This window comes from Rhopalosiphum padi, chromosome 4, assembly GCF_020882245.1.
Source record: "Rhopalosiphum padi isolate XX-2018 chromosome 4, ASM2088224v1, whole genome shotgun sequence".
Lineage (NCBI taxonomy): Eukaryota > Metazoa > Arthropoda > Insecta > Hemiptera > Aphididae > Rhopalosiphum > Rhopalosiphum padi.
In genome coordinates, this window is record NC_083600.1 from 22,487,555 (window position 1) to 22,559,643 (window position 72,089).

Genomic DNA, 72,089 nt, shown 5'->3' on the forward strand with positions numbered 1-72,089 from the left:
AAAAGTCCTCTTTATTTTTATTCAAAATTATACTGTGGGTAATGAATATAAAAAAAAAAAATGATTGTCAACTAGAGTTTATGAATAAGGACGCTTTTACATTTAAAGAATCAAGTGGTTTTAAATCATTAAATTGTTCTATATGTTGGTATCATTATATATCTTCATATGATTCTAGGTTTAATACATTTTGCAGTTACATAATTATTTTTAGTGCTCGAAATTTTCAATTCCCAAACGCATATAATTTAATATACCGTATATTAAAATGTAATTTGTGTAATGTGTTTTGAGTACAATTATTCGTTATCGAAACTCAGACGTATTTAAGAATACTTCTAAGTATGATAACTTTACCGATAAATTTAAAATAATGATGTAGGTACCTATAATGCATATCTACAGTATGTACTATTCAACATTCATAATTATTTCCTGAATTTTTTTTTTAATGAGACCGATCGAAAATAAAATTATTAGAGATATCTAATGCATTTTTTTTTATACAAAATTGAAGCATTAAACCAATTAATTTTTCTGAACTGAAAATAAAATATATTTTTAGTGTTTCTTTCAGTTGCAATTATTTTTTAACATTACATTTTGTTCTTAATCGCTAACGAAAACTAAATAAATAATTATTTTGGTTCTTGACAATATTAATTCAGGTAATACGTGTAATTATTATAAGTCAAACATTCGTTGAGTTGTTTAAAACCCTTTGAAAAATGTACTTTCTATTTTTTTTTTTTTAGGATTTTAATCTATTTTCTATTCAGTAGTATTTTAATAATAATGCGGAAGTCGTATATTATGAGATTTTTAATTTTTTGGGTCAGTCTGAAAGTGTTTCTGAGCGGGCCTGACGCCTGTGACACACGCCACATCAAATATAATAATAATGATAGTAATAATTATAGTTCTACAACCGCGATGACATTTATGACGTCCGCTTGAGTTAACAACACGAGTATAAGACGTCACTAGCCACGTAATAACTTTGTTTAAGTTTTGTGCGGCGATTGCTATAATTCTTTAACACACTATCGTAATAACCGTCTAAAAAATAATCTAAAATTCGTTCTATGAATTTACATCTATGCACATTTTCAAAAAAAAAAAAAAAAATTAATTAATAAATAAATTAATATTATATATTATAACAACATATACGATAGATGTAGTCATCCATTATAGGGTATATATTAATTATTATAATTAATATAACTGCACAAACGCGTTGAGACAGAATGGACAAAAAATAAACCAAGCAATGCCGTATTGATACAAATTACGTCCAGGAAAAAGATCAATGGTTCTATTTTCTTATTATTATTATCTTAGACTTAAAGGGTGTGACAAAAAAAAATAATCATAAACAAGTATAATATTTTGTTTTAAATTTTAGATGCATGTCAAATTCTTAATAAATTTAATTAAACTATCATCATAGTTATACATTTTTACAATACATATTCTATAATGTTATAATTTGTGTATTTTAATATTATGTTTGTTATACCTAAAATAAATTAATAAAAATATTTTTAATATTTTGGCGATCCCCTGTAATTTATAAATGTATAAATTGATCCGCAACTACAAAAGGATGGACCACTCTGATATAAATAATACACCTCTGATACACTATAGTGTTAAAAAAAAAATGTTGTACGAAGTTTTGAAAATATTTTGGTTTTAGAAAAATATTTTTGTTAATAGATTAAATGCGTATAAAAAAGAAAACATACCATTAAAAACACATGACAAAATTCCTTTAGCAACTCGAAAATTCTTCAGTAAGTCATAGGTAACCTAATATAAGAATATACATGATTACATAGTTAGTTTGATTTACTTGAATTACTATTGAATGAGGATTATAATATAGATCTATAAAAGATAATATAAACAACACAATTAGTTATAATAGTAATAAGTAATATTTCACTATAACTAAACACATAATATAGTTGTGTAGTTGTGTATTATGTGCTGATAGCTGTTTAGTAGTCATTAAAATATTTGTCATTAACATATTATCTGTTGTTTCTTCACCTGCTATATTTAAATCATTAGCTAATTTCTCTAATTTAGAAATATATGTCGAAATGTTATCAGTAAGAGGATCCTTTACATAACTAAAACACTTTTGTTGAAGTAAATACATATTTACCTAAGATTTTTGTTCGTAAACACTTAATAATTTTTCCCACATTTGATAAGCATTTTCACAATTAATTAAATACTCAATAGGACCATTTTCTACTGAAGTTATTTATTATCCTTTGACACTTACTGTTAGATTTTGCCCATGTATTTAATTAATTTTTTTATACCAGCTTCTTGCCTCTTCATCGGTTTCTTTACCAGAAATTTTAGTTATTTTATTACTTGATTTTGTCCAATCCCCTGTAATTAAACTATCTAACTCGTATGAGTTAATGATTATTTTCATCCGGTACTTTCACAATGGACATTCTTTTGCATTCGTCAACTTCGACACCCTGATCGAATCTTCCATGATCTTATCAGTATATGAACTACAAAAATGTACCTTAGGCTTTTAGTTTCCTGTTAGAACCTGACAATTTCTAATGTTGAAATTTTTCTTTTGTTGTCCTGTTGTAATAATCACTGATGATGATCTGGGCTCATAACGTATTGAATGAGGATTATAATGTGGATCATAAAAAGATAATATAAACAACACAATTAGTTACAATAATTATAAACTAAACACATATAACTAAGTATGAAAAGTAAATTGTCTTCTAACAATGTTTGCTTACGTGATATATATATACATGACGTATACATAGGCAATACTATAATTCAGTGAACACAGAGTGCATTCGGTAGCCTTTATATATTAGTAACCTTATGACCCTGTTATAAAAATAAACGATTGCGTGATTTACATTTACAATAACAAGTTGATGTGTGATCTTATATAACATATTATCTATATTTTCAACAATTATATCGTACATTTTTATTGGAACATCCGATAAATCTGCACATATATTATGTTATATAATATTATACAAAAAAAAAATGCAATAATCTTATCATTACATTATTAATATATATTATATAGTATATGATTGAAATTTTCAAGACTATAAGCGTATAACACGACAGTTGTAACAACACTATTGTGTATTATGCAACCGGTAAATGAGTACAACGCGAAACGTATTGATATTGACGCTTGCCAAGTCTATAATATTATTATTGTATATCAATGGTTGAAGAAAAACGGGGTGAAATCAAATTATTGAGATGAACACATACGCGTGCATATTATAAAAGTCACCCGCCGAGATGAAATAGAAGAAAAGAGCGACCGGCAGTTTTTCTGACGTCGACACAACCGACGCACGACTATTTAATATATTACGAGTATATAGACGATGTTATATATAATGACGTGACTACGCGTGTGCTCGGTCCGCCGATCTCGTTTTTTCTCGTCTCCGTCTGTCAGCGGCGGCGTCGACGTTTTCCCTCCGGTACTTGCCGCTCGCCGCTCGTTCGACCGGTGCGGAGCGCACAGACGAGGGGCGCTCGAATTGCCACCACTGCCGTTGCTGCTTCAGTCAGTACCACGTCGGCGACCGTACTGAAAGCGCAAACGTTAACACCGACTGTACCGTACGTAACCGAATACGATCGCGATCACACATGCACACACCCACACATACCGGATAACGTGGCACACGATCTTCGTAATTTGGTTGTGTTTATTTATTTTTTTTGTAATCGTTTTTTGATTATATTTTGCGCGACCGTATACGCATAGGTAACCAAATACCTGATTAATGGTGGTCACGTCCGTTATCGTAATAATATAGTGTTAACGCATCCGTTCAGTGTCTGTCGCGGTGACCGAACACTCGAGCGGTGTCCGCCGCGCGGAAACCGGCCGCCTCGGATGGAGCCGCCTCGGACGACCCCGACGGCTAGGAGACCTCGGGCTGTCGCCTTAATTTGTCTGATCGCAGTGTTATTGGCTCTGATTTCGGGTGAGTGTTATTATTTAATATTCTCATCTATCTCTATTACCCCTAAGTCTCGAACGAATGGAGTCTATCAATCATACAAATCGAAGAAAGACAAATATAATTTTTAAATATATGATTAAAATAAATCTAGTAAGAAAAAAATAGCTATCATCAAAAACTAATCGAATAATTAAATTACAGTTGTGTAGAATTCAAATGGTGTCCAAATGTGTAAAATATACTTACTGTCTTTACCTAATATAATATTATGTTATCAAGTTTGCATTCATACATTTGATTAATGATAATTTTGCTTTTGATTTAAGCAATTTTTAATATTATTAATATTTCATGTGCACGTAAGCTTATTGTCTATCTATAATATTAAAAAAAAAAATTAGTTATTCTATAATTTTCTATAATATGACTGGCAATTTTGGTTGTCATAATATTATACATCACATTCATAATCTGAAATATGCTTACACAAAATAATAATATAAGTACTTAGGTTTTATATACATATACAGCGATTTTTTTTTTTACAATAATATATTCCTAGTTTGATCAACTTGAAATAATATTATAGTTATAAACTCCGCTCAATACAATACAATTATCATCCTATAAACCTTCTACATTGCCAACCCATTGTACGTTTGTGTGACACAATTATAATATATAAATATTATTGTTGGACATAATATGACGTCTTGTGTGGCATGACAATAAGGAACAATACTGACAAAAAACCATATTATCATCTGGGGAAAAAAAAATAACAACTTTCAGAATCCACTCTTAATTTATAGCCAAAATTTTAATTTTTTAAATAAAAATTACCGCTGGTACAATGAAATAACGGTATATAATGTGTGTGTGCGTGTGAATGTGTGTGTGTGTATATGTGTGTGTGTGTGAGCATGTATATACAATAATAATTGTGGGTGTACGGGTTTCGGGGTATGTCCCATTCGATAATGAAATAATTTCGACTACTACAAGGATTTCAACAGATTATAGTATCCAAAAACTAATAATGTAATATTATTAAAAATGTATTATATTAACTTCATAATATTAAAAATTTGTTAAGTATTTTAACAATTTCATGAATAAACGCCTGTATAATTTTAGTAAAACAAGATTATATATGTCGAAGACTTCAGCCGATTCAGGAAAATCACACTTTTAAATGCAGTACATATATAAATAATAAATATACACATACATACTCACACACACTGAGTGCTTATACATATATAATTTTATCACACATTATTATTATATTATTATGCACATCTTTGCTCGTAATAACCACTTTTCGCGATAAATTCTCCACTTTCGCGCGTCACGATTAGTACACTCTTCTCGATTCTAGTGGATGCTTTAAGGGTATTTATTACAGACGAGCTCAAGTGGACACATCTGAGGGACGAATATTATAGGTAGCCGTAGACAATCTGAATCGTTTTGTGTGCACTTCAACACTTAATGTTAATAATGTAATATATGCAGTTGCACTATACGAGGATAAGAAATTATATTATTATGTATAACCACTACATTTTTATATTTTTACTATTATTAAATCTGTTTTAGACGAAAATTGTGCTATTTTTTTTTTTTTTGGTACGAAATACCTATATTTAATAGCTGCATAATAATAGAAATTAAAATGTATAAATAATTAATTCATTCATGATATAATTATACTATTAGAACGTTATTATATTCCTTTTTTTCTTTTTTTCAGTTATTAAATAAACGTTACACTTCACAGACTGGTTGAAATTGTATTAATTATTGAATTATATAGTTATTATTTTTTTTTTTTTTGAATAACTCTCGTTCCACTCAAAGTTAAAATTAAATAAAAAAGAAAATAGGTTCCCTGAAAATGCATAATAAATACAAAGTTAAATCTACGAAGAATAAAAATTAAGCATTTAATATATAATTATAGGAATGATACAAATTAACATGATAACATAACAATATGTATAAATATATTATAAATTTTATAATTCACTGATATCACAGTTAATTTAAAAATAAATATATTTGTCTTCTCTGTTTTTTATATTTATTATTATAAAATAATATTATGTCATCAGTTTTTATTTTCTTTGGAATGGTTTAAAAATGATTCGTTTTGTATTAATTGTCTAAAGGCAGAATACGTATAATATATAACGTGCGTTGTGCACTAGAGCGTGACATATAACTAAACTGCAGATAAGTGTGAAGTGAAGACTTCAAAGTTTAAATCACAAGTATTAAAAAAAAAAAATCACTGTATTATGACTTAACATTTGTTCACCGATATACTTAGTGATTTCATGGATAACGATTGAGAATAAGTCTATTTATCAAAAATTAAAACCATTTAAAAATAATAAAATAATGGTATACATATATATATATATATAGACCCGTTTGTCCGCTTTGCAGAATCCAATATAACCGTCGCCGGTAGTTCAAATATATAATAATATGAAAATAAAAACTCCTCACTAAAATATTTTAATTATAATATTTTTTCCCTCTGTATATATTTTTACAAAACTCGTTCAAGTATATACAAAGGGTGTGGTGTAAATTTTAACAAGGATTTTAAAATTATATTATTATTTCCCTTTAAGCGCATTAATTTATAGTTGCGTTATAACCACATGCAGTATTTTTTTAGGAATAAAATATTATATTCCCTTAATTTTAGACTCCGTTTAACGTTACAATTTAATATAATAATATAATACAAACGTTGACGTGTCATAGTTTCGTAGTCGATGTCATATTTTAAATTTCACTCGAAAATACCAAAATCTCATTCTTATGACCATTGACCGTATGTTAGTATTTGCGTGTGACACAAGATTCGTAAATATTGTTCTCCGAAATGTAGAAACTGCTTTTAAACAGCGACAGACTTATCGATATAATTATTTATTATAAATGACTAGTATACCTTCGACGCTTGTTTATCGGGTTACAGAAATATTCTTTTTATATACTGAATTAGGTATGTAGCATCGACGTAAAGTAAATAATTTTAATGTGCGATGAGGGAGTTAAATATAACATGATACAATAATAACATATTTTATTATTATCTTTCGTTATAAATCACGGCATTTTCACAAGTGAAAAAATAGATTCGTAAACTGAACGAAAATCTACGAGTAAAAGAAAAAAACACATTAAAATAACCATATACATGCAATATTATATTTTAGACTACGGCTCTTAGTTTTTTATTTTTTTGTTATCTTATTTCATGTGTCGTTGTGTAGCAGGAGCTAGTTTACACTGATGTGTTCGATTTTACGATGTATATATTTTGCACTATCTATAGTTGAGCGATTCAAAACATAACGACCATTATTATATATGCGAATCGCTGCATATTATGCGAAACCCGTTACATACATGCCCGAAACAAATAACTACCTATATAAAAATGAATATTATTATTGAACGTTTTAGTACTAAAAAAAAAAAAAAAAACAAAAAAACTGTAGTGCAGATTACGGCGATAACCAATATATATTGTAATTTATTATTATACGGACGAATAATCTGCGTGTATAATAATGTATACTTAATAGAAAAGTATGTTGTCCCATTATTATAGATTAGGTATATCGTGTATACAAATGTGTTACTCAATAGCGTATTTACATTTAATGATATACTTTTCTAGTATAGAACGGTGATAAGTATTAGTACTGCGATGGTTGATTTGTGACACACGCACAATATACTCGTACCTAAAACAAAAACCAGAACAGTCAATCAATAAGTAAATATATCTCAGCTTAGTAGTGGTATACATTTTATTGTATAGGTACTGAAATGATCTATAGTCACATAATTATACTATATCATATTGTTATTGTTATTGTAACAATATAGTGTCCGTGTCGCTGAAAAGGTTTTTAATAATATTTTTTGGAAAATAATTGGATTATGTTATACATTTATGGTACACACTTGTTATTAAAAATATTATGTATAGTATATTATTAGTTTTAACTGAAATAAAAGACATAAATATTATTATTATTCTGTTTTCGTGTTTTCGGAAAATTTGAACAAATTTGTACAGAGTTTATCTTTGTACAATTTTAAGCGGGTATGTATGTGCTTACATGAGGATATATTACAGTTAAACACCTTATATGACTGTTAAATAATTGTCAAATGAGTTTTTCGTTATAATATATTTTATATCGTAGTAATCTAATATCCCTTTTCTTTACCTTCTGTGATTGTAACTGCACACGGATAATTGTTGAAATTAATATTATTTCATCACAGCTCTCTTGCTCTCTCTCTTTCTCTTTCATAAACACACATTCATACACACCAATATCACTGTTATTTTCTTTCTGTATTTTGGGATAAGCTTGGCTGTATAGTTAATAATAATACGCATAACGTATGCGTTGGTATACAAAATATTAACATGTTGTATTTTCTGATACTCATTTTTTGTTTTTAAATATTTCTATTTTTATATATTATATAATAAAATATTTTATATATTTTATCTATAATATTTTTATTATTATAATATATATATATATAATATAGTAATGGAAACAACAAGGTAAAATAATAAACAGTGAAACGTCCTCTAAAAACGGACGATTTCATAGGGTGGGTACATTTTCATTATTTTTCAATGTAAAAAAATTCAAATAGTGGAAGCCAATTGTAGCGGGAACTTTTACGCAAAACCAATATTTGACTAAATCGATTTTCTTTTTTTAATATAATTTAAAAACGACTAGATACTTGAAATTTTCACAAAATATTTACGTTAGGATTTGCAACATGTAAAATAATTTTCTAAACATTTTCTTTTTGAGCTATTTATAAACATTTGAGATTTTCAATATTTTTTCTTTAAATGCTGATAACATTTTTTCGATTCTAAATTGAATATAAAATTCTTTATATCTATACTCTTTTAGTTGATCTACCAAAATTTCATATAAAATTATATAACAATTAATTCCATTATAATGGTCCACTCGACACATGCCCACCTTTTTATCTTTTAATTTCTTCAAAAGGAAACTGAGTGTTATTGGTACTATATTTGATTTTAAATGTTAACAGTAATATTTGTTTATATATGTATTTCACTATTTTATCAATATTATAAAATCTTTATGAATTTAAAAAATGTAACCCCTCTGAATAGTGGACAAAATTTTTGGTGACCGAGTATGACCGCTATTCAGAGGTTTTTCTGTATTAATTTTATATCCAAAACAATTTAACATAATACTTATTTCAATTATATCCTTTTTAAGTTTTAAATGTGATTCATATCTTAATAATCGTATATTCTTGAAGTAAAATATAATAGAATATTTTTTTATACATAAAATGGCTACAACGATCGTATAACTTACGTATGACGCTCATCTCCGATGTATGGATGGTGAAAGGTAACTGGCCGATTGCCCGTATATGTGAGATTTTTTATAAGTTAGTGTCGTGATTATTTCTAGTTTTAATCATATGTTTTTCTTTTCATTATTATTAGTAGTTCGATAAGCTTCAATACACAACTTATATAGTTAATAGTACCTACGGCACTGTACATAACAATCTATACTACACATATAATTGTGAATTTCATGTTTTTAAACCATATTTACAAAATAAATGTAAGTCCCACTGAAATAAATGGATTCATTCTGTTTGAGAACTAATACTCTACAAGTCTAAAACGTATTATTTTCAAAGAAAAACGTATTTAATTCTCTCAACTGTTTCTATCTCGCTTTTCTCTTGTTTCTCGAATTCGTGGTAATACGTTTTTGGTTGACATTAAAATAACTCGAAACGTCAGCTTATATCACATATATCTACATATGCTGCATGAATACAATAATAACTCATGTACCGTTTAAATGTTGAATAATGCGCGATCCGTACAATAATAAAATCTACTTGATTTGGAACGACATTTCCAAATGTTTTTTACCGTGTAATTTCTTGTACACATATTAGTCTATGTTTATTTACTGTTGCGTACAATACGTTACGGTAAACGAAACGTCATCAGCATGATATTAATCGTATTCATCAATCATACTATTTGAAATCACATCATTTATTTTGAACATCAAATTCGATCTTGTTGTTATACCTACTCTGAATCAAATGCAACGAACCAAAAAAAAAAAAAATGAATAAACGGCTACACTCATTATTTCTATTAATTTTGTTGTCATGACTCGCATTTAAACAAAATGGTATTTCCAAAATGTATTAAGTAATTAATTATATTATTAATAATAATTATAATAATGGTATTTAAGAACAAATATTTGTATAGATGTTAAGGTATTTGATTTTAAAATAAAAAAAAAAATGAGTTAATTTTACTCTACAAATTTATTTATTTCCACAACTGTCTATGCTCTATATTGGATTGATTAATATTACGATCAGCCAACTATTGGCGCATTGTTGTTATTATTATTTAAAAAAAAATATTTCTTGGTTGATAATAAATAATACGATATCTGCATTATTCACTTGTCAGTAGTTCAGTTATACTATCAATAATATTTGAGCAACAGATTATTTACTATATAGCAATTTAATATAACTATGTATAGTGTATTAATGTGTCAGTGTACACGAAATGCAATCTAAATAATGACCTAATATTAGTAATCATCAACACATTTATTATATTGAATAATTTAGTTTTTCAATTAAAGAATACATAAATTGCAAAAAAACAACGTAGTAAATAGTATTGTATTTTATATTTTTTTTAAAACACTAATTCATTTATAAAATCGAATAAAAATTTGTATAGATATAGCTTAAATGAAGATCTGTTTGACATTGTAATTGTTTTAATATAATTAATACTTATTCATATAATTTATCGTAATACTTACAATTTATATTGTATCATACAATTATAAATTAACATAATTAATATTATTTATATTTAGTTCGGTTTTAATAAAATGTATTTACAATTATTTTGGTATGATGTATTGGTGTTGATATTTTTAATGAGCTTATGAATGTAGATAGTATTGAAGAATAATCAATACAAATAGGTATTAAACTTTTTTATTTCTCATTTGATATTCTGCATATTCAACATATAACAAAAATAAATATTATTATCATTGTTATTTATTAATAAAATTATTTAAACAAATTTATCGCCTTAGCACCTCGATCTTACTATCAGGCAAATAAGAGTGAGCAAATAAGGATTTTAATATCACAATTATTCTTGAATATTTAACTTATTTTTTATGGAGATATAACACACAAACAAACTACCTGCAAACTCTTGCCACATAATGCGATATATATATATATGTAGTATACAAACATCGACTCTCGAACATTTAATTAACCTACAGAGTAACGCCAATCTGCAGCACATTGCCAAGACCGTAAAATACAGGTAATCGATTTCGGGCTTTATTATTAAACGAATTCCATTGGCCTTTATACGTATATATATATATATGAAGAAAACTACATATAGTTCATTGTATAAACCTTGTTTCGATCGTTGAGAATCAATGTTAATACTTATCACGATCAGTGTTAGACTAATATATTTACCTATTACTCGATGGCAAAGACATTATTAGACTTATATACCTATACGATACGAGTAAACGGAAAAATGTATAGACGATAAATAAGTACAACATTCAAAATAACAAACAAACAATTATCCGTTTTATAGCAAGCTGGCGAAAATATAAGCAATATTGTTATTATAATGTAAACGAAGAACGTTCATATAAAACAAAAACTTACGGTTGCTGGTTTGATTCGCGCAAACGCTTTCAATTACATCCATATACTTACATGTACATTACATACATTGAGCTTATCATCAATTATATAGGCGATGTAATTATTTGTATTTTATTAAATCGTTGTAATAATATTGAAATATTATGTTAGATCCTTGCAGTAAAATAAAATCATTAAGATTTGGATTCTTCACTCACAACTTTTCTGAACAATATTAAGTGTTTTACGTCTTCGATGCAGGTTTTTTTTACTTACGAAATAGGTAAGTATAGATAAACTTACACATTCACATGAAACGAAAAATTTTAAAAAAAAGTAGTCGAGAATACACCTTTAACGAGCTTTTTACGATTTATTATAGATTTTTAAAAATGAAGCGTTAAATATTAAGCTCCATTATAAACACAGCTATGCTAACATATTCTTTAGAAATAGAAATGAATGTCACTCATAAAAAAATAATAACTTCATACAAATCACGCTGTAGCGTTTCGATTATCGTTTTATGTAGAACATAATAAATGTTTTCATCAAATTTATTACTAATCAATTTAAGTTATAAATAATTTTTTTAAAGGAAAATTAATTTACCCAACCTTGAAAACTAACTTTTCATATCATCTAAAACCCACCGTAGATGGAAATAAATGCATTACTTAAAATAAATCGTATTATTTATTTAAGATAAAAATCTTACAGAAAGAACCAAAACTTCAAAGAGATGTACTCGTATACGAGTATGATAAAAAAATAAAAGCAAAAACGAAAATATTACTTTTTCTGCGATTTTAAATAATTTATTGTACAGTATTATACTTGGCTAATAAGTAACAACAACGCAATTAATGTCTTAAACGATAAAACATAATATATAATAATATGCGTAATATTTTTACATTGTCAATATAAATTTAATATATTATTTTATACAGACGAGTGCAGCATTATATTGTTATATTGTTTTGTGTAATTTAATATAATTTTTCCCATTTTGCCGTAGGTACTCGTATTATATTACACAATGTTGTTTACATTATTATTATTTCGTTTTTACATTATTTTATTGGGTGTTATTCGACAACTTTGGCTTGTATATTATATTTTATACATAATTTATAGGTACAGACACGATTCAGGAAATTGTTAAAAAAAATAAAATAAATGAACGTTTTCTTAGGTGAAGTGCATTTTTCAATTTACTGGATATTAGCATAAAGTAATAAAATATAATATATTATGTACGCCGTACATGCGTATACACATATTAAATCGTGTATGCGTATTTATTTAATATCAGTATCGAATGCGAACGGTAATCACTCTGCAGCTATCTGACATTTACAGAATGTATGTTCCATCTTTTGTTTATATATTAACTTTAACTGAAAACACTGTTGCTTAATGAAATTATTCACTTTGTTGCGATAACCATATGATATATTTAGTTATTATAGTATATATTCATATATTAATTTAAATTAATAATGTCTCGGGGAACACAGTACCAACGCGTAATTCGTGCGCATAATCACGTTCAATAATATTGTGTTGAAGGTTTTCAAAAGTTATTCACATATTGCGGTATAAGACTTAAATTTACGTCTTGCATAATAATAATAAAAACATCAGATTTGGACCGATCGTGAAATAAAGTTTTATATTTCGCAGAAACTGTTGTGTAATACGTTTTGTTGATTTTGAATGTAATCGTATTTTAATATTTCATAATAATTATAAATCACGAGGAAGGAGAAGACATGACGTTGAAATTAAAACAATTTACGAAGTAACTATGATCGAAAAAAATAATATCATATTTGTGTAGAATACTAACGGTAAAGATAATCCAATATTTTTTAGATCATGTTAAAAAAATCATTCTTAAAGCGCATAAATAACACGCATTAAACATTAATACGATATAAAAATATAACCTTTTATAGATGCAACATGTATATACGTAATATATTATATGTGCACACCTTTGAAAATTATTTTTCTAACAAAATATGCGATTTCAAAACAACTATGTGTTTTGAGTGGAAGTATTATTATTTATTAAATTTTTACAACATAACAAGTACACTTGTGTAAATAAAAACTTAAACTAAAAGAATTCCGTAATTTTTATATTATTATTTGATGTATATAAAAAAAAAACGCCACCATATATCTATACTGCATAATATATGTACATAAAATATAACATACACAACATGTGTAGTGAATATCTAATGTATAATAAATCGAACATTTTACTATTTGTATAGTTAATAACAATTAACTGGAAGTTTCACTGAATCCGCATATTAACACAGTTCAAAGGACAAGCTCTTATGTTATAGGAAATTCGAATACACTTCATTATTTTATTTTATTTTCCAATATTTGCATTTTTTTTCATATTACAAAGGTAAATTCCATATATTACTTTATCCCTTTGTCGATGTTACAACGAAATCGACGTGGCATATTACATTTTATATATGGTCTGGGAAAAACGGGAAGTTTTGTTGGAAATATCTGAATGTTCATAAAGTAAAATAATGTACTTATATGCAGTTGATGACATGCACAGACTTATATGAAAATATTATATAACATTTCATATTGTTGTATGCACATAATATATATACCTAATGCATGTATTGTATTGTACTTTGTGCATAACGATCTTTGGATACATAGACGAAACGATAAAAACTGAAACTATAGAGTAGAAACATGTAATTGAAATGCCTTGTAATTAGATATTAAACAACGTTTTGCTTTTGCATGATACTCTTAATGAGTATACTCGTATTATACAGTATGATGAAAACGCAATAAACTACACTACTTTAACAACGTATTGATTCATAATAATAAGATATTTTGTTTTATTAAAATTATAATCAAATTTGCAAAGTCCATAATTATGACAGTTTAATCAGTTTCGCATATTGTTTCCCATCGGTTATTTGAGGAATAAAACAAAACCCTAGTCAGTTCGTATATTATTATATTATTTTTGTTTATGCCGATTCCACCACTACTATAGACTATAACTGAACGTGATGGTAACGATGATGACAATAACGATATAACCTAGTCATCTCTCCGCGACCACGGGCATGTGGTACATAATATTTTCTCAAGGTGTGGGAACCGGCGGTATCCTGTGGCTTAGTTTGGCTAAGTCTTAAAAATGGCAGATAAGAATGACACCCAATGGAGTGCGGGTGAGGATATTATGGCGACGATGACGACGGCAGAGATGGGTACAAGGCGAGTGTAAGACGGGGTGGTTGTGGAGTGGTAGTAATGTTGGTGGTGGTAGCGGTGGTGGTGGAGAAGGATAAAAAGGACACGCGGAGTAGGGAAGCTGGATAGGTCGGATCACGGACCGGAGATTAACGGATCTCGGAAAGAGAGAACTGTACAGCGGCGGGGTGGCAGCGGGATGAATGTGAATCCATTTAACCGCAGCTAGATACGCGAAATGATAAGAACGCGGGTTGATGCGCTTAAGAGATTTTTAACCCACCGTCTTCTTCATTTTTCTCTTTCTCGCTAACTCCTTCTATCCGTAAGCACTCGTGAAATACACAATATAGCCATTTACATTTTTCAGCGTTATTATATATATATATTAATATAATATTCGTATGTGTGTATAGTGCTATTTTATTAGTATATATATATATATATATATATATATACACGTGACTACGTATTATAATATTATAAAAAAGAATTTATTCGTTGGAATGCGTTTTTCTAGCTAGTCGGGATTTTAGTTTTTGCCGCATGGACAGTCTGGTGGGGGATGAGTGAAGGGGTTGCTTAGACCTATGGTATGCGCTTTAGCTCTCCAAGAACCTCTAAATATTATGATAAAGCTTCTTTACTTTACACACACGATTTAAGTGCATGTCAAGTTATGTACACAATATTTTAAATAATCATGATAATAATATAGTGAATTGAGTGAATATCTAAGTGTTTTTTCATTTTTTTTTTCCGGAAAACATACTATTTTGGGCTAGCAAACATTTAAAATAAGTTTGATATTATAGTACATATTATATTATTATGTGCCTAATATAGATTGAAAATTGAACACAGATGGTATACGTACGTCGTACAATGTATATTATGAATAAATACATTTTTCGAATTAGTTAGTAATTGGACAAAAATACAAACAATATAGTAATGATTAAAAATGTGTAAGCAATAAACATAATTTTGTTATTACAAAATAATCTTGACAATGTTTGGATAAATCGGCGTACCGTCAATTGTGCGCGGTAATTTCAACAGCAAACATTAATTGGGCGTGGTAATTACAGCTCACGACAATTACGCGTTTACGACATTTTAGCACGCGACGATTTACCTCGACAAATATTAAATTTAAAAATCTATTCATATCTAATCGAAATAATTTCCGCAGTATCAAATAGGTGCAACAGCTGCCGCAGTAGTTATCAACTATTGGTACCTATATAATCGAGATAATCGTACAAAACTAGTATAATTGAGTACAACATCAATTGTAGTGCAACGTCATAGTGTAGAATTATATTATAGGTAGTATACAAAATACAGTTCATAATCTAACAGAGAATTTCTTTGCAATATATAACAATTCAAAAAGATAACAATATATTATTAGTATACAACAATTATAGTCATAAACAGATTATTGCAAACACTAGTGTCTAGTTTTCTGACGGTACATTTTCATCATGTCCAAATTTAATTTACCAAATATATATATATATTGTACTTACATACAATTGAGTTTTCTAATGTCATACCTTATATCGTTTGCATAATACATTTTGTAACAGGGCAAAAATAATACACTTATTATGCTACAATGTTCCGTGATTTAAAATTAGTAAAACTAGATTTAAATCCAACTTCACTTTGGTTGACTTCGAAAAAGCAATAATGAATTCTATTGAAACTGAATTTCCAAGAACAAAAATTGCACATTTTTTTTTTTTAGTTAAGTTAAGCAATATGGAGACATATTCAAAAATATAGTTTTGTCGACTCAATATTGTAGTGACCATATACTTAATCTATAAATGAGAAAATTAATTGTCCTTGCCTTCATTTCAATAGAAAAGGCAGTAGAAAACTTTGAAGGTCTTTTACAAAATAAATTGTATATAAAAAAAAAAAAAATGAAAAACTGTAATCGCTAATTTTATACTTCGATAGTACTTGGATTGGAAGCTTAGATAGGAGAACAATATGAATATCTTTCTTAGTAGCAACTGATATATAGGATTGTTTATTTATTTGAAAGATGATTTCCTAAAAACCAATAACAATATTGAAGATTGGCATAATGAGTTTTCTGATTTTATAGTGTCCACACATCCTAATAAATGAAAATGTATTAATTTATTTAAAAAAGAAGAAAATATTAATAAGATAACTATCGAAAAACGAATTGCTGGAGATGTACTACCAAAAAAAAAAAAATTAAATCAAAAAGATATAGACAATATGTTGCATATTATATACGATGATTTCCAAAACCGACCACTCAATGAACACTTACAAGGAATTGCCCACAATTTTATTTTCAATAAGTGATTAATATTATAATAAATTGTACGTATATTGAGCAATGACAATATTTTTAACATGATTTTAATTTGGTATTTTATTGTATTTATTATTATGTTAAATCAAAGTAGTATATTTTAGTAAACACGATGCACTGTCTTATCTTGCGCGTAATTAATGTGTGCGTTTATTATTATTCGCTAAAACGGAATCGCTGATATGGTGTGCGCTAAATTTGTTCAGAATCAGATTAATTAATTATTAAACTATTTTATTGGGCTGGCACTTACTTTTATGAAATTTATTAATGAAAATAACCTAAGTCAAACCACATAATATTTTTAAAATTAACTTACATTTACCTAATGACTATATTATTATAATATAACTTGAAAATAAAGAAAAGCGAATAACGAACTTTACGTAGATTTTTTAGTGAGTTAATATTATTACGAATCATCAATGATAGAATAAACAATTGTGTTTTATTCAAAAGTTTTTTTGTTTTTCAAGTACCCACTTGAACGGTGCCAATTTCATTTAAATTTTAATATTCTCATTCAAAGTTAATTTAACGAACAATTTATACAATATTATTAATCTTACAGAATAAAACGTTACGAGTCATCAATCACGTAAAAAAAAACTTTCCATGAATAAACGAATGTTATAATTTTAAAGTTATAAAAATCAATTCGTTGTATTGAAGAAATTGTAAATTGATCATAATATCACCTATATAATTCGTACCCACTACGTTGTATGAATTCGAAGAGCGTGCAGTATACAAAATAAAACAATGGCATGGCTGGTTTTATCTATAATTATTATTAATGTTTTGGGTTCGTTTCAAAATCGTGAAAATAGCATACTTTTAACATAATAATATACATTTAACTAGGTATCCTAAATCTACCTCGGCGGTAATTTCCTTTTACTTTATTATTTACGCCCTAAACTACCTAGAACAAAATATAATATTATAATCTATAGTAATTATACTCATGTTATTACATATATGAATTAACAATATTACGTACATATTATAATAATTGTTTAACATTATAAAATGAATTTAACATCCGCAGACGATTAAAACAATTAAATTAAATTAAAACTGCATAATAGTAGTGTTTACTGTTCGGTAAGACCTCGACCAAGAATACATTAACATAAACCGTAGCCAAAAATTAAATTAGACATAAATAAAATATTCCACCTGAAACAACACGATATTAAAGCATGATGATTGATTAGTTTTTAATTTTTATACACGCATACCTTTTATAATTATATTATAACAAGCTTAATTATTATAATGCGACTGTGGCCAATTTTAACTATGTGTGTTTTACGTCTCGATGTTAATGACTTCATATAAATTTATCATAAGCCATAGTGTATGCAATATAAGTATAAATATATACATTGTTGTAATAGATACTAAAAATATATATTTTGTCATAATAGTGCACCGAAAAACTATATTTTTAACATATTCTCCTATACATGCCTATACATCCTACCTATTATACATGTCCATTCGTTTGCTTAAAGATTATAAAATTTAATATTTTTTTTTATGTATTTTTCTATGTAATAGTATTAAAACACTGTGAGTAATAAAAGATTCAAACTACCGTTATCATTTGTGTGACATAAAGTATAAACACACGCTTGGATGGATATATTTTTATTTTTTATATTAATAACATTGTATTATATTCGAGTTTAGATTCTGATTGGACCAACGAAAGTCTTACTATGATACATATGTTTTTTTTTATATTAATTTAATTTTTGTATTCGAAGACAATTTCAATAGCAGAAAAACAAAACTTTAACTATTAAAAGGGTTTTTTATTTGAAAATACTTTGATATATAAAATGTTGGGATGTTAAAAAAATCTTACTAGAATTTAAATAAGAAATTAATCGTAATGTGTATCCATATTCATGTTTTAACAAAATTAGATATAATATTCAAACGTAAAGATAACAATTTTTCTCAAGCGATGAATTACTTTTTAGAGCGATTTACTCAATGATGAGATACGGTATACCAATTGTAGACTACAGTTACTTCTACGGGTTTTTAAATTTGAGCTTTTATAAGGATCAAGTTTATCTGTTATAATTGTATTGTATATCACGACCGAATATGCTGTTTTATAATAATATTATAATATGTACATATCATAGTATATTATATATTCCTTAACTGCGCATACCCGTCGTCTCGTAATCGCCAATAATTAAAATTTACAACGTTTACAGTCGCTGTTTATTAAATATTAATAATAAATAACATTTTATGCAATAGCACAGTGAATATTTGATTCAGCCTTTGATATAGCTTCACGCGTGCCGCACGACGATCGAGGGTGTCAATTTTCCCGTTTGCGTAACACTCCTCGATGCTGCGCGCGTCGCAAGGCGGATTAATGACCCTATTTTAAGCGAAGTGAACTTTTGGGTAAGCCAGTACTAAGTGCTACGTAACAACGTAACTGTGTTACTAGTTTGCAAGAACACCACCGAGTGAAGTAATAGAAACACGAGGAACAAGTCGGAAAACATATGCGTATGTGTTCAAATCGGTTTATCTGTGTATTTGTGAAACGTCGTTTAAATGACGCGTACAATGACATTATGTTTTCTCAAACGGAATGACGGTATAATAATAATAATAATAATACGAATATACCTGTGAATGTTCAACATCAATAATTATGATTATATTACAGTTTTGAAAATACAATACCACTTGTATGGCTAGTCGCATCGTATAATCGAATAAAATACGATTCGATACGACGACGATACACACTATTATTATAAATTGTTTTTTAGATCATTACCGACGTTATTATATGATATAATAATACTACGCGTGTAAGCGATAAAAAAAAAAACATTTATCTAGAACTATTTATTATATAATAATTTTAAAAAGAAGTATCCAACAGTTGTAATTATTTTCAGGGCTGTAATATCCATTTCCAAAACAACACGTGTATTGCCTTGTTTGCAAACAAATAGATCCAATACCATAAAGATAAACTGCGATTACTAACGTCCGTTAAAATTAGCGTGTCGTAGATTATATAATATATGATATGATATTAAATATTATTTAATGTATGCCATATAAGTGCCAACGACCAACATTATAATATTTAGACATAAAAATAATATAAATAATATTATGATATTATGGTAATATAAATATTAGGTATAAAAAAAAAATTATCATTACTCAGTAGTAAGCACTATATAAATTGTCAATAAACAATAATCAATATAAAGTAAAATTAGAAATAATATTAACTAAAATTAATATTAAAAACCTATAAGTTCTAATGCAATTTATTGATCAAGGTTATGAAAATATATTTTAAATGAAACACTCACCTAATAATTTATGTCGGTTAAATGGGTATGTAAACCACAAGGTCTAATGATTCTTTGTTAATACGGCTTTTCCATACTATTTGAATTTGTATAATTTATTTTTACTAGTATTATTTTATATTACATAATATTAAAACAGTTGAGAAGACTTATAATGTTTTTAAAAGATATTCTGAGCCTAAAGAAAATATTCTATATTATATTATGTAAAAAGTTGTACGCCGCAAACATAATAATAATAATAATAGTATATTGTATTCATGCAGTAGATCTGTTTTAAATTTTCCAAAATTTAAAAAAAATAAATTTATTTAAAGTTGCTTTTTTCGTTATCTGAACCATTTTGATTACAAAACGTAATACACATACCAAACCTATAGTGCCGTATTTGAAATAGCTATATTTGGAAGGCATAACGTTCGCAATTATTTTGTTTCAATATCAGATATAAATGACATGCTTTGTTAAATTTCTATTTATCTGTATCAACAATTCTCATTATTGCAAATCGCAATGAAATGTGAAATAAAATAAAAAGCGCAAGCATACATTTGTATAATATAGGTATACATACTATATAAATTACAACAAAAGACACTTCATTACACCTTATCTTTTGTACAAAATAAAAACCATTTATAATACAAAAACGTATATTATAGCGGCAATTCTTTCGAATATACGCAATTTATAGCTGGCACTGATTTATAAAGACTTTTTTTTTTTTGTATAGAGTTACAATGTTTATCATTTTTCTACGATGATAATATAAATGTTTCGTGACAATGTAACATATATACCGATGATTTTTGTTCGTAAAATTTGTTTTTCTGTTATAAGTTTAAATGTTTTCATAATAATCTCGTATGAATAGAATAGAATATACATATATTTACACAAAAATTACATTTTTAGTATTCTACTGCCCACAGTTTCGCAACAAAAATATAATATCAAAACAATAGTAAATATAATTTACCGGAATTTTTTTTTTGATTATTTTGATTTGTTTTTTAGATAATATAGTCTATTATTAAAAATTATATTATTTTTGAGACGATCTCCGCGGAAAACGTGTGTTGTTACTTGTGAAACCCTTTGCGATAAACGAATAATACCGACTCGACACATGATCAATGCGTCATCTATATGTAAGCATAGATACTATTGTTTTTTTTAATTAATAATAATGATTAGTATATTATATAATCGTTTAATAATACCTTATAGCTATATACATAATTACACTTAAATTTTAATTTATCGATTACAAATATTATATTTTGATTATTTATTTAAACGTATTAAACTAATATTAAATGTTTCATATAATGAAACTTGAGAAAATAACTATTTAAAACCAATGACAAAGACTTATGAATTAAAAAAGTAAAATAACTCTGTAACTATGTGGATTACTAAACGTTGCAACATGTGTACAACATAAACAATACCTATACGCAACCTTTTTAGGAGCTATGTATGGACCAACCGTCGTTATATATTATATACATATGCAACGAAAAAAGTAGAAAGTCCTGTTATTGTTCACATTGCTCGTTTAATATAAACGAGTCGAAAATGATAATTTTCCAGCGCCAATATTACATACAATGCTCGAGTAATAGTGAGAAAATACCCAAGCAAAGTATTATTATACTGTAGTCAAAATCATGTGCTTGCAATGCAAATTTAATCAAATAATGTAATTATTAAACAAAAAACAACCGACAAACGTTAAGAACCACTGTAATGTAATAATAATTAACTGCATATAACGGTGGACAGTATAATTTTCCACTAGTGTATACAAAAGAATAATATTATATTTCATAGATATGTGTTAAAATAATTGTTTTTTTCTTCTTTCATTAAAATGAAATACTATTCTATTTAATCAAATTTGTGTATACTAATTTTAACACTTCATATCTACTTTGACCATATTTATTTGATCATTATTGAATACATAGACTTTTTCCTATCTACATTTCCCATTTCCTTTCTCACGTGTCACATAATATACATTATTGTACAGATAATTGAATTATAATAACATCAATAATGTACAACCTATAAATCACGAATCCTATTTCGCTTTTCGATGAAATAGACCCTTTGCACGATAATGACCCAATATTGTAATAATATCATCATACAGTGAGTATAGAATTTATATGCATAACGTAGGTTTCGATTCAAATCAGAAACGAACACTGTCTGAAATACATTTTACGTTATTATACGTGATTATACGTTGTAGATATATTATTTAAATTAGGTAAATTATATGTAAACAGTACCATAGTACATTTATATATATAAATAAAGACAGCAATTAGACGTTTGATTAGCTTAAGACAAATCGTTAAGATACATTTAAGATATGTTTAAATACTAAGTACTACACTGTCTACCAATACAAGATTCAATCTTTTATAGACTTGGTTGTCGGCTTTCCCACCGATGCAAGTGCAGTATTGTAACAATTATAGCACGGACTATACATTACTATAAAATGTCATTCAAATCAGATAAATTATTATTATCCTAGCAAAAGGTGTTTATACTATTATTCGTTCAGATAAAAGTAAATACTTTCTATGCTTGATCTAAGTTTTGGTAAACGTATTTATATTTGATTTTAATTCTCCAATAAAAATTAAAATATACACACTGCAGCAGAGTAGCGGTGTTTACAAACCACGGAAGTTGACTTTCCATCGAATTGGTTATTAACATCGCGTGCTATTATTAGGTATACAATCCTTACATAATCGTGACATAAATATCATATAATAAAAATGTAAGTGCCACATATAATAGCTCTTTTAGTGATCTCGAAATGTACGCACGTCTCAAATAATTCACTTGAGACGGGACCCATTCGTCGAGTTTTCGATTACATACGTGCAACAACAACGTCGATGATGATGCTGTTGATAATAATAATAATAATAATAATAATAATAATAATAATATCACAATATTCCAATGATGAAATTAATTATTCATCCGACCATTCACTTGGGGTAAACGTAACTTGCTATTACCCTAAATTTTGGGTCCTTATATTGTATATTATTATGAATTATGATTGAAAACTTTCGCTGCAAACACACGCATTGGTTAACCACCTAACCCTGGCGAATGTTTGCTCTGCAGGCTAATTATATTATGTTTATTATTATAATATTGTTATTTGTACTTTTACTTTAGAATACACTGACGCGCGAAAATTATGGCAAAATCGTATTAACGTAAAATTCAATGTCGATGCGTATATGCGCACGCCTACTGTTCGCATGTTATTGTTACGAGTATATGTACGCGCGCGCGCAATAATTTAGTTTTATTATTATTTCGCCCCATCGTCGTCTTTGTTATTCGTAGTTTTTATACACACACACACACACACACACACACACCCAAAGTCAAAAGTTTCGGTTGACTTCAAAGACTACAGATTTGCAGGCACGGCGCTCGGCAAAGACGATTAGATTTCACGACGAATAATAATAATAATAATAATAATAATTTAACTCACGTTGTTATAACAAGCTGTTCGCCGTATACCTATATTATAATTTAATAACTGCAACTCTTCAGTGTATAGTTATACCTATAAAATACTATCCAGAGTAGTTACCCGTTTAAATGGACAACACTCTAAGACATCGTGGTGGTTATTTTATTTTTCATGTCAACATAATAATATTTTCTAATTTAAATTGTATTATCAAAAGCAGAGTATTATCTGCGGCGGTCAGGTGTGTACCAAAAATGTATTGTGAATGTATTATTGTCACGAGAGCACATCTAAACTGTAAATTTAAAATACTTATACATGATAATAAAAAAAAACTGTTTGATATACATACATGACACATCAAAATATTGTGAATCAGTGTTTTTATTTTGATAACAAATTTAAAATTATAGATTGTCGTTAATAAACAAATAAATGCATTTAATCAGTTAAATTTTGATCATACTGTGTTTATAATTTGCAATGTGTTGTAAAAGCGTTTTTACGTGTATATTTTATGCATAATTTATTTTAATTCTGAGCGCTCCTTTACACACAACACATACACACACAGATATATTATATGGCATGCGGACTATGTTTTGTAGAACGCAAGTAGTATACCGACGTATAAATTATATAATTATTATACAGTGCATAAATATTACAATTCAAAAACGTGCCAGGTTTAATGTAATACACTGCGCCTAAAATATGACTAAAACCGTCGCTCTATGAAACGATACACGTGTATAGTATAATATTATATCGTCGTTTATAAATGTTCTTTGATTGATAAATGAGTAGTGTACCTACTCATATAAGCATTAAACTTAGATATATGTGTAAAGCCTCTCGACGTTAATTTTTACTTTTTAAAACAATCACTCAACGAAAACTATTATACTTACACATCCCTTAGTGAGCCAAACAGATCCACATAGCAATTTAATTATCCATTGCAATGGCACACCTGTACACCTCAATAATCCATCATACATGTATAGTTTATGATACTCTTAACCAGTTTTAGCTAAAATAAAACACTATACTGAAGTATTTTAAAATTAAATGATTTTGAGTCCTTAAATATAACTAAAACATGTAGGTATATTAAAATTAAAACCAAGATTTATATATTTTAAATTATAAACAGAACAATCTGTGTATACAATAAATAATTGTTAAAATGCTTTAATTTTCAACATTGAGGGTATTGTATATATTTTATAATTGAAAAAAAAAACAAACAAAAATTAAGGAAAAACGAGAATTTTTACGCTAAACCAGTTTTTGATTAAATTGATTTATTTATTTTATTTTAATTCAAAAACAAAAAAACCACAGACATGAAACTTTCACCAAGTATTTATATGATCATTTTCTATATTCTATGGTATAATTTTAAAGATATTTTGATTTATTTTAAGCTATCTATAGAAAATTAATTTTTTTTTTTTATAAATTTCGATGAAAATGTATGAACTGGTAAATGTGCTTGAAAATGTAATAAAAGGTTCCCAATAAATAATCCATTTTCCAATTAAAAAATATCGAAATGTATACGAGTAGTCACAATATTTTTAAAATGAATACAAAAACAGATATTAACCAGTATAATAACTAATTATTCCCAAATTATTTTTTTTTATAATGGTATTTAAAAAAAAATAGACAGAGATACATTCAGTTTTGATAAAATGTTCATATTATAGTGGCGTAATTAAAAAAATTGTTTGACAAATATAATTTTTTCAATTTGTTTTAGTTTTTTTTTTTATAGATGTTTATAACAAAAATTCACTTGATCAAAGTTGTTAAAAATATAATACAATATCCCAAACAAGTTATTTCTATATTTATATAAAAATAAAAATAAAATAAAAAACATAGAAACAATTATTTTTTATATATATTTTAGGTTAGATCTTAGACAGAATTCAGCAAAATCACTTAAAATTGCAAACTATTTTTGTAGTTAGAAATTTATAAAAAAAAAAATTGTTTTTTATTTACGTTTTAAAAATTTAATAAATGATTCAACGGAAGTATTTCATACTTAAACCATAAAATCTATAAAATATATAGGTAAAAATGATTATTTTTATATGCATTTAAAGTTTAAATTTGGGTATGTGAGGATGACATTTTAAAATCATTATCATTTTGAGTTACACGGAAAAAAATGGTTTTGAGCGGTATATTCCCAATTAAACTAAAAAAAAAACTCTGTGCCAAAAAATGCCGTGAACATACAAATACATGCTACTTACATTATATTTATACTAAAAACATTTTTTTTTTTTTATCGTTTTACGGTATTTACAAAATATAATATTAAATCTCGAATTATAAGTTGATATAATATGATATACATTTTGTATACTATTATTATAATAATTAACTACTAGTAATATAATAAATGCAATATTTTCGGAAGAAAATGATATCACTCTACTGTATCTAATATTAAAAGTGTCTTAAAATAAATGACTTTAATAGTTATATAAAAAAAAAAAAAATGGCGAAATATACTTAGTGATATAGATTGCAGACAGACCGTCTCCACTCAAAATCCTTTTTTCGTATACAATAATATATCGTTTAATTCAAATTTAACACACCCATAATAGTTACCCACTCGACACTTAATGTACTTCACAGCCGTACCCACTTGCCAATATTTTTTGCATTAATCACGCCGAACACTGAATTTCAAATGTGAATACAGCGGCGTAATGCACAGGTATCCGTATGGCCGTGCCCGTGCGTAATGAGTACAATTCATATTATTTTGTACCGTAAACAATTATCTATAAATAAAACTGAGGAACGTAAAATTAATCAGCGACCCTCTGTGGTTCTAGGAAAAATATGCATCCGTGAATAGTAAACAATCGTATCATTAGGTATAATATGATAAACATTAAAAATTAAAACCTGTCCTATATATTATATTATAAGAATATTATATAAGTACTTTAAAAAATTGTAAAATAAAATAAAAATTTTTAAATAATTAAATATAAACAAAAGTCTATAGTCCATGTTGTGATTCTAACAAAATATTTGTTCTAGTATTTCAACTACAATAACATGAGTATTTGATCTGTCATTAAATAATGCTTTAAGTGATTATTTTGTTTTATTATAATAAGTATACATTATTATTATTATTATTATTACAAAGAGGATAAATATGTATCTAATAAAGTAGTGAGTTAAGTCGATTATCGAAAAATATGTAGAGCAGATGTAAAAACGTTATAGATTTTTACAAAGAAATATTCGATTAAGGATATTTATTTGATGAAATTAAATTAGTTATTGAACGCGAGATGGTTATACCAGTAAGTTCGATATCGACAGAAAAAAGTTTTTCGACTATGGGAAGAATCATGACATGTTTACCGATATCTATGACTACTACACGCCTTTATAATTTAGCGTTGGTTTAAATCGAAAGCGAATTAAGCTCGGAGTCATTGCAAGGTATTGCAATATCTTTATATTTTTGAGGAGTTCATCAAAATCAAAAATACAATAAATAAATTTAATAAATAAAAATTTAACAATTATTTATAAATAGCTATTAATATTAGTATACATAATTATTAGCTTCAAACTATATTGAAAAATACAAAGGATTTAAAAAAATATACTATAAATCTCATTAAAAAAAATTGTATTATGTTATACGCAAATTAATCTTGTAGTCGAACTTGTTCTGAATTTTAATCCTGAACACGTTTTTGATATGACCGTTTCTCCAAAGATATTATTTACATTATATAATTATAATTGACAATTCCAAAGCGTAACTATACAAAATAAATATTGAATTTGGGACACACGCACACCTGAATTATTTATTTAATTAATTTATTTTTAATGAAATAAAACTCGATTATTTAAAATGATTTTGTCAAATAAATGTACTTCTTTGATTAGCGTTTCTAAAAGTTTAATTAAATTTCATAAATCAATAAACGCGTCGTTAAAGTTTTTTAAGTGTACCGGGAAGTTTGCTATTAGGATCGTTGTATTTATTTATTTTTAACGAAGACGTTCTTCTATATACGATGGTAAACGGGTTTGAGCCCAATTATAAATCTTGTATTGACTGTTCTCTGTGTTCAAACATAGATCACAATTATCGTTTACGAAATTCACTGAATGTGAGATTGCTGCTAGTGCGTTACGTATTTTTTTATCGGATACACATTAAACGTATATATATATATTTATATTAAATTTCGTCGAGTTCTTTTGATGCTGTCTATGATAGTTGAAATTTAGTTCTGTGGTATATTTTTTTGTTTTGTGTGTGGTTTTTATCAATACCGCCATGCACAGACCCCAAACGTAGACATTGATATAATATATTATATACTTTATCTATTTGTATGGTTCTGTTGTATAATTTATTTGTATTTATAGTTCTGTCTCATTACTAATTAACATAAATTATCAATTTATGGTGATCCATGGGAAACAATAATTCAAATAATGATTAACAATTTTCATAATTAGTTTCCAATTGCTTTTTGAAAATCATCAAAATACCTATCAATATTAAATAACATTAATACTCCTAATTAAATTTATTAAAATACAAAGAAAAAATAACACTTAAAAAATTAAATGTATGATGAATACATAGGCGAAAGTCCTAAAAAATATATAATAATATGGTCAGTCTTTTAATAGCATAGCTCATCATAATATCATAGATATCTATAGCTAAAGTGTATGATTATATTTTTCATAATTTTCATTTAGTGATTTTTTGTTATTAAATAAATAATATTATGATGTTAATAGTTATTTTCATACTTTAATTTACCAATAGTTATGGGCTTTTGACTATGGAACTGACGTATTGCACGCACAGTTTCAAAGATTATGTCGCCAAATAGAAAACGTTTCTTTTATAATTTATGTACAAATACTATTTTTACTTAACGTATATTATATTGTAGAGTTGTACATGGAAGAATTGTGAGCGTTTGGTCAGACCATGGGCGTCTATTCAATATTCACAAACTAAAAATCATATTTCTTGTAGTCAAACTTTTTATAGGGATTGCGGCTTTCTTGTATTCGCGTTACTCACGAAAAGTTTATCTCCAGCTAAATATATTATAATATATTATGTAAATGTTGTGTCTAGAATTTATTGAGCTTGCTACGATATAGTCAATATAACATGTATATTGTATATGTATATATTGTGTACACTATAGTATGATGTTGTATTGTATAATGTATGGACACTATCTATGAGTAGAATTAATCGGTCGAATATCGTTTATAATAAAAATTGTTTCATTGTAATGCGATTAGTATATATTATTAACTGAAATCACATTCATTAAAACATATTTCGTGTAACTCATGTATCTAAAGGTATATGAATCGGGGAAACAAAATACGTTTTAAGAATTCTAACAAATTGATACTATATTATGATTACTATTATAACCACGTATTACAGTTCAACTTGAATTTAAAAATCTGCATCCACAGTTTCAAATGTAATGCAGAATGTGAGGTTAGCTTGAAGTTAATAATTATCCAACTTTTTTTAAAATAACTCTCATTTGCAGTATAATCAGATCCATTATTTTTAATAATACAGTAAAACTTCCATATCGTACAAGTCATAATATGGGGAACAAAATAAATTCTTGATATAGAGGAATTCTTTAATAGAATTACATATTTTTTGTTTTTTTACATAATTATATACTTTATATTCTATATTGTATTAAAAAAAATTAAATTAAAATCATTAAAAATAATCATAAAATTTACATAATTGCATAATTATTCTTCCTTTATTGTAAAAAATAAATAAATTATCAAATTACAAATATTATTACCTGATTAATATTTTTCATATTTATCTATTTAATTTATTATTGAAAAATAATTAGTGAGTTTCGTTTGCTTATTATTTTTATAAATTGTACTTTTTTCGTAATATTTTTCAATTTCGTTTACAAAACTGATTTTGGTATCGAATAGTTTATTCGTTGTATAAAAACATCAGATTCGTTATAAATAGATAAATATACGCACGAATAACAATGAAAAAAAACGTCTGTATATTATAACAAATAATTTATACTAACTGATAATTTAATGATTTTTGCATGGCTAACTGTAAAAGTATATTTCTACAAAGCTAATATAATTCATATGTACCATAGTTCAATTTAATCTGATTTAAATTTAATACACAAAACTGTCACTGTATATTTTTTACCAGATTTCACCCTTCAATCAAATACACATATGAGAAGCTTAAGTTTAGAATTAGTTAATATTAAAAGTATTACCTTCGTCTCGGGTTTGAACTTTCACTGCCACATTGAAGTGTTTTTTTGTTGAGCTCTAAAATCGTTGGCTATGCAATATGCTTTTACAACGAATTCAAATTCTTTGCCTCACTTAAGGCCCTATACTGTTATTTTGTTAAATTTTTTTTTAGAATGTACATTAGTCCTATGGAACTTTTTTTACCAGCTGTTGAATTTTCCCATATCGAGCTTGTACAAAAGCAATTTCTGAATTCCACATTCTTCGTCTAAAATATTGACCACAATAAACCACATGCCTACTACCCAGCTACTTCCCATTTATACATAAGTTTGAAAGTTTGATCTTGAATATCAGTTGATAAATAGATAAAACAGTAGACGTTAACTAGATAAACCCACGTAAGTGAATTTATGGGCCTATAAATTTATCATAATATTCTTTGCTCTCGTAAAAATTATTAAATTTTAAAGTTTCTTCCCGTTTTATAAGATTTCACTTTTTATTTTTATTGTACCCGTTCATTCTAATAATTATGGTTGCAGTCATCCTATAAACAGTATAAACAGAACAATATACCTTTTAAATGAGCATACCTATTTATTTTTCTAGCTAAATAAGTACATTTTTTGCCGTATACAAATGGATATTATACGACCACACGTCGTAATTCTGTGTATATTCATTGACCGGCACTTTGTATAGGCAATTTCGGTACATTTGCGTGTAGGTGAACAAATATCCCGCAGAGATACGAAGTTAATGAATTATTCAACTTTGTATTCAAATAAAATATATATATTATATATATATAAGTATATTGAAACAGGAAAATATATTTCAATATTATTGAATTATATTGACATTTTTAGTGTTTATTTTTTCACTTATCTTCCCTAAGCAAGAAAAAAAAATCCTCATCAGAACCACGCAACTAGTATACATAATGTATATATAATATTTTAGCCTGAACATTTATTTAATAACATCGAGATTCGAAGTGACAGTCAATAGTGATCAGCTTATACACATAAACGATGCATGTGTATAAAGTAAAATAATTTGTAAAATATTATATCATGCATCATGCTATATGTATAGGTACGAGGGACCTATAAAACAAAACCCGTCCTCCCAGGACTCTTATAATATACCCTATTGTGGACACACAACATCCCCTGACTTCATTAAATAATGATTCATTACACCATATGTGCATTATTATTGTTCGCCAGAATATCAATGTGATAATAAAATCCTTGTTAATAATATTATAATATTATACCGATGTTAATCACTGTCAAACTTCCAATTTTACTCATTAACAGTTTAATTAATAAACAAAGTACCTATATCATAAAGAATGCAATGGTTTCCAAATTAAATTTTCACATTACACATTAATCTGCATCATCTATCAACTAAAAGCAACAGCGTTTTTCGATGAATTTTATTGTAATTTTCAATAACAATACTACTATTAAGTCCAGCAATAACTGACAGTGCAGATCAAATAAACACTTTTATTATTCACTCTAAAACATTGAAGAAGATATTTATATTTATTTTTGAACTACTTATAATTTTGTTTCTAAATTTGTATACGTTATGAGTAATACATAAATAAGTATTGAATATTTTTCCATTGAAATTAACTAATGTTTAGCGCATACGTAATGTTGATGATATTTTATAAAATTAATTTTTTTTCTTAAATTTGAAATTGTTTTAATCAAATAACCCGGAGCTGTTTAAAACTAGACCCTTAGATTAGTGGACTATTGTTGTAATAAAATATGTATATTATATACTATATTAGTTTTCAACAACGGCAAAAATAATTGTCGTTTATTACAAATATAATTTCATATAATACGTACATACATTATTTACGTTTAACACACATTGTACTTTGATTAACAAAACGATTCATTTAGAACGTTATAATTATGACAGATATTGGAAAGAATGTGTGTACATGAATGTGTTTAGAATTTTAAAAAATATCTACGTCAGAAGTATACATAATAAGACTGTCTACAACATTTGATTTATTACACAAACGAAAAAAGAATTATCATGAGAATTTAATCCGAATAGGTAGGCGCCTATACTATTATACGATATAGTATATATATACTATTACAGCGCACCGGAGGCGCGTGAATCCAATATATTTAAACTACGAGTCAGGTTCTAAATGTAAGTTGTTAAAGGTTATCGACAAGTTGTGCGATAAAATAATCACTAAACTTAAACCGTTGTATCAAGCGTATGATGTATTGTAGTAACTCGCGGTATGTATAATGTTATATACATGCGGAATGGATATAATAATAAACAACCGACTAATATTTCAAAGTTTTGATATTACAATGTGTACAATAACAATATTTATATATATATATATACACGACACACAGAAGTATACTGTGAACCGTATACATATATTATATGCATATGATATATATGTCATGGCTGCATATTATATTATATCGAATTTGTTTTGTCGACCTTTTGTTTTTTTTTTTCGGAAACGTATTCCAGTCACAATATGTGTATCACATAAAATACAGTAATTTATTACGTATTTCAAATAAATGTAAGCAATTTTTGTTAAATTTGAATTTTAAAAAAATTTTGTTTTTTTAAATTAATGTATTTCTTATGAGGTAAATATTGTCTTCCCCAAATATAATTATTTATCTAATACATTTGAGAAAATCGTGTTTTTTTTTTTTATCTTTTACTTTACAGCAGTTTATTTAGGCGTTGGTATAATATTATAAACTTAACTATGTTAGTAGTCTATTTGTTATAGATAAATTTAATCTGTGTGATTTTATTTGTCAAAAAAGTTATTTTTAAATCAATACATTCAGTGAATTACACTTACCGTGTTTTACTTACTATAATAGTGATAAGTATAGTACAAATAAATGTTATTACGATTGTCACCGATTTATTCAGTAGATAATTGAATGGAAAAATGCCTAAGCTAGATTACATAATATGAATAATTACAGAATAATCAACATAAGATGATAAAGTAAAATTGATAATAAACATTTTATCATTGTTTTTTTTTTTCGTTTACAGACGCAGTATTTGGTCTGAAGGGCGTCCGAATTTGGAACCCTGAAGCTATCCGAGCAGGTGAGCTGTTACGGCTTTCTTGCGACTATGATCTTGAAGGTGTGCCACTGTACTCGATAAAATGGTACTTTGGCGACCAAGAATTCTACAGATTTGTGCCAAAAGAGTCACCACCTACCAGGGTTTTCCCGCTATCTGGTACCACATCGGTTGATGTAAGTATAATATTATAATTATAGATTATAATCTAAACAATGTTTTATTTTGTGCACCTTATCAATGCGTATATATATATATATATATATACATAGAAACTATTTTATTATAATATCATACAGGAATAATGTAAAGAAAAAAAAAATCTTATTACAATATTAACTATCACTTGATTTATGTTGAGCAAATAAATCGATCATGCTGATCATTATACAACTAAGACTATATTATTATACAGACGGCGAGTGGATTAAAAAAATATATTTGAAAGTCACTTATATATTTAGAAAACGAAAAATATTCTCATTTAAATAATTATTATGCCCATATTAAAGTCAGATACTAAAAAGTAAAACCAATGTAGATAATTACGTACCTGATAAACTCAGATATACGTGGTTTTATGTTATCATAGATGAAAACTAATTAATTGATGTGCACATTGTTATTTCACTATATTTCAATAGTCTCGGTGTTTGGATTTTACTGTACGGCCTTACTCACCATAACTCATCGACTTTTTAAAAACACTGGTCACATTTCGGATGATGATACCGAATTAATAAGCACAATCCAGCATAACAATGCCCACACAAATTTATATGACTGTACTGTTCGTAGAATTATTATACGAGTGTAGTACGAGTATATATATAAAAAAAAATTAAGTGCACACAATAACTATTTATAATAATCGTAAATTATATATTATCATACAACGAATGAAACTTTGGTCCCTCGGAAGAATGAATGTTTGACTCGACACGAATAACAGCAAAGTTTATCCATCTCATATACAGTCCCCCAAGGATATTTATACGTGAACCTTCGGTTACGGCCGTTTCGGTTTATTTTCCGTGCATGATAATAATATTATATGATATTATTCTTATGGATCTTTCAACGCGACTAACAAAATTCCCGCCGTGGCTTGTGGTTTCTGGTGACGTTTTAAATTAAATGCATCGACCGGACATCCAATATTTTTTTTCAAAATCAGATTGTAATAGATATGGACACCTGTTGATAATATATTTTATCAATATTTATTATAACAACTGAACAAAATTTTTATAAACTGAGTTTAGAAATTCCTATATTAATTAGAAATTCTGGCCCGCCGTTATGCCGATCTAATGAGTAATGAGTTCAAAAAATTGTTTATTCGAATTAATATTAAAAAACAAGAATGCGGAAAAAAGGGAGAGCAATCGCAAACATTTACTAACCAATCAAAAAAAAAAAAAATAAATATTCATTAAAACTAATCATTGTTTCTAATTCTACTACAATACAAATTTATTGGTTACACACGCGCATTTGTTAACTAAAATATTTTAAGTAATGGTGTAATAACGTGTATTTATAATATGGTACTTCAATAAAATAATAAAATAGTTTTAATAAATTATTTTTAATTCGTTCATCGTAATCTTTTACACTGTTGTCATATTAAGTATCTTGTATATTGTATATACAATAATAATAATAATAATTTTTAATTTGTTATTCTTACAGCTGATCCTATTAGTTTGAACGTAGAATTCTAAGCCGATTCGTTTTCGTGGTTGAAATATTATAATAATATATCGTTTTTTTATTTTGTTTTCCAATCGCACATATTTAGATATCCGAGTCGGACGAACACTCAGTCACACTGACTAACCTGCCTCGAGATATGTCAGGCCACTACAAATGCGAAGTTTCCACGGACGCTCCACTTTTTCACACGCAAATTAAAGAGTCATACATAACTATAATTGGTAAGTGATGATATTCATATATTAATACATTGTCCGATTGGAACCTTAACAGTGAAAATACTGATGTTAGAACCGTACAATTTTTGAAAATCTCGGAACAGAACTAACTATCAATGCTATTTAACATTCTAACAGTACTACTGTTAATATATATTATGTTGCTTGTACAGTGAAGACTGCTTTACTATTTTTTTTATTTTTATTATGTAGTTATTTTAATTTTATTATTTGAATAATTCACCAATATCTGCTAGTTGATTACACAAACATTGTAATATGAATAATAATAATTGATTATGATGAAAAAATAAATATATTTTTTTTATTATAGGTAGGTACAATAAATATTTTATTTGAATGATAGTTATTCTAAAACTAAAAATAAATATTAGTATGAATTAACAGTGTTATTTTAAATTTATTTAATTACATTTAATGTAATAATTGTCTTTGCAGAAGAACCACAGACACCACCACTCATGTTTGCTGGTAAGCTCAAGTACATCAAGGACGAACCGGTAAAAATAAATTGCACTTCTTACTCAGCGTTCCCAGCCACCAATCTCACGTGGTTCATAAACGACAAAAAGGTTAGTGAAAAGGATTATATTATAAAACATATTTAAGATACATTGGCACAATTTATTTGTAAAAGAATAAGAATTTCAAATTTTAACAAAAATTGTCAAAGTTACAAAAATTTGGAAATAGTTTCGTCGTTAAAAATATGTGTACATTTTCTGGATTTTTGAGTATCATTAGTAACATTACTAATTACCTAGCGCATAATATTTGGTTAGTTTTTAATGTATACAAATCCGCACTCTTATAATTAGTATAACTAAATTAACACGAATCATCAACTACATCAATAATTTAATTTTTTTAGCAGCTGGTATTAACTGTCTTAACTGACATTTTTGAGGGATAATATTCACGTGATATATTAATTTCGAATCGCTTTAATTTCCTGGTAAAGAATTTTTGTTATTTATACTTTTTTACAAGAATACGCATGAAAAAACTGTTTTCAAAAATTTACAAATATACATAAATTTGCATCCAAAGACCCCTATAAAATCATTTCAAAATAGGAAAAAAAATTCTTAATTTTTTTTATAATAAGTATCATAATTATTTAATATGAATAATACTTATAAATGCAATTTTTTCTGCAACAATTATGTTAGCCTATTGTAATACAAATTTTTAATATTGGCCGATAAGCAGTTTGTGCTCAGAATTGTTTTCATATACAAGATATTATATTATATTATGATATCATTAAATTAAAATTTAGCACACCCATTACAGTGATACACTTGATGCATTTTGTTTATCAATCGATATCCACTTTAATATTGAATAAAGGCAATTTTTAAACACTTATTTTTGCTGCTTAGAATTTAAATTAGTTAATTGTTTCTATTTGTAATCCTCGTTGAATAAAAATACGTTCTATTAAATGCGAGTATAACCCTAAACCACCACCCTATACTACAAAATAAATTGAATTATTATAAATTCACGGACTAAACTGGAAAGAAAAAAAGAATAATATCATGATTCACAAGTGTTTTAATTTGGAGACGACCGTCAACCAGTTCAACACTTTTGCAACTATATTAAAAAAAAAACGTGGCATATTAATTATGATATTGTAATTATAATTATATTAATCTAAAGGTCTATACGCATGTTGCACAGTAATAGTCGACCGTGTAAAATGTGACGGTTAAGCATTAAAACGATTAATCAAATCCAACGTTACTACTCTCAGTATCTACGCCTTGCCTGTCGGTTTTTAATAAATAGACAGTATTAACATTTTTTTTTTTTTTTATTATTGAAACGAAAGCGCAACAACTCGATTACATTTATGTATATACGTCTAGAGAGTAATTTACAACTTGGGTTCCCTTCTTGGAACCCAAAATAACCCAAACAAAACAATTACTGTAAAGAATTAGTATTATGTACTAATTCTGTACCCTTTTTGTCACATAAAAAAAAGTTTTATCGTAACCTGTTGTTTATCATTGATTTTTTTAGAATCTCAGTTTAAAGTAAAAAAAAACTACGGAAAATATTATAAAACTGAAATTCGAGATAATATTCTATGCAGTTAAACAAAAATGTAGTCCACATTAAATGTTTGTACCCACCAATATAAAAGTTTATTTGGTGCTATAACTATTATAGCGACGGGATACGTGTGGGAAAACCCTAATAACTTATTAAGATAAAATTAATTAATTAAATCTACAATATTATTCATTTTCTCTTGAAAAATAATAACATTTACTTATTGTGCTTTTAGTATAAACTGTAAAGTACCTCTTTAAAAAAAAAAACATTTAAAATTAAAACTTAAATGTTATTATTTTATCGTTAATTTTTTTCTTTTTTTTTCCGTGGGGGGGGATTCGATGATAGAAATGTTAAATCGTAATATCACAAAATAATTAAATTAAAACAACAAAAACTTCTAAACGATTTCGTTGTTGCTTTAATAATTTATATATATATATAAAAAAACCACCGTTAAACGGTTTTCATCGATCAATCTGTTGCACTTAGATAAAATATTACAAGTATTTTTAATACATTTGCGTCTATGAATTTTCATTTAATTTCTACATTTTCCAAGTCGCGTGTAGTGTGTGTATGGGGAAAAAAATCGTGAACAAAAATTTTGTTTTTTTTTTCCTCAGGATAGCTCCACTCTGCGATATCGCGGTATATAGGTACAACGGGATACTTAATATTTAACGCCATCGCCGTTTAACGCGTTTTACACGCGAAAATGCACGCGCAACGTTCGCTTCCGGTGTCCCGCTGCGTTTAATAAATCGTTTCTCGTTTGGTTGCACTTTACTGGCTCCTGCGAGTAAATATTTAACACGTCGATCCGTCGCCGGAACAACGGTGCAACTCATCCGTATCCGCTACACATTATTATTATTATTATTATTACGTGAAATCAACCCACGCCTACAAATATTATATGTTTATTTATGACGTGATAAAAACAGGTTTATTATAATAAAGGTGATAATGTTATTAATGTTTTATTATATTGTTTCTTTTTTATTGTACGTACCGTCATATTATAGTCCGTCCCACGGGCTACGTTCTATATATAGTTTTTTTATTTAAATGTCTGTGTTTTCAGTTTTGTTTTTATTTTTAAAGTGTTTATTTTTTTCGTAGTGAATTGTCACTAGTCAGGTAATTTCAACTTTTATTTAGTTAGGCACGTTAAATATTTTTAATTTTATAACTAGAATCTTGTTGATGTATCCTAATGTAGGATACCAAGTAAACAGTGTTTTATTAATATTCAAGAATTCAAAGTTTACACAAGCGTAGTAAAATGGAGAACCTGTAAATGGATTCCGTGCAAAAGTTGTGGATCTACTCATCTAAACTTTAAGATGTGCTTATTAATAAAACACTATTTACTCGATAACTAGCTATAATAATTCATACATCAAACTATTTAAGTCTTTAGATAAGTATTCTTCTGTTTCTGACAGAATATTAAAAATATAAATAAGGTAGTGAAAAAAAATACAGATAAAAATATATATGATAAAAAAAGGAAATCAATTTAAGATGTTTTTTTTTTTCATAAATACGTACTAGACACTGTGTATTTAAACTTGATAAAAATATTTTCTTAAAACTCAAAATTTTACTAGAAAATCAGTGTGGCCAGTTCAGCGGATCACATATTTTAATCATTATAATATACAATATTGACAATACACACTTGTTTAGCATACTTAATAAACGTCCTCGAAAATAGATTATCTGTAAACCATTATCACTGTACTGAGTGTACTGTTGTACTGTTATTATACGGTGTGAGACTGCGTAAAAATCATTTGTTGTCGTTTCTCGTTTTCGTTTCCGTGCCGTTTAATTAATTAATAATAATAATTATAATAATATATTATGATTTTGTGTAGGTATTTATTACATAAAATTATAACACAGTTTAAATGACTCGAAATTCGACCACCTGGTCGTAACACACGTACCTTTGTATACTTCGCGACTTTATTACGCACTTCATTAATATAAACGAGTGTTTTTCTTATGAAAAAATCATAGACTTTTGATTAAAAACTGCCCGCAAGACCTTGCACGGTTTACATAATATATATGTACAATTTATTGTATATAGGTATGTACAATATTATAGGTAACTATATGTACATGTATAATGTATATATAATATCATGGTCGTCGCAATTGAAGGAAGTCATTACACTAAAAAGAGAAAAAGCTTGGGTAACGCTCGGGGTACCCGGACAAACCATTGTAAAACATTTCGGAATAAATTACCCATAATACGCGTGTATACCACGGTTATGGGGACATAATAATAGTATTTTTATGTTTTTTTTTCTTCCTATCGTGAATCATAAAAAATATTCTCGAATAATATAATAATAATGGGGGCTTAAATATTATACGAAACGTTTTTGTGCGAAAAACGCATTCATATTTTTTTTATTATTATTATCGTGTACACGCGCGTATATTATAGTATAACGCGAGGCGGGGGTTTTTTTTTTTTTTTTTTGGACCCGCGAACTAATTGTTATTCTAATGCTGGCGCGAACAACACATATTACAGTAATAATTATCCTAAAACTGACCGTGGGATGTATATTATATACGCGCACACGACAAAAATCGTGAACTCGATATTCATCGTACACTATAAAATGACTCATCTGTCCCAATCTGCTTTTGGCGCTCGCAGTGTAAACGTGTTATCGGGGTGAATTTTAGCGAAACGTTTTGTTTTAAACATTCCGTTTAAAATTGTTGGAGTTCATAAAATTAATACTAAAAGATGTTTTGAAATTATGGAAAACGATATATAATTATAGATACCCGTAGGTGGGTGGTAATAAGTTCAAGTTGCAATACAAATTCAATTTTAATAATAATAATAAATTAATGTGAAATAATTATAGTTGATACTACTGTAGATACGACTTGTAATTAAAATACCTAGGAATTCGTATATCGCATTATATCATTGCACACAGTTATAGGATGACATTTTCTCGGAATTCCTGGAGGGCCGAGGGAATAAGATCGTTTCCGGAATAGAAAATATATTATATGTATATTAAATAAGTACCTATTTATTTAATTTTTGTTTACCATTGGTAGTTTATAATTTTAACTAATTAAAAATTCTAATAATAGCGAAACGTTTTTAATGTCAAAATAAATACATATAACACTAAATCTTCAAATCTTATACAATTTAACTATTATTGTTAAACTGAGTTTGTGTTTGTTATAACAAACTACAGTACTCTTTCAAGTATCAATGTATAACCACATAATAACTGTTATTATTTAATAAAAACGCTGTAAAGATAAGCACCATGTGACTGTCAAGATTTAACAGTTTTCAATAATTAACAACGAATGTTTGTTTCGTCTCTCGTCTTATTGTTTTAAAACTTAATACTTTATATTATCATCTTAAATTTACAAGTTTACACGCATGATACATATTCCATTATTTGTTTCCGTAACGTCATTTAAGTGCATGACTGTATATTTTTATGTTACTTTAACAACTCTAACGAAGTTTTATTAACATGCATTACTATTGTATCTATATGAGTATGATATATTATCATACATATTTTGTTTTCGTCTGTTCGTTATAAATCTTATCTTATTTTCTTAACTAACTAGAGATAACAATTTTTGTTTTATTATTTATCTAGTGATTATTTTTATTTTTACTACAAATACATTTATAATAATTTAAAAATTAAACTATTAAAAAAAAAAATACAACTTATCTTCTTTGTTGTCACTTATAAGGTTATACCTATATTAGGTGTATTATTATGTGTATCAAATTATATTTTATTATTTTATTTTATCTAATTGTATTGAAATATACAATTAAAATATAACCTTAAATAACATAATGCTTAATAAATAGTTATTGATTACTGTGAATTGTTTTATATATTATCCGATCATTTCTGGAAATTGTCCAATCCTAACTAAAGACCTGTAATACAGTATTTTAAAATTTTATTGAATAAAATTATATCATTTATAAAATACATATTTTATAATTAATAATGTATTCTAAGAACTAATGCAATAATGATAGAAAACTACTTTAAGTACAAGAATAATTTGATACGGGATTTGAAGTATAACTATTGTTAGTCATGAATTTAATAACACTGCCACAAGATCATTCCTTGAAATTAGTGTATTTTTTTAAATTAACTATTATAAACTTATTGTTTAAAATTTTATTATCATCACCAATTCTTATAAACATTTTTTATAGATAAATTTAATTTGTAGAGTCATTTGAAACAAATTTAAAGATTATAAATCAATAAATATATCAAAGTTAAATACGCTAAAATGATCGTTTAATAAAGGTGATATTTTACAATTCATGGCGAAGTAAAGAATAATAATTATTATAATATTATATTATCCTAGATTATTAAATGTGAAGTTTATGTATATGAATCGTATAACACCAATGCAAAATACATTTAAAAATATAATTTGAGTTAACATTTAATGATATGCAACAAAATTATTTCATTTGTGATTGTAGAAATGCTGACTATATTGATATAGTAAACATAAAATATACATGATATAACATATTATTATGATCAAAATATAATTTAGATTTTATATCTAACGGTTAGACATTACACAGATTTAAGAAATTAGAACACTGACAATTCTGGTCAAATAAATGCAAGAAAAGTACCTAGAAATGTATATCTTGATGCTAGCAAGATGAGTGATTTATTTGAAACTCACATCAACAAAATTAATTCACATTTTCATTCATTAATCGTATATTCACTATTTATCTATATTTTATAATATAATAAAGACGAATATCATAAAAAAAACTATGACTATTTCTAGTATGTGACTTAAAAATACAAGAAAGTTTTGCAAATAAGAAAACGATAAATTTTCATCGAATGTGCACGTCAAAATACTTAAACCACTCATTTTAATCACATGGATTCCGAATAATCGAGATTTTATATTTCCACTCTCTTCTGCAGAGAATTTAGAAAAATAATTTTTTTTTTAAATATAATCGAAAGATTGCATTTACAGCTATGTATGTGTATATCAAGAAAAGCTCCGTGATTATAATATTGTAAACAAATTTTATTTGAAACTTCCCTAACGGAATATTGCACCGTCATCGCATTTTATGAACAACGTTTAAACTTTTAAACTTTTACCACTACCATTTCCTTATACGGATCACTATATAAAAACTGATTTATTTATATCATGGCTCATGCTACGTATCTTTTACCTCTACGTAATTTTTGTTTTCTTCTCTTAAAATAATTTTTTCTTTTATTTTCTACTAGTTAGTTTTAATCAATATTGGCGTTGGTTTTCGTTATGCGCAATAATTTTCGAAATTTCATAAACCGAAACTACCAAAGTTATGCTTTACTCGAAATATTTCGTTTGAGTTAGTTTTTATTCTGTTTGAATTATGGTTGTCTCGTACTAACTCTCCCCCTCCGTGCTTGTGCTTGTATATAGGGTAGCCGATTTTGATTATACGCTTTGTATAATATTGTTATATAAGTGCACAGACATTTTTTTGTTTTGTTATGAAGTTCATCTCAAGAGCCATAAAACGATTAACGCCTTTTTTATTTAACGACAACGAGTGGTTGAAAATTTTAACGTTTTTTACTTTTAAAATATAACATTATACCACATAATACATTATCATGATATTTAAAGGGCGATGAAATGTAGTAAAAACGTCGACGAGTGATAATATTATAAAGAAAAATTAAATTAAAATAATAATATATGGACAATTTTATTTTAAATCGTGGTTTTATCGCAGGTGACGAACTTGACGAAATACGCCAAGACGACGGCTTGGGTTACAGCCGAAAATGACGGGCTGCAAACCAGCAGATCGCGGTTGGAGCTGTCGACCCACGCCGCATACTTCCCGGGTGGTCGGATGACGGTCCGATGCGAGTCCAATCAATTTCTGTTGTACAAAAAGTACTCAGTTATTGAGCTGATGGATGACTCGCCTAGACTGGCCCAAATGATCAGTCCCACTACAGTGCTGAGATCGGGTAAGTGGTATACGTTCTACTTCCTTCTCCCAACCAACTACCACAGGTACGAGAAAGTATACTGTATTGGTTGGGAAAACCATACTGTAGTTTTTAAATCGATTCCATACGCTAAACTAAATTAAATCATAATATAGAATATAATACATTATTTTCATTATTATATTATTACCAATGTATTTGGATGATATTAAATACTTCAATTCCAATACATGGCATAAAAAATACTCGATATTATGCACAAATACATTTTTAAAATATATTTATTGGATTAAATACACCGTGAGACCGAGGTCGGTAATCGATGGTCCGTGGACTCCTAAGGGTACCAAAAATGAGTCCTCGTGAGTTCTGATGGCTCTGGTTTTTATTTGCCTTTAGTTTTTAATAATTATTTGATAATTATTGCCTATTGATACTTGTTACTTATAACCCAATCTAACTTTTTCTTTTGTATTTTTACCTGAATTCCCTAAATGTTGATGTAATCGTTCGATCCAAACATAAACAGTCATCTCATTTAAAAGTATTTTACCTTATCACCTTCATGTAATTTATTTTTAAACATGAGTACTTAATTATTTTTTCTTTTATGGATATTGCGATTTTGTTTACATTTGTTTTAATATTTTAATAACAATAATATTACATTTTTTTAAACAATATGAAAAATAACCAACGATAAAAGTTATTATATTTTACGTCGTCGAAACTCAATTAGCTGAATCTCAATTCACTTAAATTAGAATAGAAATGTATTAAAAATAATATAAAACCAATTTATTTGTCGGTGAACTAGGCTGTCGGCGAATTTAGATTCGGTGAAGTTTGTATTGACAATAAAGTGTTGCCATACATTTTTGGGTCTTCACATATTGTGTAGACCACTTTCATAATATGTCTCATTCTTGTTCTATGTGTGTTCAATTTTATTGATTCACTAGTTTTCCAAGTTTTCATTTTGTTTCTTAATTCCCTTAAACCTATCTAACTATTTTTATTCGTGTTCATCATGATTGTTTCCATCTACTCCATTTTCTGACTTCCTCTTTCGACACAGTCTTCTATGATGCCTTTCGTTAAGCATCATGGCTTAATAAATGTCCTACTATTTTTTTTACCTAATGACTTTTATACAATCCCAAACTTTTGGTTTTAAAACATTCTTCAATAAAGCAACAAAAGTAAAAACCTTTAGTTTTCTTTTCTCTTATATATTAATAACTGTTTAAATATTATAGTCATATGCAATCATATTATAATACATTTAACTCAAAATTATATCAAAATTGATTAAATAAAATATATAATAAATCGATTCCTACCTAGCCTAATCTATATTATTGAAGATATTGAAAACTTATATATCATCATATATCGATTTATATATATATATATATAATATATGTTTTTATTTTTTTATTTTGTGTACTTACACCTTGTGTAACGTTTTTAGGTGGACCACAGGCCAGTTCAGCTGATCGTTTCGCTACCAGAAGTGTGTTTGTATTGGTCGCCTATGTAGTCAATCGAATAACACCATCTCTATTAAGATAGCTTTGCGATTCTTACACACAATAGCCAAACACCCCGACATTATTATTATTACATCATGTTATAACGGACAATATATTTTGTCATCATTGTCGTCGTATTTGATAAGTATTTTACAAGAGTAACGATTTTATATATTATGATTGTAATATATATGAACACGGTTGATCGTTTGCGATGTTATTATGTTTGTATCGGAGCGGACGCCTTGATGGTCTCGTGAATTGGACTTTATTCTATTCAACCGTACCAATCAAAAGCATATTAATTATTTGTATAAAATGTTTTCTTCTCTTTCACATTGCGATTGAACTAAAGTAAGGCCAAGCGCTGAAGCGATAGCGAGCTTTCGCTACCCCTCAACAACCACCCCCCCCAATCCATTATCGGCAATAAAAATAAATACGAAAACGACATATTACATTTCTTTATACCAAAAATGATACGATATAAACATAATAATACGCGATTGCAAAAACATTATACTATATTAAGATTTATACATTTAATATAGGATCTAACCGCGATATTGTATTTTCCAAAAAATCATTTAATTGTGTAACAGTATAATATATATACGATTATATACATTATTTAAAGTTTGTGTTTTATTCAAGTTTTTTTCTGAAATAAAAACCAATAAATTGATGTTTTTAAATGATTTTGAATTATATATCATTATATGTTACCTATGTATCATGCATGTACGAGTAGCTGTATAAGTTATGTACATAAACCGTAGAACTCGACTGGAGAAAACACGTAGAATGGTGGCATTACAAATAAAGAGTGTTTAAATATTAATGTTTTATTTTACTATTTATTAGAATAGTAATCCACTCTATGTACCATATTAATATTGAATTATCGTAGGTATATAATAATTATTTTAAATATTATAAAATTGTTTAGTCATCACCTTACTGAAGGACTCTTTATCGGCTAACACTTAATAATAAAAAAAATTATCTTGACTTAAAATGCTTATAAAGAAGTTATTTTTACACATTAGATTAATATTTGACGTTTACATTATAATTTCCAGAAAAAAAATTACCTTAAAATATAACCACAGCGATCTATATTATGTATTTTTTTGCAATAAAAAAATAATTAAATTCATAAGCATTCTGAAGTTCCTATTTACAATGTATTTTAATACAAATCACTAAAAACAATAAATTTAGTAGTAGCGCTTGCTATGGGTTTTAATGAATTATAATATGCATTTAAATCATCAGAAATGTGCACAACAAGTTGAATAAAATATTCAATAAGTGTCAAATACTCAAATGTTTCAAAACCTGGACGTGTTTAGTACACTTTAGTTAATTAATATGAATAGATTTTCGTACCCTACAAAAATACTTTAATTTAAGTGTTAATAGCTCAAGAAAATTTTACGAGTTGCGGCAAGACAAAAACTATCGGAAAGTAAGTGCTGGGATTATATATAAAAAATAAAAAAATAAATAATATAATAGTATAAAAGGTGACCCAGATTAACCAAGCAATTTATAAGGAAATACAAGAAAATTTTAAATCATATAGAAGGTTTATAACCACAGCATTATAGTTTCTTAAAACTCAAAGTTCAATACTACTTGCAATACCACCGGGTTAACGATAAAATAATTTTCTGCGTAATATTCTATTAAACACTGCCAATTACGTTCAACGGTGAAAATAATGAAATACTATATTACACGTTGTACGATATATTCGATTTACTTGTATATCTTATACGGCATGTAGCCACTTAGTGAAATCGAATTCTTTACAAAGGCTAAAGAAAAAATATCAAGTGTATACGTTTTCATGAAATGAACTCATATTTTGTTTAACAATGGACACTTTGGATATCATAAAATGTAAATACACACATTGCATGTATAGTTGTCATATCTTTACGTGTTGATTTAATATGGATAATATAAAAAGTGTTTGATTATATAATACGTATTTGTATAAGTATGTGAACAATTTAAAAATCCATGTTTCAAGTATACATTGTAACGCTTTATAAATCATAATACAGTATCAAATACAACACCATACAGTCGAGTGACACCGAAAAGCCGAACAAAATATGTTGGCTGTGCAGCAGAGTGCTGTGGCCATATATCTGATTGTCGATCGTCTTTGATTCGTCTGTTATCAAATTAGGGAGTATTATTTTTTCTATTCCGATGATTGAGATTTTTTCTTTGTCGTTCCGTGACGTGGATTCCTAATATCGACGACACGAATAACACTATTCTCACAATATGATATTTTTTATATTGAATATATTTCATACGATTTAAAACTCAACGAGACGTTTTATGTATGTTCTTACTATCTCAATATATTATGGTACATATTTTATAATCTTATAAGTAACTAGTTTAAAATATTTTAAACTAATTATAGAATTGTCAAAATAAAATATTAGGAGTTTATTTTATTCTATAGGATTAATACGATAAAAAAATATTTACGATTGATTAACTTAAAAATAGTGTAATTTTTTCTCAAATATGAGAAAAATTATATTCTTTATAAATATTGTGATTGAAAACTGTAATTAATTTCCAATTATTATAGAAAAACTAACAAATATACATATTATTATTTTAGCTATTTCAGCTACTCGCGAGAGCTAAAAATAGGTTTTTTATTGTAGTCAAACATACACGAATAACCTTTGGTTAATGAATAAATCTAAGAAACATGATAACAAAGTTGCACAGTTAAAATATAATATGAACGTTTTACAGAAATCATGGTTTTAAGAATAAGCAAAAGTTTCTCACAGAAACCATTTATTATTTTTTTTTATAAAAAAAATCTATCTTAACCTTATCAATACACCACTTGATATGAAGTTTTTTATAAGGTATATATTGTTAAGTATATTTTGAAACTTTGTGTGACACGTATTAAAACATTTGTTACTGCATTATCAACCATTTTTCAATTATTATTATGATTAAATTGCTAACAATAATACTGAAATATTTTATACGTACCCATTACCACCAGTAGGTAGGTATAATATAATGTATGGTCCAACGAGGATGCCTTTGTTGATCTCTAAGAGTACAACAAACGCGTTTCGTCGTGAAGTACAAAGTGCATTAGGTACGTGAATTTCGGTGAGTACCTATACTACACGTCTTACGTTCAGAGGTATAATAATATTGCTGTGAGTGATTGACTAAACATACAGTCACCTTATTTTTCTCTGACATTTCATTTCTTAAAAATCTAAGTTTTGAAATTTTAAAGTATACTTACTTTAAAACGGTCACATCTAAAGGTCGATCACCTCTATGTAACGGTTAGGTTTTTGGTCCCATCAAGTGTTATACAGTGAAAATTCCAATTAACGGTCACCGAAGGAACCATAAATAATGACCACTATTTAGAGGGGGCCATCCAATAGAGGTGACTATACATGATATAACACTTGATGGAACCAAAAAACCTAACTGTTACATAGAGGTGACCGTTAACGGAAGTTTTACTGTATCATGTATTGTCACCTCTATAGGATGGCCCCCTCTAAATAGCGGTAATTATTTATGGTCCCTTCGGTGACTGTTAATTGGAAATTACAATACATTATTATAAGTTAAACCTAAGTTAGGCTAGGCTAGGAATATGTTTTATCCAATGATGGTAAATTATTATTTTTGTTCCAATGGAAACCATCGTTTTTTCTTTTTTCTTTTGATAAATTATTAAGCAAATCATTTTTTTGAAAACGTTGATGTAACTAAATACAAATTTTAACAAACAGTTTTTGAGTTATAAAATTGTGCGTAATAAATGTAAAACGTAAATGTATAATATTATTTTAAGTGTAGTATTTATTTTATACTCGGAAAATTCTGATAAGTCAAACAATTTGTATAATACAAAATATAATGAATAATAATGAATGATACATATTATAACTAACTTTGGTTTTAAAATCACCATAGCCATCATAATATTATCATCAATTATGATCAATTTGCTATGTTGTAACACGAATACATCACAGTGTGACATTCATTTAAGAGTAAGGTGAATGTCATTTTTAAATTTTAACCTAGAGACTATTATACAAAAAACGATTTTCAAGATCAAAAATTCACTTTATTCAAATATTTCTTCTATAACTATGTTTAGTAAAAATCATCAATTTTTTCTAAAAGTTCCGTCCAAAAGGGTGTTTAGATACAAAAGTTGTTCTGCTAGTGGCACAGACGTATACAAATTATCAGTCAGGAAGCACGATTGTACATCCTTCATTCGTATCATTTTCACACAAAGAAGTTACTATTGTTTCACTCAACGCTTCTCCGTGTTTAGATTGTTTTCCTTCATCATGTTATATAATAAATGTATGTATGTATGTATAGTATATCCATTATATCCGCATACTTTGAAAAATTGTTCATAATACTTATGTGTTTTGTTTGATGCTACCAAGATTGTATTCTATAATGATACCTGTATCATTGATTACCTAATCTGCTGTAATTATTTATTCAGGTTTATGTGTATTTTTAAATTAATAATAATTGTTTTACCTCAATGATATATCTCAATAAATGTGAAAACTTATGATTTAAATAGTAAATACAAGTTGATCAAAAAAAAAAAAAAAACTAAAAGATTAATAATTATTGTATGTAAAATTGTTAATGTAATTTTATGAATTTTGACAAAATATATAACGAGTAGTATGGAAAAACTTGTACAAACCAGTAAAAATAAAATATTATATTTTTTAAATTTTGTACGAAATAGTCACACATCAACAAGCAACCAAAGAATTATTCCTTGTTTGATATTATTTAAAAACAACTGCAATGGTTTTAACTTATAAACATTAAACATATTAATTTTTTCAAAATCAAACAAATATTACTATTTTTATAAATGTAAACATTTACAATCAAAAGTAGTATAACCTAAATACCCTAAACTGATTTGAGTCACCGACAGATATGTGTCAGTTAATGTTAAAATTGTTGTTGCTTTAATAATATAAATTAAAAAAGTACCTACGTAGTTTCATCGATAAAATATTTAGAAACGATATCAAAGTATTTTCAAATACTTTTATCGATTACTTTATACTAATGGAAAATTTGTATATAAATTATAAAATGCAGGTTGAATCTATCAGGTAGATTATTTATCAGTTTAATTTTAAAATTCATCATAGATTTTATAGTTTTTTTTAGCATAAACTATTATTAGAATCGGCTAAAAAATTAAAATGTTGAATTAGATACATCATAATCATCTGGTGGATTATAAACAGTAATTATAGAAGGAATTTTTTGTTCGGTTAAAAAAAAAATAGTACATTGGTACACTCATTACATTTTATAAAAAAATATAAAAGTTCAAAAATTTTGTCTTGTAAGTATACTTCAAAACAGGATTTTAATGATTGCACGAGTCGATGATAAAGTGAGGTGAGCGTGTTAGAAGATTTAACCTAAATGATGAAGTTTTGTAAGGGCTGTTTAATATAATACAATTTAATAATCCATCTTTTTAAAAAGCGTTTTTATGTTTTGGTATAAATATATTATTATATTTACGTATAATATGTCAACCATTATAATATTTTTTAACATAATTCTCATACACCGCAGGCTGTTTAGCATTCGTCACATTCTCATACAATATTATATATTTCAATTCAAGAGAATAGTAGAATTCTAAAAAATAAAAAAAAATAATTATGATGCTCGATGGTTAATAATAATTATAAATTCAGTAAAAATATTTATTTATTATTCTAATAAATACGTCTGGTACAAAAAAAAATGTAATATTTAATTTTCGATTTTGTTTCATCAATAGTTTAACGGGAAAAAATAAAATAATATAAACAATAAAATTATAATTTTCAATTGAATTAAAAAAAAATGTAATATTGTTCAAACAGTAATGGTGCATGATTAAATGAACCATATAATGAACCATTATTAAATGGTTTTTTACATAATAATTATAAATTATAATGCATGTAAAATAGAGTAGTTTGGTTTAATGTTTAGGTTGTAAAAACCCGTTTATTTATTTGCATAGAAATTATATTATTTACTTAGTGAACAATTTAATAACCGTTGTTAGTATTATTATTTTTTTTTAATACACAAATTGTTGTGTTAATTGTTTTTAAATAACTTACAAACATGTAAAAAAACACAGAAATTTATTCCGATCATCAAATATGTAAGAAAAATGTAAGTTTTTCGATTCAATTATTATCGTCTTGTTTTGTTGACCCACGCAACTAAAAAATATAATGTATATTATATGTTGATTTTGTAAAAAAAAAAATATATGTTTAAGTTAAACTTACCGTTTTCTCTCAGAATTGTATATATTAATTTCTCATTGATATATAATTGTGATCTATTTAATGACTAAGTGAACAGATACATTTTAAACCCATTATAAATCAGAGTAAATTCACTGGATTTCTTTTTTTTATTAATATTAAATAATAATCGAAAACAAAGGTTGTTTTTCTTAGATAGTCCGTAGTTTTATATCTTGAAAGGGTCCGTGACCCAATAAAGGTTGAGAACTGCTGCCATAAATCATGTAGTAGCCAACATGTATAAACCACTACCATAATATTATGTCATCACATAATATATTATACTCATAAAATATCAAAATCGATAACGAAGAAAAATTTCGGTTTCTATACTCGATATTGTAATATTATATACCAAACAGTAATGGAATCGAAAAGTTATTAAAAACTATCGTTTGTATCTTGTAAAAATTAATTCATTACCCAATTAAAAATATTAAATGCCAAAGTAAAATGGATAAAAAAAACACGGCGAATACTTTTAAGCTCTACGTACAGTATGATCAAAAAATAGTATTTGATTAATATTTTAGTGTGTTACGGTCTCAAACTAGTTTCAAAGATGGTATTATAGAATATTTGGCACATAGTTTTTATTTGTATTATTATTAGTGCTTATTTGTTTTTTATTATTTATTCGATAGGTAATGTATCCCCTCGCTAAAGGTACGGAGTTTACAATAATAATATATAATCTATCTAATAAAGACTAAGAAATAGGTTTAAACGTAGTAAATAGTTGTTCATAAACTTACTAGATAATATGGCCATGTATAAAATAATAATTAAAATACACATACTTTAGTTATAATTTGTTTAATAGGTAGCTAATACTTAAATTATTACTAATTGCATTACTTTTTCATATAGAATTTTACTTCTACTAATACTCTCGTGGCACAGTACTTACTATTAACAATAATCTCCTACTGTCTACATCCATTAGTATTGCTCGATTATCCATGCCTATCATTTAACTTCATACTACTTTTATTACTACGTTATATCAATATGTTTATCAGTACATATTTAAAACACGATGTTACAATATTGCATATTATTACGCACGCGCACACGTTAAAACCATAAGACATGTAATAATTCATAGATTAAACTATTTGTTTGCCAAACAAATTGTTGACAACTTATACAAATATGTCTGCAATACCGACATACCTTATAAACTAGAAAATAGTATAAATATGTTTATAGATGAAAATGATTAAAAACAGTCTAAAAAAACATACTGTATCTTTGTATTCCATGATATTTTTAATTTTCTATAAAAACAGCGTAAAATGAAAAATCTTGTAATAAATGCTCAAGCTTTAGATATATATCAAAAATGAAAATATAAAGAATTTTCAATTACAAAACGATTTTTAAATTTTCATAATTTAAACGTGCTGTAACTTCCAAACAAATTAGAACAGTATGTATATTTTTTAACTGCTGAAATAACAACTTAATAAACATCGTAATAAATGTACATTTTTTTTTTTTACCAAAAAATACTTATTATGTTATTTATATTATTACGTAAAACTTATTTTTATCAGCATAATAAATTGCAAAAAATTTATAAATTAAATTGCAAACATTTATAACATATTTTGTAAATCTCATAAGTATTTCAAAAATAGCCAAAGTATTTTGTAAATTATATTTCTTCTATACAATTTTAACATAAGTTTTTAGTAGAATGTTTTGCAGAGATTTCTTTCTGAATTACAACAAAATACAAAACCAATTTCTGTTTGTTTTTCGTTAGTATTTTTAATAATTACAAAAAATACCGGGAATCTCTTATTACTTTTGACTCTCCTAAATATCAATTATATCAATTTTACTACCGTAAATCACCTAAAATATGGAAGATGTGAGTTACTTTTTTGCTCGTACAGTCACATATCAATGTAAAGCAAGTACGTAAATTCCTCACACTGTTCATAATCTGAAATACTAACTCACACGAAAAAAATATAGCTATATGAAACTTGAAACTATTATTTATCTCTTGGATAGAAATGTTCTGTGGGTAAATATAATACACCAGGTATGCAATAATATTTTTAGTGTTTACCCGCTTCGGGTATTTTTACCTACCTACCAGTCGAATTATGTAAATACCATACTATGATATACTACGCGTAATATTTTGTCGACGATAAAATATAACCCCAATCTGACCATGGTCATAACCATGTTTTAGACTGATGCTAATATTTTATACTCGTGTCAAAATGTAAAAGATACAAATTCGCCAACAATCATATTCTATATTGTGATTGAATGTTCACAATGTATTATGTATTTCAAACGGCTACATTGTAAATTTTGTTTCTATACTAATGTACCTACTCGAAAAAAAAAATAAAACCAAGACGAGTATAATATGATATGACAATAATCGCAGTATATATATATATTATAGACGAGTATACGTGTAACTTATAGCTGAAGTTCTCCGACGACTTTCATATATTTAACAATATTATAATATCGTGTCATTTAAAAGCAGTATAACGGTTATATAAGTAACTGAAAACACGGACTCACATCTGCAGTGGCGTAACGATAGTGTATGCTCATGACGCCGTATCTATTACCATAAAAGTGTATGAATTATTATAAAAAAAAAAAAATCGATATTGGTATAATACATTTTTGTTTAAGCCGTGCTGAATGTCATCGGTGATGATGATTTAACAATTCAAATGAACTCTCATAGTCGTTGGATCTCGCCTCCGTGCGTTACCATGGTACATACTAAACGCAAAAAACTTTATCAAATTTACCAAAATTGCCGGGTGTACAGCAACAAACCGTGTAATATTTTATGATTAAAATATTGTTTTACCAGTGGTCTATATATTTACGCGGTTGACGGTTAAGGAAAAAAAAATACAATAATAATAACATAGTCCATCAAGACGTCATTATTTACGCCCAAACGAGTGATCGTGAGTACTTACGCCAAAAATATACATAATCCATTATAATATTGTAGAAAGAAATGACCAAATAATTCATGGGATACTGGAGGTTTCTCAATGTAATGGCAAAGCCGATGTTATTATATTAATATAATATGTATAAATAATAAATATCGAGTAAAATATAATTTGTTTTCAAACAAATCTCAGATAGACGTTTTTCGTTCACATCTATGTAATATAACAATATTATACTATATACAGATTATAGGTAAAATTCGTTATGTTATTTAATGATAAACACCAATATCAGTATCACATATCACTTTTCTTTCTTATTGATTGATTAGAATCGTACAACTGTACAAAACTATGATTAACTATATAAAGATGATTGCACCAAAATACATATTATATATGTCATATAGCATCAAGGGATTGTATTAAAAAAAATGTTGTTTTTTTACATTTATCCATAACACGTCACATTTGATAAATTAGATAAATAAATAACAAATCTAATAACAATAAGTTTGATTAAAAACGTCATTTTTATTGTCGTTCTTAAATTTTTTTATATTTAATATTATATTATTATGATAAATAATATAACAACTAGAATATTTTCACCAAAACAGTATACAATTTATCATCTTTCCAAGTCGTTGAGTTTGTAAATTTCATATCACAATAATATCTCGCGGTATAATGACAAATTTGCGATCTTAACAAGAAAAAAAAATACATAAAAAAAACAAAACAAAATTAACAAAACAAAAATATTAAAAACTTCTTCGTGCGAAAAAACTAATAAACTTTAATCATTGTATTTCTTACTTTATTCAAACTTCCACATTTAGTTTAATTTAGGTGGTATTATAATATAATTTTATGGTATGCACGTCAAGTGGCGTGCATGCATACAAATTGTTCATCAAGCGAAGAAAAAAGTCTACGTATATGGCTGTGTACCACAATATAAATATTGCAACTATTCAACGATATATTATTCAAATTCATATTATAAAAAAATTTATACCGATAAAAGATCATTTTATATGGAATCTTGTAGTAAATTTTCATCAATTTTGACCTAATGAATAATTTTAATCGACATTAAACAAAAAAAATACCAGAAAAAAAATGAAAAATTTGCACGCCTATAAATAACTTGAAAAACGTCAAAATATTTTCAAATTTATACAATCTATACTTCTATAGAAAATAATAATATAAAAAATACTTGGTGAAGATTTCATCCATGGTAATTCGTTTTTGAGTTACGACAGTACATAAACATCGTATGGAAAAAATAGTTACTAAATGGGTAATATTTAACGTTGAAATGCGCAGCGCATAAAAAAATAACTAGTTTTCAGGTAGATTTTTTTTTATCTAGATTGGAAAACCTATAAAGTACTTTTTATTCAATTTTCAAATCTTAGCTATAAACAAAACATTTTTTTATGAATTTCTAACTACAAAAAAAATTGTAATTTTCAAGATTTTCACAAATTTTGTCAAAATTCAAAATTTAAATACTTTTAAAAATAATTGTGACTATAAATGTTCGATATTTTTAAAAATTTTGAAATTTATACCATATAGATTATAGTTGTAAAAAATGATAATATAAATACTTGATATAAGTATAAAATTCGTGTAGCTATTCGTTTTTGAACAATAACAAAATAAAGAAATACATTTAGTCAAAATCTGGTTTTAGAGTAAATATTCCTATTTTTCCATAATTTTTTGTTTGTTTATTCTGAGTAAAAAAAATATAAATATAAATGTTTTATTTTTTTTAAATACAAACTAGATAAAATTTGCTATCCAAATCCTCCCTTGAAGTTGAAAATCGAAGTATTTTAATTGTACACAAAAAAAAAAAATCAATACTTAAATCACTACACTCAGAATCTAAAACAGTTTCGTAGTAAATTTTGCATTTTTTTTGTTTTTAGTCGTTTAATTTCATAGAAAATTCTAAAACCTACTAATATGAACCAAATACGCTCAATTTTTGTAAATGATAAAGTAGATATATGTCTATATATTATTATATTATATGCATAAGTTTTTGAGTGCTCTTTTGACCTAAAAACGTGATCATGATCAGGAAAAAAACGTAAAAATCAACTATATTATATGCCATTTTCACTAAAAATATTTGATAATAATAAATAAAACGAATCACAGCCACATATTTCTCATAGCATATAATTACTAATCACTCTCGTGTGACAATAACATACTTACGTAAATTTGGACTAAGTATACAATACAATTTAATATTTTAGTATTGATCACCGGCTTAGAGTAGGAAAATTCCATTAATTCTAAACGATAATCGATCGAGCATAGAAAAAAAATAAAGCTCGCTTTTGGGATCGCAAAAAAGGTTAAAAAATCGATTTAAAAATGAGACATTTAATATCAAATTATGATTACGATAATATAATAGATCAATTAATAGTATGCATTTTTACGCGACAATTTTAAGACGTCTAATGACACAATTAATGTACAGAGTATAAATGTCTAATGAAAGTTTCACGTTATTAATCAATTCCCGGACATTGTTTAAGTGATTCGATCATAATAACAAGCAGGGTATAGTGAAACGGTTATTATAATTTAACAGGTACCGCCGCCGTCCGCTAATAAAGTACGAAGCTCCACTAAACAATCCAAAGTCATGAGATCGGATCGTGTACGTAATACATTAAATAATGATATTATGTTATTGACGTGTAACATATAAATTGAATAATGCTCAACTGTCGGATAAGGAATAAGATAAATAACCAGTTTAGCGGTAATCAAAACAGACAGCGTCGTCTACCATGGCAAAGTGTTATTATACTAAGCCTAGTAAATTCAATGGTTATTCCAATACTATATTGAAAACAAATATAATTATCCTATTGAATCTTATATAGACGCTTTAGATATATATATAACGTTAAACATACATAGTTATTAAAATTGCTCTTTTTATAATTTTCCAATAACAGCAGTATTAATCTTTAAGTAATAAAAAAATTACGAGAATTAATTTTGAGTATAAAAAAAAATTGTTAACGATAATGGGAAAATAAATTGCCTAATCAATAATGAATTAATAACCTACCGATTACCACCTAACGACATATTTTAAATTGTATATTGGCTTGAGTAACATATACTTATAATGTACGGAAATACATTTAAGTGTAAACAAACTACGAACAAATTATTACAAATAACTGAACAATTACGATGAGATAAATTATAAAATTCTGTTAACAATAAACATCACGTTAGATTGAAAAATACAATGATTTTTTTATTGTTTTTATCATGATCTTCAATTATTACAATAATTTAATAATATTCTGTCAATTGTCATTATAATACCCTATAATAATGGCTATATCACAATAATGTATTATTAGTAATAATAATATTCTTATTTAATCATTGAAAATAAGTTTTTAGTTTTGTCAAAATAATGCGAAAAAAAAATAGCAACAATTTTTGTATACGGTGTAAGCAGGTAATACCCTAAATAAATTCGGTCGCTTACAATTTCGGTTACGTTATACATTATTATAAGTTATACACACATCGTTGCGTTACAAGTTACAGCTTGACCATCGCGCAACGGCAACTTATATACATCCTATAACTGGACATTAATACGTTACGTTCGGGTATATACACTGTCATAATATACACAATAATATATTATAATATAATACATCCACTACAGGCTGTGGTGACTATAAAAGCGCGTAAAAAGGCAAACGACATTTTATTTTTTCGACGCTCGGGGAACGACGACGTTTCGGGTAATGAGTTTTTTTTCACCACCCCTGACACCCCGTTTGTGCATATATATATATACAGTGGTCACAGTAAATCACGCGAGAGCTACTGAATTCACTTTGGCGAGGTCAGAGGACTGGCGAGAAGGAGGCAATAAATTCCATTATATACATACGCCGTGAGCGTATACTACATATATGTATATAACAAGATTTGGGACAAAAGTTGTTTTTGAAACGTAAATCTCTCGAGGCGACCTAGACACCCAACAGGATCGTTCGTCCTGCAGGACCTCTTCCGCTTGAAGATATCCAATAGCGATCATACATTTGTGCGTTTCACAAAATAGTTTCGATTCGGCGAAGAATATTATAATTATATCGTTATAATTTTATTTGTTTTCATATCATTAAAACCCAATAAGTGTTTCAATATTATAGTCTATATAATTTTACAATAAAACATTTTTTTTTTTACTTTTTATGTATTTATATCTGTGGTCGGTTTTTACTGTTAAAAGATCACAATACTATTAAGTTCCCAACTGTTTTTGGTTTGAAATCTTATATAGATCAAATATTAAAATGGTCCATGTTTAATTTGTTTAAGTTTTTATAGTATAATAAATGTAGGGAATAACTGTGAAAAAACTATTCAATGGAATCAATGGACGGACAATTGTTTTTCATAAAACTAATATTAGATTTTTAAAATACTGAAATAGTTTTTGTTGTTTTTTCATAAATTAGTAAACTTTCCAATCGCCTTATTCTCAGAACTGTTTTTTTTTTTATTGATTATTTACAAAATAATAATTAACAATTTTTATATTTAAAATATAAAATCCTCAAAAAAACTCTTATTGCGTTAGTATGCGGCTGCAATTATTATTAAAATTTATAACATTTTGAAGTTTACATAAACTACAAAAAATTAAAACTAAATCGTGAATTTACTGTCAATGGTTGTTATTAACTAGCTAGAGGCTCATATTATTATTATTATCACAATATACTGAATATAGATATATAATTAATTATTATGTCTGTGTGTAATGTGTATATGAACTAACTATACTATAACTACAAAGTACTAACTATAAGTATACTGTAACTAATAACTATTTTAAGCTGACTAAAAGTGAAGAAAAATGTTATTTTTGACGTTACAAGTATGTACGTTTATACGCGACTGAGTAGGAAAAGAGCGTAGCGCGTGTAGCAGAAACAACCAAAATTGCTGACATTAATCGACTAATTGGACAGAGATGTAGAACGTAAATTAATCTTTGTCGGTCGCGAAGTTTTAGTGAAAACTGAAGTTTAATTAAAATCTGTCCATCCAAATAAATTATAGAGTTACAGGATCGAATGATGGATGGTAATTATATCAAATGTGAACGTGTACATCGGGATTTGAGACACGTGTACGAGTGATAGTTAGGTGTATTATATTTGTTATTATTATTTTCATAATACATGATATTGATCGTAACGTGAAATGAAACCATCCACGATCCAGTTGGCATGTTCGAACACATACTCAACAATTTTAACAATTCTTAATGTTCTTATAGGTGCGTTTATTATACAAATATACAAGTTAAACTGGACATCGAGTTTGGGGTATCGTATCGTTCATACTGACGGCAAATGTATTGAGCGTGGGCGTATATTATACGGATTTTATTTTTTATTATCATATATTACGATATCTGTAAACGATCGCAAATGCCGAGTAAACATTGCATTGGAATGATTTAATGATTATCGTGATCAAGTCGATTTATTATTATTCGTCAGTATTAGTAATGGTAAAACGTAAGTAGTGGCGGATCTAAGATTTTTTTTCGAAAGGGGGCCAAATTTGTTCATATTATTACATTCATATCATATAATTTTGTAAACACAATATTTAGGATATGTTTTTAGGCCTTATAACTATTAATGGGCGGGCCTCTCACCCCCCCCCATTGAGTGACAAATGATATACCATATTTTTACATTATAATATTGTGTTTAATACGTATCTCGTGATGCCTGATTATATTCAGTCGATATGTTATTTCGTTTAAGTTATGTATTTATGTATAGGTACCTACTTATCGTTATTGACGTGTAAACGGTTTAAAACGGCATTGAGTAATGTTATAATCATTACAGTGGTGTCACGCACGTGGCAGCGGCGTGGTCGAGTGGGTTGCAAGCGAGGACGAGAGATCATCTCCTTGACGAGGGTGGTGTACAATATACTTGCTCGGGTACACATTTAAGAAAGGGTTGACCATTAACCGGCAGTACCGCCGTCCGCCACTGACTCTCGTTGTTTTATGACCGAGTTAATTATCGCGTCAAATCATACGTACATATATCGTTATATTATTACATTATAATGATTAGAGTCGAATGACTTTATATTATATCGTTGTTATATTTTATAAATTCACCGGTCGGTATAATGGTTGTCGACTAGTGAGGCACGAAGGGGTGGGTGGCAGGTATATATTATGTAAGGGTGAACGCGGATCTAATCATTCCGCATAAACAGTTCCCGACAAGATTTTACACACGATCACACGACATTTGATGGCATAATAATGATATAGGGTATATTATATTATTATCATATATAATAGAATATAATGTAATGAATGTGTGTGTGCGGGACAGAGTTATTGTGTAGTTAATAGAGTATAAACAACTCAACCAATTTGTAATGCAAATTTTAATGATTGTTTTTAGAGATATCACAAAAGTCTTTAGAATAATTTGAACTAAGTCCGAAAGGCAGCACTGAATAAACGTATTTTTTTTAATATTACATGCCAAGATCAAATATATTAACAATAATAACAAATGTTGTATTTTAAAATATTTCAGATTCACAGGTGATAGAACTAAAGCAATTAGCTCGTGGAATTATTATACTAAAGAGGATATCATCGCACTGTTTGTAATCTTCCTCAATCCCACGTGCAACATAGATAATAAAAAAACGTTAAAAGTAAAACCGTTTTTTATGATTTATGAATAAGCTTAGTGTAAAGTTACCTTTTAAAAAAATTAAAATAATAATATTTTTGAGAGATTGGCATATCGGTATTATTCATTATTATTTTTTGACTGAAAAAAGATGTAATTACATTATTTTGAAATATTAATATATTTTCTATACTATATAAAATTTACTCTAAGACTACTCAAAAATATTTAAAAATATGATTTTGCTTGGATGCAATTTGTCTATGTTGCGCGTTAACTGAAAAGATAAATTAAAAAAATACTAGCACACGATATTAAACGACTTAAACAGAAATACATTGGTCGTTGTAAACACTTGGTTCAGATTTCTCTACAAACTGAGGTACATCAAAACGAAAAATATTCCGAGTGTCGTATTTTATGATTTATTGTTCGTTTTATCCACACACGAAGTCGATTAATACAACTATATAGTACGATATAATAAAGTGATATTAATATTTTATAGTCTGTGGACGACAAGTTCACAGAAATGAATTTATATTTGGTTGTTTATTGAGCACATACGTAGGTACTATTATTTTGATTTTTTAGATGCATAAAGACATCAATATTATGTCTGGCATTTATTGAGTTTTTGACCATACATAATATAATAATAGTATTATAATGCATGGCTTCGGAAAAATGTTTGTACTATATTCGCCAGACACAATTACTGAAGGGTATAGTGTATCACGTAACCAGAGGTTTCAAAAGAACGTAAAGGTAGTGTAAAAAGGTAAAAAAGGGCATTTAGTGTAAAAGATGATACTATTTTTAGAGCTGAGATTTGTATGCAACAGAATATCAAAAATATGTGAATATATGCAACATGCAACTTTATGTATAATTTTATTGAAATAAATAATATATAATATAATAAACATTTTAAAACAGTAGGTATTACCACTCTGCTCTACAATAGTTGTTAAATATTCCTTGTCATTGAGTAAGCTCTATTATATTATAATACATGCGAAATTTGAATTGAACGATAAATCATTACAGATCGCTATTATAGTAGTTATTATACTATATTATGGAAAACTGAATTATGTAACCTTAATTAATTGAAATGAAAACAGTAAAGTCAATCATACAATAATATAAATAATGAATTGGTGTTATATAATAGGTATAATAATATTTCATTATATCGTTGTATTATAACCACTACGTTAGTTGAAGTTATCTATTATATAATTTAAAAGAAAATGTATTAGTTAGGACTCCACCTCCCCCCCGTAGGCATTTTCCTATGTTTTAGTTTTGAAATAATTTATTTTCTATTATTAGCTTATTTTTAATACTGTAGTCGATTTAATTTTTTCCAAACATATTTTATTCATTTTATTATTATTAATATTTAATTATTTTAATAGTAACTATGTAATATTATCGTTGCTGACTTTTGAATTAATACCGAAGTATTATTGTTATAGTGGGATTAATCGAATCATGATATAAATAAAAACTAGAATTAAATGAATAATTTAAACATTTTGAAAATACAATATAATATAATATAATATAATAGTATAAAAAAAAATAGTAGTTAACGTAAACATTTTAAATTCCTAAAAATATTATTTTTATGTAGATACTAAAATAATAAAAACGTTATTCATAATTCAATAATGTAAATTTGAACTTAAAATTACTATAAAAAAATATATTAATATTTATTATTATTATTTATTTATAATTATTAATATATTATATTTAATGCGTATTACCCATACTGCGGCTATGTGTGTGCTCGTAATACGTTTGACTAAATTTAACATCACCGTCGCGGTTTGAAATAAAATAAAATCTACATTTCACAGGAAACTACAAAATAATTATTGTCGACCGTTATCGCATGTCGAAGTAACACTACGAATAAACATAATATTATGTCTATAGATCGTTGTATAACTATATAAGTATAAACATCTTATTATTATTGGTAAACAACTAAAAATATTTTAAGGTACTATTTAAATTATATAATATCCATTGAATATTTTTTTTACGTGTTTATATAGACCTCTGATTTTTTTTATTTATGAATCGTCTTTTTTTCTACGGGTGGCCCAGCTCCCACGAAACAATTATCGTTCCAACTACTACACCCATTGTGCCGACGTCCTCCCGCTACACCTATAGAGTAACTTACTATAATGCAATTGGTTACGCAATAGTGTCATAATATCATCGTAGGAACGGTTGAAAAACATCAAACACATCCGTAATGTCCGTGGTAATGCACACAGTTGCGTGCCGAAGTCGAAAGATACATTTGAAACGGCCCGACGCGGAAAACTGCATTTTACGAGCGGCCACTTCAAGAGTAACGCCGTTGGATTTTCGAACCTAATGTGGTACCGTCCCATTAATTCGCGCACTCTGCGGGTAGGGTGTTTCGGTGGTTCAAAATCTGCCACGTTAAAGCAGTCGTATAATAAAGGGTAGGCGACCGCCGAACAATGAACGTGTCTGAGTCTGATTTATAATAATAATAAACTATGTAACTCACATTATAATAATATATTATAGTCTCGTATTATACGAGCGTTTCAAATAAAATATAATAACCGTTAGAGACAAAATAAATTTCTCGGAACTACGCAGTGTCCACAAATACCAAAAATTGTGTTAGTTACGAGTATTACGTGTACGATTATTATATACGTGTTATTATTACATGTGTCATTTTGTCGTATCGACTAGACCATAATTAAAATTGTGTTGGGAAAAATTAAAATTATCATAACGATGACATATATGAAGAAACTATTCAGATACACATACTGTATAATATTTATAGGTAAAAAAATCTTAAAATAATCTTGTAATAACATACACATTTATATCGTAAAATTGTATTAAAGATTTTTCAATTGGAATTTTTTTTCTAAAATTTAGACCTGTACTTTTGTTACTTTTGTTCAGTTCTTATAGCCAATAGAAAGTCAAAATTGGAAAAAAAATATTAATTTGATGTTAGTCAAAATATCTAATATTTTGTAAAAAAAAAAATTAATCCCGCTTTTTTAGGCTTTTTTCAAAGTATTGTTATTTTTAAAATTTATTTTAGGACCCAGTGTGAAAGTGTTAATATGTAATTTCCAAGCACTCAACCCTTTATGTTACAACTCACTATCCTTTACTCGCTACCCTTTCCCCAGACGACCCGTCACGAGGAATATTAACGAGATAATGTTTTTTTTTTTTTTTGCGCTCTCTCTCACTCTCTCGCTTTGCTTTTCTTTTGCTGACGAAGTATCAACAGACATTTGGCGCGTGCACAGACTTTTCGTAATTTGTCATCTACCCCGTCACTCACCCGCCTGTGTAGCTTACGACTTGTACACGCCACGTGTAATAATAATATATTCGTCCATGTGAATATAATAATTATGGTATAACGACCGAACCGACACTCGCTGATCAACGACGGAAACGATATCATTAAACCACAAGCAACAATGTACATCACATTTCATAATATAAAAGTACTAATTTGATGTAACGACGAGTAATATGCTTCTGACATAGTTTTAGAAATAAAAATTATTTTTTATTTTTTAAGTATCACTAATAATTATCGTTACGGAAAATAAATTTCATAAACACTCTTTGTTCTTGGCGGCATAATATTATAAGACTATAGCTTTGACAGTAGAATAATACAATCGTAAAGGCCCTGCAATAAAACTAAAATTCAGAAAATAACGTACACAAACGCTATTAAATTTAATCAATGCAAAAAAGGTTATTCGATGAACAATGCGCAAAATCTTTGAATGTGATTTATTACGTTTGAATAACATTACTTTTCAAATATATTATCAGACAATAGCACTTCTTTTTTTTTGTATTTGAAACAAAGATAACTCCTCCCACATTAAACACCCCTAATCTATAATGTATGCACTACTGTTAGGCACGAGATATTAAACTGGAAAAATAGGGTTATAAGTGTGGTGGAATTATGAAAAACGACGACGTATTCGTTTGAACGCTTTTGGATTTCTATTAAAAAAAAAGGACTTTTGTAGAAGGATGAATCACATTCATCGTCATCGCCGTAACTCGAAAACGAAATGAAAGGGTTCATTATTATGGTCACTTTGTTAACGCGTTGTTTTTTTCCCACACGTATTTTATTATGATTTTATGATAATTTATTGGAATATAGTAATAAGAGATTCTAAGTGAAGCGTGAAACACTGCAAAATATAAACGGCCTGCTCTGTTGAACAACGACTGCGTGATCCGTGTATAATTGGTATGTAATTCGTATATAAACTACCGGGAAAAACTACTTTTGTAATTGGTTTTTGTGACTTTAAATACGCGAAACACGGTATGATCTAAGCTTAGGTGTAAATGCGTAGATATAGAAAAGATATATCGTTCATAACAAAAATATAATTATTATCAAAATATTTTAATACCACCATTGTACAGTATTTATAAACCATTGGATAAGGATATATTTTTTTAAACATTTAATTGAAATATCTACAATTTTTTTATACGTTATTATCATTAAGAAATAAAACAAATAAAAAACTATATAAAGGATAAAGCACTACTTAATTACTAAACATGAATAATGTAAAAATATGTAAGTACAATAATATACGCGTAAACTACAGTGAAATTCCAAAAAATTCGTTTTTTAATTGATTCCCGTGTCCAAAACACACTATAATACAAATAAGTATAGGCATGCGAGCGTATCAATTTTAAGAAATAGCTCGTTCTTGAAAGAAACATATTAATGAATAATGATTAAGCAATTTTTATGATTAATACGCACGGGCTACAAAAACTGACCTGGGTCTTTTGGCTGTAGAATAAGAAAACGCCGATGTAAATCATTGGACGCTACACAGATGTATAGTAACGAGATTTATAAGTGGCGATTGTGGGTATTGCTCTGACCACGAGCCCGCAAAATATTAGTATGCATGGACACCGATAACTATAGAGTTTTTTTTTTTTTAAAATACTCCCGAGTGGAATATTTTATTGTAAACGTTGATGTACACGCATTGAATATTGAATTGATTTATTCATAAGTATTCAAAGTCGAGACGAGACAAGATACATTGCATCACGATCTCGTAGTGGTTACAATATCCTCGGCATATTATATTACCAGTGAGCACAGATCAGTAATTCACAATCTCTAATAATATCTTTAAACTTTAAAGACTGGTTCTAGATGCATCATTAATTGGTCAACAATATTTTAAAAAAATATTCCGCTGGAGAATAAATAATTGAAAATATGTAAGCTTTTTGGAAAAATAAAAACATGTAAATATCTCAATGTATAAAACTAGTGATAGTTTTGAAATTGTTTTATTTATCCTTTCGTGTTTAAAAGTAATTCTTCAAAAAAGACATTTTATATGTATAAATTGTTATAGGTATACATTTTTGTTAATTGACTACTCATAATTCTAATGATTGTAATTTTTCATATAAATTATAATTGACAACTAACATATCGTCAATTTCGGTTTATTATATATCATTATGTTATATAACAAATCATAAAAACGGTGATCAACAGTAAAAAGATCAAATAAAATTGTGCTATTATTATGTTGTTTTCATGTCTGCAGTAACATAATTGATTCGTTGGAAGTTGTTATTTTATTGGCTATAATAGATAGTCAAGTAAGTTTATTCTTTTTATGATTAACTTATTTTTATGCTAAAAGTAAATTGAAGAACTTTTAATAGCTTTGATAAATACAACACTGGATAAATAATAAATATACATAATGTATTTAAAATACATTTATAAAAACTGAATATTCATTGTTAGTCGAGACTGCTATAATAATACTTTTTCTAGTATCGATGCACTAATAAAGCATTGAAGAATTTCTTGAAACCGCTATAAAATTCCAAGCACTATCTTTTTTAAATGTTTCTTGTGTCCTATTTCAAAACTATAAAGTAGGTAGCTGTGTTATATAAAATGATACTTTTAGAGTATTAAGATTTAAAACCTGTTTCGTATCCAATTAAAAACAAGTAAAAATACCTTTGAAAAATATTTAAAAAAACATTGTAGTAAAAATAATGTATTACAAAATACTGATATATTTTGATTACGAGTATTTTTTAATGTTTAGAGAAATCTGAAATCTGAACAACTAATATCATTAGTATATTAAATTAATTAATTTATGTAAAAATTATTCAAAACTTTACTACACTTATCAGCTGTTGCCGTAAAAGTATAGATAATTTATCCGTTCTCAGTCAATGTCTCATTATTTTATTATTATTACTATTATTACTTTTTTTTGTACAAGGGAAGCTTAAAATAATTTAATTTGACATGAAACCTTGTGCACCGCAAAGGAAAAAAAATAATCGTTTCATTATCTTGAATAAATCGAGTTCATCGGTTTCTCGCTGACAAGAACAAACGAAACGATTAATTGGGAAAATAAATAAATCGAGAATCTGGAATTGTCGTAGCGGTAAACTCGGTTTTCACGACGATATCGAGTGCAGTCGTAGTAATAATACCTATAACGACGACCATGAGAGTTGACTCACGCGAAATCAAATAACCGATAAAAATGATTTATATCCACACCGTATCGTGTTATAACATTACATTGTAGGTATTTATAAAATGAATATAATATTCGCATGACCGTGTTCGTCGAGAGACTGCTGCCGCACGCAATATCGCATTAAAATGGTATTTTTGTCGGATCGTTTTGCATGATTATATGTATAAAAAATAATAATAATAAAAAAAAACATTATCACTTTCCGAAATCGTTAACCCTCGAAATCTGAGAGTATTATAATAATAATAATTTTGACATCGTATATGCATTACGCATGCCTCATGTTTATCTTTCAACCATGGCTTAACAAAATATATAAAAAACAGATAGATATTTATCTACTCGAGTAGCCCAAATTTCAAAACATTCTCAAATAAGATACTTAAATGCTCACTGGAATCGTAAGTCTTTTATATAAGTACATTTTCCATGTTATATATTTTAAAATAAACTAAAATTAAAATTGATTTATATTTTTATTTTTAGTTGTAGTTTATGGTTGTATGGCACAGCATCATTTTCAAAAAAAAGTTACTGCGTTAACTATTAACGTAACTTAAGATGTTATTTTCCTCAAAATACTTAACTTACAATAATTACTCAAAATAATTTATAATTTAATAAAATTAACCTTGACTTACCTATTCTTTAGACTAATTAAAAAAAAAGAAATGGAGATCTTCATCAGTTTAGCTACAACTCTTAAACAATAAATCTACAGTTAAATATTTATTATTATTTCAATACTGTGTGTACTGTATGATAAGTACATAATATACTCATGAACATTGCATTATTTACGACGGATTACACTATACTTAAACGCCCCAATGGTAAGGAAATCTTATCACAGTGAAATTTTAACTTTCAAAAATCCAATTGGTCTTGTTATATTTTATGTCATTGTTACCAAACAAATTCAAACCTGCTGTGATGAATTATCTTTCATAAAACCAAAGAAAAATTGTAGTACAATTTATGAAAATTTTTTCTTGACCTACTTCAATGTCTTACTTATTTTAAAATTTAAACAAACAAATTAACCTCGTCATAATGATAAATTTTCAACATTTTTCTTTAAATTTTTAGGTTTGTTTTAAGAAAGTATGATAATTTATTAACGTAATATAATAATCAATAGATTTCATAAATCTGGATATTAAAATATTTTCCGTTTGGAAAATTTGGCAAAATTCTATTGCAACCTCGATATAAACACATGGTCTATCCGGTTTCCTGAATTTCAAATATAATCGTTTTGAATAAATGCATAATTAATGTACAGAATCGGGAGTTATTCACTGAGCAAGCATGGTGTGTGCAGTAAAAGTATCATTGTAACTATAAATTATTATGATACTCGCACACTGAGTTAGTTATAATACGTGTGTGCAGGGTGCGACTTTATCCCGGCGTGACACTTTCAGGCGCGTATCATAATATATACAACTGTAAAGCGTGCCGTTAAATGTCTACTAAACTGCAACGACTCAGTGTAAATACTATACAAAAGTATAGTGGCCTGGGTATTATGTGTATGAATATAAGTACCTATTCCGAGTGACTTCTAGTAATAATTACAAATTTGTTTTGAAGTAGAATAAAGTTTAAAAATGATATACTTAATGCTCATGAGTCATGACATAATAAATCCAAACAAATATCAGAAAATTCATTTTTAATATTTTTGCGTAGATATACATAATTCTATTGCATTTTATGTGTGTATGATATATATTTTTCAAATTAATTGAAAAAAAAATCGAATTTATAATCACAATAATCGTATCCACTACTCAACTTTGCCCGGTCTTAAGTAAAAAAATAACAGACTGATGAAGTTAATCTGTTTATCTATTTTCTTTCAGTTAAGATAATGTACATATTACTATATTAGAAGTATTATAAAAAAATATCTGTGAAAACTCTATTAAAATCAGTTCATTCAATTCAAAGCTTTCGTGGAACAACAGACATATGCAGTCAAATTTGAAATTTATCTGCGAGTGTTTCATGTGAAAAATCACGTATACAATTTGAATACTTTTTATTTTATTAAATTATTATTATGCTGGATAAATAAAATAAAAATTAGATTGTATAATTTAAAATACTTAATTTTCTAAACCTATGTGGTGAATGATATTTTATTTTTGACATGTTGTCAGTAGAATGTATGTAAATATGTTTAGACGATTAGACGTGTCTAAACAAAAAAAAACTATGCATTTAATAATGCAGGTACATTATTGTATTAACCAACATTATTACATATTTGTCATGAAAGTTTTTAAAGTTAAACATGTAAATATTTTTTTTTCAGATAAGGATAGAATGACATGAAAATGAAAGTGATAACACAACTATGAGAAAAATTAATGTATTTTTTAAAATTAAAACGAATACGAAAACTGTAATATACCCTAAACCTGATGACGTAATTTAGGAGCAAAAGTCATGGACTAAATTTATCAACCTGATATTTGTTTCGAGTTGACAAATATTGACGATATGTGAAAATTAAACAGTAATAAATTAAACTTAAAATGGATTGATAAACATGAAAATGTAAAATTATCATTTAAGTATAAAATACTATGAAATTAAACTTTTTTAAAGGTTCGTTTTATTAACGTGCTTATATAATGATCTCAATCCTATTATCAAGTATATTATGCTATAATACTATGTTACGTACTATCGGTGGTTCGATACCGTGTATACTACTTCCCACTCCTTCTGTTTGTTATGTGAACGGCGTTTGAACCCGGATATTCGTGAAACTAATAAGCGCGAGCGTGCTCTTGTCGGATTTTGTTTTCAGACGAATGATTTCCAAAGGTTCGTATTCACTGGCGATACATCAATGATAAACAACTATACTATAAAAATATATTTATGCAACGTTCAAGCGGGAAAGCGCTGTCACGGTGTTTGCCATAAACGGGAACACAAGACCATTCTCCCTCCCGCCTTTTCGATGTCATTGTTGACTTTTTTTTCTTTTCGTAATCAACGAATATTTATTGCCTTTTCCTGAGTGAAAGTTGCCAGTTAGTTGTTTAAATTTCGATGGGAATAATACAATATTTATTATCATTATATTGTTTTTAATGGTTTAATTTCAACAGCGTATTATTAAATATACTGATATCAAACCTATACATTGTTTATAGAGAAATAATTATTTTACAACAGAACACTCGACGTTCCGGTATGGATTGAATAAAGTACATCATCAGAAATAAATAGCCAACATGTACATCGACACTATCGGCTTATTAAGCGCGTTTAGATGAAATCATAGGTCGCGTGAGCGCACGAATTGGTGGTACATCTCCAAATCAAACATGTTATGGTAACCGCTGTGATTTCGCATCTTCTTTTGGTGTTACATCGTCGCATGGTCAAAATTATTTCACCTAGAAATTTGTCCAGCAATTATTTTGATCAAAAAACACGAACATGAAGTATTAAGTTTCGTTGGGTTAATGCGATGAAATCATATCGAATATATATTGTGTTAAAGAACCGCAAGGAAAATACCTCAGAATAATTTGTCGGCGATTAGACAAGTCACGCAATTAAATCGATCTGATCGCGAACCAACAAACAGCTGGATAGACGGGGGCGGTGACGATAAACTATTTTCAATTAACGGCTGTGAGATCATATTTCATGATTTCGTTCAGTGGTTTTCGATTCGCACGAACATGCGTGGCGGATCATCAGCACGACCGAACCACACAAAAATACCGTATACAAAATATATCAAATAAATTATATACACCTGCGCGCATTAATATAATAAGCAAGGCACGCAAGTGATAGATAAATAAATCAACCAAGACGACAGAACGAAAG

At 27.2% G+C, this 72,089-nt stretch overlaps 1 protein-coding gene across 1 annotated transcript; it reads left to right on the forward strand.

Moving 5' to 3' along the window:
* Positions 1–3,550: 3,550 nt before the first annotated feature.
* LOC132930092 (uncharacterized) lies at positions 3,551–46,136 on the forward strand. The gene is made up of 6 exons (XM_060995762.1): positions 3,551–4,028; positions 33,775–33,986; positions 35,615–35,750; positions 36,207–36,340; positions 43,678–43,921; positions 45,378–46,136. The coding sequence occupies exons 1-6, from the start codon at positions 3,938–3,940 to the stop codon at positions 45,476–45,478; spliced, it is 918 nt and encodes a 305-aa protein (XP_060851745.1). The 5' UTR covers positions 3,551–3,937; the 3' UTR covers positions 45,479–46,136.
* The last annotated feature ends 25,953 nt before the right edge of the window (positions 46,137–72,089 follow it).

What these genes read in the sequence shown, in the direction of transcription:
- LOC132930092 (XM_060995762.1), top strand. Translation starts at nt 3,938, where the DNA reads ATGGAGCCGCCTCGGACGACCCCGACGGCTAGGAGACCTCGGGCTGTC. An exon ending in CTGGTACCACATCGGTTGAT is followed by an intron (nt 33,987 to 35,614) that starts GTAAGTATAATA and finishes GCACATATTTAG; the next exon opens with ATATCCGAGTCGGACGAACA. An exon ending in CACTACAGTGCTGAGATCGG is followed by an intron (nt 43,922 to 45,377) that starts GTAAGTGGTATA and finishes TAACGTTTTTAG; the next exon opens with GTGGACCACAGGCCAGTTCA.